Source organism: Saccostrea cucullata, unplaced genomic scaffold, assembly GCF_032062105.1.
Source record: "Saccostrea cucullata isolate Sc308-1 unplaced genomic scaffold, CSIRO_AGI_Scuc_v1 ctg887, whole genome shotgun sequence".
Classification (NCBI taxonomy): Eukaryota; Metazoa; Mollusca; class Bivalvia; order Ostreida; family Ostreidae; genus Saccostrea; species Saccostrea cuccullata.
The window spans coordinates 1,490-73,578 of NW_026940875.1; the positions used below are offsets into that span (position 1 = coordinate 1,490).

The 72,089-nt window shown below is 33.0% G+C and overlaps 3 protein-coding genes across 4 annotated transcripts in view; 1 reads left to right on the forward strand and 2 right to left on the reverse strand.

Moving 5' to 3' along the window:
- The first annotated feature begins 12,022 nt into the window (after positions 1-12,022).
- LOC134256567 (venom nerve growth factor-like) lies at positions 12,023-18,814 on the forward strand. The gene is made up of 4 exons (XM_062739251.1): positions 12,023-12,080; positions 13,213-13,412; positions 16,762-16,991; positions 18,601-18,814. Exons 1-4 carry the CDS (start codon positions 12,023-12,025, stop codon positions 18,737-18,739), a joined length of 627 nt encoding a protein of 208 aa, XP_062595235.1. The 3' UTR covers positions 18,740-18,814.
- Positions 18,815-23,204: 4,390 nt separating this feature from the next.
- On the reverse strand, positions 23,205-34,777 carry LOC134256569 (uncharacterized). Its single transcript, XM_062739253.1, has 6 exons — positions 33,781-34,777; positions 28,800-28,945; positions 26,837-27,902; positions 24,427-24,495; positions 24,213-24,302; positions 23,205-23,597 (listed from the first exon to the last, which is right to left on the reverse strand). The coding sequence occupies exons 1-6, from the start codon at positions 34,747-34,749 to the stop codon at positions 23,496-23,498; spliced, it is 2,442 nt and encodes an 813-aa protein (XP_062595237.1). The 5' UTR covers positions 34,750-34,777; the 3' UTR covers positions 23,205-23,495.
- A 27,060-nt stretch (positions 34,778-61,837) lies between these two features.
- Positions 61,838-72,089, reverse strand: part of LOC134256565 (AT-rich interactive domain-containing protein 2-like) — a 24,264-nt gene continuing 14,012 nt past the window's right edge. The window contains exons 13-21 of one of the 2 annotated variants that reach the window (XM_062739250.1): positions 72,032-72,089; positions 71,698-71,758; positions 71,415-71,549; positions 70,663-70,781; positions 66,452-69,455; positions 66,146-66,281; positions 65,468-65,641; positions 65,097-65,188; positions 61,838-62,983 (exon numbers count right to left, since the gene is read on the reverse strand). The exon at positions 72,032-72,089 is cut by the window's right edge and continues 131 nt beyond it. In XM_062739250.1, coding sequence (XP_062595234.1) covers positions 62,878-62,983; positions 65,097-65,188; positions 65,468-65,641; positions 66,146-66,281; positions 66,452-69,455; positions 70,663-70,781; positions 71,415-71,549; positions 71,698-71,758; positions 72,032-72,089 — 3,885 coding nt within the window. In that variant the 3' untranslated portion in view covers positions 61,838-62,877. Of the gene's footprint in view, positions 62,984-65,096; positions 65,189-65,467; positions 65,642-66,145; positions 66,282-66,451; positions 69,606-70,662; positions 70,782-71,414; positions 71,550-71,697; positions 71,759-72,031 lie in introns of both variants that reach the window. The other variant, XM_062739249.1, reaches the window with a different exon arrangement.

Sequence of the window (72,089 nt, forward strand, 5' to 3'; positions counted from 1 at the left end):
AATCTACCTTCATCACCTGCATACGGAGTTTATATATCTCAGTTTATTCGATACGCAAGAGCATGCTCTACGGATGAACAATTTCTAAAACGAAGTAAATTATTGACAAACAAATTGATGAAACAAGAATTTCAGCATTCTCGTTTAAATTCATCATTACGTAAGTTGTATGGTCAATACAATGACCTTGTTAGCAAAAACAAATTATCATTGAGTCGAATGATGACTGACGTTTTTCATAATAATTGTTAGTCAATTATCTATACACTGAATTGACGACGTTTTCCGTCATTTTCCGATCATGACAAGGAGCACATCACGGGTGTGATCGGTCGGCAGGGGATGTTCACTCCTCCATGGCATCTGATCCAACCTCCGATGTTTTGGAGGTCCGTGTTTGCTCTGCTCCTATTTTGTATTGTTTTATAGACTTTTGATCTTGAATACTGTTTGTTATTTCCATATGTTGCTATTAAACTGTTCATACAGAATCAAACACTGTGTATGTACCCGTGATACGTCAAAGAGCACAAATTAGCGTAGATATACAAGTTTTGATAAAATATCCGTACTTAACATATTGAAAAGATATAACGTAGTTTGTTTTTGATTGTTGCTTAACGTCCCTCTCAAGAATTCTCATTCATATGTGACACCCATCTTCGCTAGCCATGGGTTTCTGATACGCTACTCTCCTCATGAACCCTTGGCATACGGTAAAGTCAAAAGACGGGATTGTTTTCGTCACGTGATCTCGAATCTACCAGGTACGCACAGATTGCGTCATCGACAGAAATAAAGAAGCGCATTTAAAAAAAAATGAATCAAAGTTTTAAAGAATAATTAAGAAGCAATAATTGAGTTATGTTTATTTATTTAAAATACAAATCTACAGCTTCAAAACAGGTTCTTAATCACATATTTTGAAGATATTGGATGACACCATATCTATTCATAGAATGGCACGTTATCTTACCGATCTTTATTTGCTTGCGTTTTTCATTCCCGAGATTAAAGAGTTAAGATATACCCCGAACGCAGATATCGTCATATACAATAAACAATTGCTGATTGGTCGAACGGTGTCCATTGACTCCAATCACAACTTGAGAAAAAAATCCCAACTATTTTTAACACCGTATGCCAAGGGTTCATGAGGAGAGTAGCGTATCAGAAACCCTTGGCAAGCGAAGATGATGAGGCACCACAACCTGCAAGTGGAGGGTTGCAAATTATGCAAGTGCCATTGAGCACTGCCAACACATACTGCGATACAGGACATCGGTGTATACAGTCTCATCCGAAGGACTGGTCTTCTCGTTACGATCCCGCTACGTAAGGATCAACTCTTTACTCCGCAACTCTAAAACTGACGCTTTTGCCACTGCACCAGGGAGGTGGCTTTAACATACGTAGAGAAGAGTTAAACAGTAAATTTCATGAATAAACTTGCAATACTTGCAATTTAATCCATTTTCCTTTAAGAATAAACATATTGCAAATCTATGTTATATAAGCAAATAATAGAATGCAATATATATCAGCATATTTATTGTTATTAATTTCGTGATTCCAGGAATTCGTAGTTTCTTAGAGAACGTGAGTTTCTTCAAGAGAAAGGAGCAAAATCTAACAGGTACAGACAGTATAGAACACGAAGATAATACGTTTTAACCAAAGGTGCCCTTTTCCACACGAGTGAGGGCAGTAAGTCTACGTAATTTTTACTCACTTGGTGCTTTGTCTCGCTGCTACCTGTCCATTTCCATCACAAATAATTTCATGCATGGAGTATAAATTTCAATTATGTTCATAAAAATATCCTTCTACTCAAAGAGAAGCATGAGACAAACTTGTTCAGTCTGTGAACTGTTTTTAATACATGTATTTATTGGATATTTATTTCATGTTCAGTGCCAAATGATTCAAGGTAATGAGCATTTTTTATAAAAACTCTGTCCACATTATTGAAAAAGATTGACTTGTATACCTGTTGAAAATTGTTTTAAGGAGGCCTGGGGTCAACAAATTATTTTTTATTAACCACCAGAAATAATTTATTTTTAGATATGGTATCTTAAGCCATCAACAATCATTTGGCAAAGAAAAATTTCATAAATTTTAGTTTTAAAATTTGATAATTTTATTATATCTTTATATGGAGCTCTTCTTCTAAAGGAGATCAAAATAGTCTAAAAATGGCCACAACCTCCCAGCCCCTTTAACTGTTAAATTTTCATTGTTTTCTTTTATAAGACCCTTGAGATTATCTTTTAAAAAAAAAAAGTTTGTGTCATGAAATCAATCATTTTTTATTCTCTGTAAACTCCTTATGAAGTTTCTGACCTGTTCTACCAGAAAAATAAAGGTATGTGGACCTACATATCCCAATATATAACTGTTAAATAAATTAACTGACACTACATTATAAGTGAAATTGTTAGACCTTCTATATTAAGATCTATTTTATTGATCAGCGGTACAGATACAATCCTTCATGACTTTTACTTTTAATTAACTATCACGATCTGTGTCGATTAAAAGATAACAGTTTTTTTATCATGTACTTCTCTCTAATGTATACGTCAAGCAAAAAATTGGGTAATAAGCGGTTAATGTGGTTTTAATTTCTTTTGATTTCAAGGTTCCAAGGACATTCCGAGTTTCCTGTCATTGAATTATTGCACTGTTAATTTTTTTTACATATGTTCAGATATTTTTTAGAAGCATTAATTTTAAGAAGTTTCTATTTCCAAAAAGAGGAAATACAACCAAGTCACACGGCGCCGAATTACCAAAATGGTGCAGTATTGAACATAAAAGCAAGGTAAAAAATAACTAAATAATTAAACTTCCGCCAAGTCAAACTTTCTGAAGTTTACATTTTGGCAAGGTAATGTCGATTCACAGCCGCAGGATCAGATTAGAGCCCCAGTCGCGGCAAACTTAAGACGCTATAACATAAGTAGTTAATTTTGTATCAACCACAAAAACTCTCACTTTATGGTACCGAGCGCTTGGCGAAGAAACAGTTGCTTCTTATTTTTTATCGCTCTAGGTCAGTCGCAGCAGTGATCTGAACACACGACCCTCCGATCATAAATCGGGCGCCCTTTATAAGAAAATGTTATATGCTTAAAATGTTCAAAGCGTTTGGCCTAAAGTCCTTAGTAAAAGGATTCGTTTTTGAAAAATCATAGCATATTCCTCACTTTAGTTGCAATAAACAAAATCTGCAAAAGAAATCTTTAAAAGTTCAGAACAAGTGTCTGGATTTTTTTTTATGAAGGGTTTTCTTCATTACATAGACGCCAAGTTTCATCGTTTTTTTTTTTTTTTACGAAATTCGGGTATAGGTTAATCTGGAGAATATCAATATTGAGCAGTTGTACTAAAATTGTGTGAACCATCTCCAAAATCTCTTGTATACAGAATAATGAGAGGGGGATTACTCTACCCACCCTTATTCCCCTGGTGTATATTGGAAATGGGTGATAGAATATTTATCTTCAGAAGAATTGGTAAGATTAATAGAAGACCTAAATTGATGTCATCAGAAATCAAAATTTGTCTTTAATTTTAATCAGATACCTAGGGGGATTAAGCATCCCTCGTCAGCTGATCGCATCGCTCGAATAAAGTACGGTTTTAATACAGATCTTGCCCTTTGTTTTTCTTAAAAATGAAAGTGATGTAAAAAATTAAAACTCATGCTTTCTGAATCTTTGAAATTCCATGTATAAAGATAATACCAATTATTTTTTTCTCTCGTGACCCTCTCATGCTAACTGTGACGTCACAAACTTGTGCATTTTCTCGTATTTTCTTAAAAAGTTGCAGAAGACACCAATTTTCAATGGATTTTCTTTCAGATAATATTGTCCACTGGCATCACCAACAAATATTTTGAGTATTTTTCAAAAAGAATTTTACTCAACATATCCAAAAATTAAAGTGGACGACGGCTGTGGATACTATTTTCTAAAGAAAAATAACCCTTGAAATGAGCCGATTTGAGACTTTTTCCATTAAAATAGAGAAATGCATCAAATTAATGGCGTCATATTTTGGTACTCCTTCATGCCATATTCTTTTCTGATTTCTTTCAATCATTTACTTACCGGTAACTAATATTTAAGCCAATTTCAAAACTTCTGGAAAACATTAAACTTTTAGGGCACAATACATGTAAAGCTAAAACCCTACCTTCTTCTTTGTACATTTATTAGGTGTGCGTCAATATATCGTGATCAAAATTTAGTATTAAAATAAAGGCTCATAAATAGTATAAAACTCTTAGCCAAAATACGGCTCTTTGTTTGGTAAGATTTGTACCAAAGCCTGTTAGATATGTAACAAACAAAACAAATTAACGAAAAAGATTTTGTTGAAATTTCTGTGCGTGCTGTCTCTTCATCAATATATATTAATTTACCTGTTCTGAATTTCAACATAAATGTTTTGGTAAGCATCCATCATCAAGGTAAAAATGTGCAAACATAGTATTTAAAAAAGAGAAGCACTTTTGTGGCAGCAGAATAAATATCTGTATGTACATGTCCTCTTCCAACGAATTGAGGTTACAAATAATCATAGACTAAGACTTGTACTACTAGCTTTCTAATCACTCTGTTCGCTGCTGGTTACGAAGAGTTACCTCTACAGACAAATTAAATTATCAGTCTTTTGCAACATATAATACTCCTGAAATTTTAATACTTTTATACTCGATCAAAAAGTAAACTCAAACGTAATTTGGGATCGGTCTTCAAATTACGTTGTACTTTTTCACTAAGCCATTTTCCATACTAAAATAATCCTGGATTAATAAACGTTGGGCGATCTCATTCATATCTGATAATCCCTATCAATTAATTATCTCTAATATCAATGTTACAAATTTATAACTACAAATAGTAAGGTGGCTAGGGAACAATAAATATTTTTTTTAAAAATTTGTAAAATAGAAAATGAAACAACCCGTGTGAATACATTATGTCCATCATTAAGATCATATAGACAGATTATGTGCGTGACGTGTTGTACCACACATTTAATGTCCAGTATAAAACAGTTGTGCAGAGAGGACGATTATAAGATGACAGATGATGGTGCTACTGTAAAATGTGTTATTTTTCTTATTCTTTTGTTATATATATCAAATTAGACGAATATCCTATAACAATCATGATAATGACAGATCAGATTTATACATTTGTGATTAGACTTATATGGACCTTAATTTTTTATAACATAGTGCGCGGAAATACTCATAGGACACGAAACCCAGAATTAGGTAAGAAGGAATTATTTGCTTTCTAATCTTTATCTGTTTTCTCTTTTAATTTACATTCTTGTTAATTTAACAACCTTTTAAGTTTATTTTATTTCTGTGTGCATAATTTCTCTATGATCAGGAAAGTATGTTATTTTGAATGGAAATCAAAATTTAACTGTGGAAAAATTTACTTTTTACAAAATATTAAGATTTTTTTCCTTTGCATATTTTAAAGCAATTCACAATATCTTAAAAAATAGTTTGACATTTGCATTATGAACAGATTCAATGCCCTGATGTAATCTTTTCTGCAAAACATTTAACTGAAAGAAATGTACAAGTACTAGTTTTTTAAAGCTTGGTGAGACGATCATATGTTTAAGGGTTTATCTTTTTGAACATTTTAATATTCATGTACATGAGATGTAGAGCTCCATATAAAGATACACAAAAAATATCAAATTCTAAAATTTAAATGTATGAAAAATGTTTTGGGCAAATCATTGTTTACAGCTTAAGATATAATATCTAAAAAGATAAGTTATATTTGATCGTTAATTTGTTGACCCAGCTCCTAGCCTCTTTAATGAAACATATTTGACAGTTTTGGCTTCAGAATTTTTCTATGATAGATAAAATCGTCATAATTAGACTTAAATCCCAACTGCATGTTATTTGTCATTTATTGAAAATGAAAGCAAAACAAAATGCAGTTATAATAGCATGACTCTTAAATATAGAAAATAACCCCAAAAGTAAAATGTCATATGCGGATATTAATACTATAATTCACTATATTAAAAGTGCATCTATTCTTTATAACACTGCTGTTCTTCTATGAAATTCATTTTCAAAGAAGGACAACATTATAAGAGCTTCGAATCCGAATACGTTATCGAATTCCAATGATTTATTTTCTGTTATACATTAACTTTTAAAATACATATATAAATATCCGAGTAGATTAAATGGACAGAAATAGTTTCCATCACTTATGTCAAAATGCCCAATTGGCCGTAAAATTTGTGGCTTGCAATTATTTTTATGGAGCTGTTTATAAAACCATACTGGATCGGACATTCGGCCAGTATATATGTTACAAATTTCTGGTGCCATCGGGTATTTAAAATTTTTACTATTACCACAAGAATTTGTTTAATTCTTATTGTTTATGTGTTTAGCATCATAGAATATTTCATTCATTTGAGACTCAAACATTTGCTAATGGAGAACCTTTTTAGACATGTATGTACTCGTCACTTACGGCTTTTGAGCCGTGAAAGATTTGTTCGTTCTAGCATTTTCTACGACATGGGTACATATTTTTTACAATCTTATCCGAAAGATTGCTCTCCATGTACAGCAGAGGGATTCTAACCTGTGACATAAGAAAAAAAGCTCCTTACTCGGAGACCTTATAGTACTGTGCAACGCGGGCGACGAATGTGTTTATTGTATGTATAGAACCACTAAAAAACTGGAAATTTTCTGGCGGTCATTTTAAGACAAGGAATTTAAATATTATACAACCGTAAAAATTATTAAATTGTATGGAATCCAAAGAAAAATTATATCACATTTGACATAATATGTAAAGGTTTCGACAATGAAGCAATACTGGCATCGATCTGAAAGAAAAGCTAAGTTTAACACTAGCACCGATTAAGGGACTCTGACCCTCAGCTAGGAAGGACAACTCTTTAATTTATGATTTAATTCAAAAAGTCTTTAAATGAAGCTTGAAGATTAAATATTTTCATGCAACAATTTTCATTATATGCCTCTCAATGTGCTTCAAGGTTCTTTGCAAAGCTCCATAAATTACTTCTAATTTAATATCATGTTAATAAACATTGGTATCTAAAAATGCTTTTTCGGGATAAAAATTTCTACTTTTAATTAGACCTTTCTGAGAAGTTCAAAGAACGTTGAAGCACATTAAGATGCATAAAATGAAAATTGTAGCATGAAAAGATTTAATTTTCAAGCTTCATTTAAAGATTTTTTGAATTAAATTATAAATTAAAGAGTTGTCCTTCCTGGCTGAGGGTCGGGGTCCCTTAATTCCAACTTTCAAGAGTGATGAAAAGTACGTGTAACTGGATGGGGACCTGAGATCACTTATATAGAAATGCTATAAATTAGACAGAGAATTTATCTTCATGTTTTAAAATTGTGTAAAGAACATTATTTCATATGATGAAGAAATGACCTTGATTGAAAGAGAAAATAGTTGTCACATAAAAAATAATAGTCACACACCTTGGTGTAAGGGAAAAAAAGTGGACAACTGATCATCACTAAAAACTTGATATTGAGAAATCAATACCAAGAGAATATTGAAAGTATTAACCATTTATACATAACACAATGATGATGACAATAATAATAATAATGAGGATGTATCTGTCGCAGCAACTCTGACAAGTTTTAATTAAAATATTATTTCCGAAAACAATTAATCTGTGGCTGGTAATTTGCTTGACTTTTCCCCGATAGAAATTTTATCGTTCAAAAAGACAATATCCATTTCATTGATCATCACATACAGACGTTATTGAACAAAATAATATTTTTCTACAGCTTTTTCTCCAAATATAGATATAATAGAATACAAATTGTTAGTATGATTAAAAAAAATCCAATTCATCAAGAAGAACCTTGTCAACTTGTGAACTACTGATCGTTTCTGGAAAAAAAAACGTTGATATCTATTATAATCAGGAGCTCTTAAAGGACTACAAGAAGAATGAATGACCAGCTTAAAAATTATGACAAGATAAGAAGTATTTACATAAATACGCGTAAATGCACTTTAAAGTCATTAAGTAGTACGTTAAAGTTATTATTTCGTAAGTTCTATGGTCGATACAATGACCTTGTCAGCAAATAAAATGTGCCAGTTTTATAAAAATGACTGATGAGTGATTTATAACAAAGTTTGCAAACTTAAGTTTTAAATTTATGAAATATTGGGGGAGGGGGGTTAATCCTCGATGGAATAAATTAAATGTGTTGAACACATCATCCATTTATTCTGTCGTTGTGTAACTATCTCTATCGTTTATAGCTAATGATCAAGAATAATTTGGCGGACATGTTGATAATATTCGCAGACATAGATATGCTTTTTATCAAATCATGTTATATAATGGAAAACATTTGTAAATGTAACTAATTAATTCTGGGCCGTTTTTATTTTCCTCTACCTTTGAAGATAGTAATATTATATAAAATTCAATTAAAACAATGATACCTATGTTCTATTGTTGGAATTATATTTAAAAAAAGATTTTAAGATGCATATTTCAGACAATGTACACGATCGTTCTGGCCAGCTATAGTATGTAATTTTAGCGTCGTTTTATTCATGTGCAGAAAGGTTGAAAATATAAGGAATATAACCCAATCTATAAATCGTTAATGACTGTTCTTTTTCAATTCATACTTTGTATTTTTTAAGCACATTTACTAATGATTTTTTTATCCTCTCCGATTTTGAAATTTTACATGCAAATAGGTGATAGTGGTTTAATATATTTTGATATAATAACCAATTGATTTAAACGATTAAATATGTTGTATTTTCCCCATAACCTGAAAGAATTATCATTTCGTCTCATATCATTCATTGTCTATTTTGTTCAAAGACATTCAAGTAAATAATTGGAAAATAAAAATATTAACCAGACTGAATTATTTTACTTTCAACCTTTAATATGTAGAAAATAATACAAAGCCTTTTGATACAACACCTCTGCCTAAGACACTTACTTCAGCACCTAGTCAAAAGGATTATATTACAATCTTCTGCGAAATTATAGCAAATTTATCCCGTAAAACATATATATTTTACCAGTAAATATATTTATGACAGCTTTATAATAAAACTCTATGATTAAGTTGATAATTTCTTCTTTTTTATCATTACCTTCTCTTTTATAGCAATGTAGACTTATACCGGGGTATTATTTTGTATATTCTATTATCGATACAATGACCATGTTAATTATTATTTTCATTTTGAAGTGCCGAGTGAAATGATGAGTAGATTCAATGGACAAAAATAGTTTCCGTCACTTACGTCAAAATGCCCGATTGGCCGTAAAATTTGTGGCAATTATTTTTACGGAGCTGTATATCAAAACCAGACTGGATCGGACATTTGGCCAGTATACACGTTTCACGATACAGATTTCTGGTGACATCAGTATTTAAAATTTTTACTTTTACCACTAGAATTTGTTAAATTTTTATTGTTTATGTTTTTAACATCATTCATAGAATATTAAATTTATTTTGGGATGCAAACATTTGCTAATGAAGGGCTTTTTTGACACTTAAGGCTTTTGAGTCGTGAAAGATGCTAGCATTTTCTAAGACATGGGTACACATTTTTTCATCCGAAAGATCGCTCTCCATGTATAGCAGAAGGATTCTAACCTGCGACGTAAAAAAAAAATTATTACTCGGCGACCTTATAGTACTGTGCAACGCGGGCGACAAATGTGTTCAGTTATATATACACAATGTGGAACCTCGAAAAAACGGAAAATTTTCTGATGGCCATTTTAAGACAAGGAATTTGAAAATTATACAAACGTAAAAATTATGAAATTGTATGGAATCCAAAGGAAAATTATATCACATTTGACAAAATATGTAAAGGTTTCGACACTGAAACAATACTAGTATCGATATTAAAGAAAAGCTAAGTTTTAACACTAGCGATAAATTCTCCTTTTCTTTCATTACCTTCTCTTTTATAGCAATGTAGATTTATACCGGGGTATTATTTTGTATATTCTATTGTCGATACAATGACCATGTTGATTATTATTTTCATATTGAAGTGTCTACGGATTTGTGTCTTTCCTATTGTCGACTAGGGGTGCTTACTGTCTATGGCACCTAATCCTTCCTCTGAGGTTTTGAGAGGTCCGTGTTTTCTTCCAATTTTATAGAGGGATTAAAAATTTTTTATCTTAGTTTTACACTTTATAAACTATCAACTCTTAGTAAACCAAACACATTTTTATAATAAAGACTTTTGTTTAAAAAAAACTCTAACAATACCTTAGATTAGGCTGAATTAATATAATTCACAAAGACGTATAAATTTTGTACTTTAATGCGAATGTATCCTTATTACAAGCGATTGACGGTTCTTCCAGAACGGTCGTACACCACGTAAAATGCCACAGGCTCACACTGAATAAAATTTGTAATCTATATTTAACCGATCCTTGTTACAAGCATGCAGACATTTCAGTCAATGAATGAAAAGGGAGTTCATCGGAAACAATACCTGTCAGTGTCGTGTAATTGTCCTATTTCAGCTAATGAGATCGATTTTTTTTATACATAGCGATACCTAGATAAAATATACTGAGATGAAGAACGCGGGTCTTTCTTGCATGTCACCTGATGAATTTATGCTTAACTTCCCTTGTTTTGAATATATCTTTTACAAGACCTTGTTTGAAGATTAGATACACTGAAATTCTTTTTTGCCAACCATGTCTAAGTAATTTTAGCCTAGTTACTAGTTATTCGTATTGCTTTTTTTGGTTTTGATTGCAAAGGAAGATATTCATTGTGTATTTTTTATGTTTCTCCAAAGAGAAAATAAAGCAAGACGTTTCTGAAGAACTAAAATTAAATCTGCAAAGACAAATTTGACAAAGCTGTAACCACATACTAAATTAAATCTCAAACATGTAGATACCAGAATTACTACAAACACAAAAACTCAAAACCAAAGATTCTTTACAATTTGATTTCTCCCAAAAATTAAATACTCGATAATATAATTTTTCTTCTTTTAAAATGAAGTATGAAAATGAGTTGTTCTGAACTGAGAAATCAGTTGATTTATGAAACGAAAATAAATCCATTTTTTGTCGCAGTACATATTCCTGTGAGAAAAATATAAACTTGAAAGATACAAGATTCCATCTTTTCTAATTTATATAATTTATCAATGACGATACATACTTTTTTTAGAATCAAAATTACAATGAACTAATAATGCATGTTTGTTTAACTAAAATGAACAATTTTAACTGCTTAGCTGAATAAAGTGTAATTTTTTTTTCAATTAAAGTTTATAAATAATATTCAATAATAAAAATATCTTTGTTAAAAAGGACTGTGGTTATAGCTTAAACAAGACAAGAAACGGAATTTTATCACCTTTTTGCACTTTTCGTGAAGTGGAAAATTTGTTGCTTTGTGTAGAAAAAAAACCCTACATTTTCTTATCCTTTGAAACTGATATTTATCTGAGCTATAAAAGTCAGGTATTCTAAGGTTTTTGTAATATTACTTACATATTGACACAATAAGTTAATAGGTTACTAGGTTTCCTATTTGGCAATAACTCATTGAAATTAAGAATAAAAGTCCAGAGATTGAATTGAAAAAAAATTGTATGGAAATCAAAACCGAGCTCCGGAACTTAATGACTGTAAAACAGACCTATTTCCCAGCAGCCGATGTGGTTCTTTCATTGTCTACGAGCAAATCCCTCCACGCACAGAAATGTAAATAATGAATACAAAGATTTGAAAATGAAGATTCAATTTTCTTAATTATGTAAATTATTGATCGGTTTGAAAGAAACTACTGACTTTAATTGCTTACTTGCCTTAGATTTGTTTCCCCGATTTCACCCTTTAGATACAGATATAAGTTGTCTCCCTTGCCCTCTCCTTACACCAATAGTAGGCGGCTGATATGAAAATGTCACTGTCGCTGTGGGCAGAATGTAGCACATTTCTGGGGATGAAAAAGACGGCCGGTAATAAATCATAATTAAATTATTTTCTAGGTTTTACATAGTACAAGACCAAATAAATAAGATCCCTGCATTAATGTCTGTAACCTTTAACCAGTACAAAGGATCAAAGACTTACTGTACAATAGATGTTGTTACAAATGCTACCATTGACATTTCCTTCAAATTACAGACGTGTTTGAAAGAAAAGTAATGATTTTAACCCTTTAATTCATTAATATGTCATGACTGATTAAAAGTTCGGTAATTGATCTAATTCTTCTTAGCAGTGTAATTTAATGAAAAATAACAATATGTTTGGTTTATATATTGATATTATTCTAAAACAGCTTGAGTACTTTTATGTGGTAAATGGTTATGCAGGTAGAAAATTAAATCATGCAAAATTCTGTGTTCTTAATGAAAGCATTAAGGAGTCTAAATCAAGTTATATTTCAATTTTTTCTGAAGACTTGAAGTCTAAACAATTAAATGTATTTCTTTGTTTAATAATATGGGAATTACCGTGGCAGAAATTGCAGAAAAAACAATGGTTGTCTTAAAAATAAAAGAGAAAATATTCAGTTGATTTAAATATTATATTTGTAATTCTATTTCTACTTTGTACCTTTAACAAGTACAAAGGATCAAAGACTTACTGTACAATAGATGTTGTTACAAATGCTACCATTGACATTTCCTTCAAATTACAGACGTGTTTGAAAGAAAAGTAATGATTTTAACCCTTTAATTCATCAATATGTCATGACTGATTAAAAGTTCGGTAATTGAACTAATTCTTCTTTGCAGTGTAATTTAATGAAAAATAACAATATGTTTGGTTTATATATTGATATTATTCTGAAACAGCTTGAGTACTTTTTATGTGGTAAATGGTTATGCAGGTAGAAAATTAAATCATGCAAAATTCTGTGTTCTTAATGAAAGCATTAAGGAGTCTAAATCAAGTTATATTTCAATTTTTTCTGAAGACTTGAAGTCTAAACAATTAAATGTATTCCTTTGTTTGATAATATGGGAATTACCGTCGCAGCTATTGCAGAAAAAAAAACACATAACAATGGTGTCTTAGAAATAAAGGAGAAAATGTTTCGTGGATTTTAATATTATACTTGTAATGCTATTTCTTTTCCAGGTAATGAATACTTTGATTCTCTTCGGAATAAAAGAAACGATTTTTTAAAAAGTATACCTGTGTCCAATAGTAGGCCAGTAGATAGGGAACAGCTGAGGGGTTTATACAGTAGACTCAACGACCTCCCAGAGCTTATGAATAGAAGGTTCCAAGTGGGTTCTAAACCTCCACAAGTACCTGTTGATGATTACAATTTTGAGGTAAGTACTATGTCTATTGTAAAGAACTTTTATAAACTATATAGTTTATAGGATATAGTTGTGTTAGTCTGAACGATCCTAGTATGTCGTATTTAGGTTTTGGAGAACATACCCTGGCCAATTTAATGATGTATGGTAAAAAGCAGCAAAAACTGCACAACAGATGAATCTTAACATATTTCAATAGATCTTTTTAAAACTCCTAAATATGTGTATATGGTATGTTGGAATTATAAAGGTTTTTATTTATTTATTTCCAAAATAAAATGCAGTTTGTATTTATTCATCAATAACCATATAATTGGATTATGTAATTTCTTTCAATGAAACATGGAGATAACGAACAGCATTCAAGTTCAAAAGTCCATGAAACAATACAAAATAGGAGAAGAGCAAACACTGACCTCCAAAACATCAGAGGTGGGACCAGGTGCCATGGAGGAGTGAGATCCCCTGCTGACCGGTCACACCCGCCGTGTGCTCCTTGTCATGATCGGGAAATAACGGAAAAAAAACCGTCGTCGATTTAGTGTATAAATAATGGACTAACAATTGGTATGAAAAACGTCTGTCAGCATTTGACTCAATGATAAATTGCACTTGCTGACAAGGTCATTGTATCGACCATCGAACTTGCAAAATGCTGACTTTAAAGGAGACTGCTGAAATTCTTGTTTCATCAACTTGTTTGCCAATTATTTACCTCGTTTTAGAAATTGTAGCATGCTCTTGCGTGTCGAGTCAACTGAGATATATAATCTCTGCATGAAGGTGATGAAAGTATACTGCTGCATAAGTAAGGGAAGTTGAAATAGCACATAGTATTTAGTTTTCCTGTACAAATCCCATCTACTGAACGAAAATAAAGGAATTAATCTCAGGAAAAAATTCAAAAGATACTAATGTATGAACAGAGCATAAAAAGATTCCCTGTAAATTCTTAAGATGCGATCAAGTTAAAAATAGTCGTACTCAGAGCATGCTTTTGAGTATCTAACTTAGGAGACTTTATCACAATGTACATAAAATGCTGGAATACATAATTTTGGAAAGTTTAAGAAAGAAAATCAAATTCATTAATTTCGTTTGCCATACAAATTGGAGTTAGTTTGTCCTAATCGGCTAAGTTAAGTTCAGTTATGCATCTAAAGATAAAGCAAATGTTGCAGACCTTGAGGGTTGTTTTATTTCTAATTTACTTAGATATTTCCAGTCGTCATTAGATATGAAGTAAATTATTGATAATTGATAAAATGTCGTCGATAGACCATAATAAAGAGACGTATCTTTTTTTCTTCTCCTGTAAAATACTAAATAGATGAAATTAATTCTATTGTAATTAACAATTGTGTAACAATTATAAAGCCCACGGCTTTTCTGTAGTAACTAGGGATTTTGTATCAATCTAAATGTCCTTTAACCTTCTATTTATATTTTTCATCAATATCATATCTAAAAATCCCAAATTCATACCACATAATTCATTATTGGGGTAAATTGCAGTGAAAAATATCAAGGAACAAGTATTTATTTAAGTAAAGTTCAATAATATTCAGTTAAGCAAACCAGAGTACTAATTTCTGGTACTGTACTTTAATAAAACATATACTTCAGTAAACTATAGTTTACAATAATATTTTTTTGTTGTTTTTTTTTAAAGAACACACAAACAGCATTGCATCTTGGATAAACTCAAAATATTTTGTTCTTTCCCAATATAGTGTGCTTAGACGTAGAAAAGGAATATAAAGACAAAATAGAGGGAATATATATATAAAGCGAATTTCTTGACAAGTTTGTGGAGTATTCCTACTTTATATGTATTATCTAGTTCGATCCACGTTAGTCTATTTGCGTGCATGTTTGTTTGGGTAACATAATAAGTGAATGATTATTCTTCCACACGAAACAGAAATAGTCGCCCGTGTGGTTCAATTGTAAGAGCGTGTGCGCTAGATTTGAGAAGTAAGGATTTGATCCTTACGTCGCAGGTTCGAATCCCACTGTGGGACGTAAAGACTGGTCTTTTGGATGATACTGTCTAAATAGGTACTGGCACATAAAAGATCCATCGCTGCTCAAGGCCCTGAGTGCCGAATATAGGACAACATTTGCAGTCCTCCGCCGGCAAGTGGTGTCTTCTCCACATAAATGAAAAATTCTCGAGAGGGACATTAAACAACATACAAACAAACAAACCAACTGTACCTGTTTCTTGATTACTCATTGTTTTACATAACAAATACATGTTGTAGAAAACTGACGAGGTTTTGTATATAAATGGATGAATTGTATTTGTAATAAAAATGATAAAACTATATTGATAACGAAAACTTAAAAAAAAAACAAATTCGACATTTATTTCCTTAGCTAGTTGGGTTGCTTGAATTTCAACTTCAACCGTTTTCCAAATCTCTTTTTAATTACTTTAAACATATTACAATGGTTGTGCATTCCATCTGCATGTAGCTCTTTCACATTTGAGGCGAAAGTCGGTTTTCTAATAAAAGTTAATTTCTTTTTACTTTCTATATTAGTTAAATAGATAGAGATCCAAAATTAAATAATATCTCAGTACTAGGATTATAATGTTGCAAATGAAAATTAAACACAAAAAATTGTCTGTAAAACTTATGCTTTATACCTTTATTTATATAGAATATAAATAATATTAAAACTTGCCAAAAATAAGTTTTACTATTTTGAGACTGAATTATGTACGAAATTTCATCTATCGTTCATGAATGGTAGTGATTGTCAGTTGTGTTATATTTTTATCGACAAAATACTGTTAAATGTATGACTTAAGTGAGAGACAGAGAGTGCAGTTTCCCAGGAAAAATTACAATATCTGTTCTTAAGGTGGCACTTCTTCTCTTCTTCCATTTTCCTTATGACTTAGAGTGTTGAGCTTATTGATCAGCTTTCTGAAAACTGATATGTTGGTGTTCTTGCTTACATTTGCTTTTGTGTTTATGAATTGCCATCAAAATAGTACAAAAAGCAATATACATTACTAACTAAATGTGTGATTCAAACAATCTAAAGATGTATGAAAACCAATATTTCTTTTTTAATTTTAATGTCCTCTTAATCACAGTAAATATCTGAATTCCTTAGATGTCCCCACAATGCTTCTTTTGTTTCAATTACAAGTTGAAAACCAATTTACCAATTCTATTGAATCATATAAGATTACGAAACTTTTCATTTATACCATAATTCATTATTCTAGATAAAATTAAATCTATGCAAATGTTTTAGTACGTTGTCATAACTATTTCTTTTTATCAATTTGGAGGTCAGTTTATGGATATTGTCACATTAACATTCGTTTTATCTATGGTAGAAACGTAACTCAGTTGACCTGCTCCGAGCCCAGCCAGTATGTCCTTATAAGACGGAATGGCGGTTAATACATCGGGCAAAGAACATCAACGATACGGAAGTGATAGTTTTCCAGCCTGAAATCGAAAGTGATGGCTTCCAATGGTTCTACACCGCTACATGTGATAGGGCTGCCTCATATCTCTATGATACATCTTGTCCAACCTGCTGTAGGGGTATAGACACATCTAGGTGAGTAATATTTATTTTCTTCTTGTTTAGTTTTTACTATTACATCGCACGTAACAGTTGTATTTCAATGATACACAACTTTGAAATATATTTCCACAAGTAAATATACATAGAATACGATGAATTATCTAATTTTGGAGTTTAATGTTCTATGACATTGTGGAATAAAGAGAATTCGTATGAGAGCTAAATTTTTAAGCTACAGTACCATGCTTCTTCATCAAACTTAAAATAAAATACTCACTGAGCAATATTGCATTCTCCAATCCAAAAAAATTGAACCAAGGAAAATAAGTGATATTACAGTGTTACATATATTGCATATCAATATATGCACTAAAATGGCATTCTCTTTGCAAAACCTTTTTTTTTTCAAAAGTCATTTCCCAACTTATTCGATACTCATAAGCATGTTCCGTGTATGATCAGTTTTTGAACCAAGGCAGATTACTGACAAATAATTTGATGGTACAGGGATTTCACAACCTTGTTTAGTCTGCATTTCCTAAATTTTTTTGGTCGCTACAATGACTTTGGTAGCAAATGTAACCGACCATTGAGTCGTACTTAGACCCACATGTTTCATACTAATTGTTTGGCCTTTGATTGCATACTAAACTTGAAATGTTCCGCCCACCTGATCAATACACAGAGCTCATGGCGATTGTGATTGGTCAACCGGTCAACAGGGGTTGCTTAATTCTTCTACATCCTGGTACTTGCTATACAAAAGAACTTTAAACTAAGATACAAATTTTATTCTGCTTTTTTTCTTTCTAATTCAAATAAAAATGAAAATGATTTTAATCATCTTACAATGAAGCGCATTGAAGTGGTAAAATTTTCTGTTTGGATGGAACGTTTTGAGCTATCTTTAGACACGCCCATTTCTTTAGAAAGGAAAAATCGGTCAGACGATTCAATCGAATACCTGTAGAACAGGTATGTCATAAATATAATAGCCAATGAAATTGACAGTCTACATAAACACCGAGTAAGCACGTGTTCGACGGATACATGTGCTAAGCTAACTCCAATAAACATGATAAAATTATAATTATGTACAAATTCGTTGCAATGCATGTTTTACATAAGCGGGAACTCTATATATAGCTTTTTCTTATTTAAAAATCTTCATTTCTGTGTAACTCATGTTGCTTGTCGCGGAAAGTGTAGTGTCCCCAAACATTACGACGAATATTCCTTTCTCCATGTTTCTCGTTTCTAAAGAAATGGGCGTGTCATTATGTTATTATTGACGTTCAAAACATGACTCAGAACTTTTCGTCCAAATGGAAAATTTTACCACTTCAATGCGCTTCATTGTAAAAGGAATGTAAAAAGATATTTCTATGACAGTCATTTTGAACAAAATCACAACTTTTCCAAGATTTTACAATCACCTTTTGATTTTGATCTACGTCTTCATTGTTTAAAAAAGGGCATTTGAAATTCAGGTATTTGTATTTATGCCCTGTTCACACAGATTGAAATTGTTGTTTTTTTTTTATTTATCACTGTTCGTTATCTCAGCCCTTTTCATTCATAAGCATGCGAAAAATTTATCCTAAAAGAGTAAACAACAATCAATTTCTGCTTTTTTATATAGATATGTATCTACCTGTGTCCCTAAGAAGTCCTATATAATGGCCTACGCCCGTCAGGCACAGGAACTCAACTACGACTGGACCTGGATACAAATAGATACCGGATGTAGCTGCGCCATATCAACTAGACCAGGAGTATGAATCCGTGAATAGAATAATTATATCGAAAGCTGACCAGCACATTATATAAACTATGAGGAATAAAACTTATTCATTCTTAACAAAAGAAAAAGGCTTTGAGCTTGTTGATTAAGATTAAACAAAATCAATCGATATGTGACACAATATTCAACAGAACTCAAAATGATCTACAGATCACTTTAATGTTAATAGTTTTACATTAAAAGGTTTATACTTGCAATTTGTAAAATTGAATAAATGTTATGGAGGATTATTTTAAACAAATGAATGAATTATTTCGGAATTTTTATTTTGATTATCATATAAAATTTCTATTGCTTTCAAATGTTTTGGTTCTATACAAAACATTAAATAGATTTGAGAGGTCGGATTTGATAGAACTGCTACATTTACAGTATCTGTGGCAATTCTTTTCGAAGAATGAAATATTTTCACTACCTTTCATTAGTTTACGGCAAATTTAAGATGGGAAATATTCAGAAAGGCCGATATACTTGTATGTGCATCCCTCTTAAGCTTGCATAGAAAATGTAAACCAGCTACAAATAAATTTTTATGCCCGCCTGCGCAAATTCAATAGAAGTACATTGTAAAAATAATTATCTCCAATACAAAGAATGAAACTGGTCATTCATTAAGGAGTACGAAACATAAAAGCTGCCAAATTCATAATACCATATAAAAAGTCACAAAAGAATTTTACACCAAAAATGTATGATGTATTGTGACAGGTACAGAAATGCAACACTCCTGCATTAATTGTATATCTTTCAAAAGTCCAGTTTATATATTTTAGGATTTTCGAACTAGCAATTCACGATAAGGGATCAAATATATCTTTTAGGATTTTCGTACTAGTAATTAACGATAAGGGATCCAATACCTTAAAAGGCTAGTGATATTTCTATTGTATCTCTTAGATCTACATACTCTTGAAAAAGATGAAGAAAACTAACAATGATTGATCTACAAATAATCTACTATGAAAAATCTACATCAAATCAAGAATTTGAAATAAATACTCATGAGTATTAATAATCCCAAGCCAATCTCTCACCACCACCACCCGCCGATATTTTAAAGTAGCTTAAATATTCTGTAGTCAAATTTTACGCAAAACAATGGTATAACCACATGTCAGCAAAAATGCAACCTAATAAAAATTGAATATGCTAGGAAGTCATTGTAAGGACTATAAAATTTACAAAATTCTGCCTCTAAACTAGGCAGCTGACATTTTTTAACATCAATTAATCTATCAAGAACCAGACTGCGTAAAAAAATGATACTCACAGCATGTAACCCAGTATTGAATAAGTTGGAAAACGTAAACAAAATATGCAGGGGTGAGCCAAAATTAACTATATATATATACATATATTTGTTAGTGCTAAAAAAAATTGTTGTCCGATTGTCCCTTTCTTTATCGGTTATTGTAAGTAAAAACCCAGATATACAAAAGATGTGACAGGTTCGGTTTTCAAATACTATGTTTACATGATTTATGTGTCAATGAAAAACTCCAGTATTATTTCAATATTAACAGCAGAGTACTTTTGTATGTAAAATCATAGTGATTTTAACAGCATAATCCATACATGACTAATTACAAGATTTAAGATTATAAATTTTTTTTGCCGAAACAGCTGTTTAGAATATCAGAAAGCCTATATCTTATTTGAGAAATAGTTGTGTGAAGAGTGCAAATATTACAGACTTTGTTTTTACTCTAGATCGAGGTTCAGTTTCGCACTAGGGAGAACCTCATTGCTAAATGGTCCTTAGAGCCGAGTACAGGTCAAAATTTGCAAGTGGTGACGTCTCCATATAGGTGAAAATTTTTGAGATGGACGTTAAACAACACAAAAGAATCTGTGGCCTTCTCTGCCAATCCTTGAAAAAGAATTTTTCCGTTTGTTTCCATAACTTACACTTTATTTTCAAGACTTTAAGAAGAACATCACTAAATAGAGTGTAGAGTGAAGTACTGTTTTGCAACGAATATGTTGCAATGTTTCTTTACAACTACAAACAATCAATTTCACCTGATATTATTAACCCTCACGTCAACATTTATTTAATTTACTATTTACGAGTATAGTTTGGTTGAATTTAAACAAAGCATGTTCATTAAGGCCTCTAATTTTTATGGCAAAATTTTTTTTTTTTTTTTTTTATGCTTCCTTATTTATTTTTTGTAGCTACATATTATCTCAGTCTCGAATGTATCATTCATCATACTCTTTATCTTCTCATATTTTAGTCCTTAATATATATACCGGTATTTGATTTCAGGCTCACATGTTAAATATACATTTTCGCTTTATTTTGGTGTTGCTGTAATTGATTTCAGTTTTATGTTTCAATCATTATATCTATTTTAAAGTCTCACAGTTATAATTCAGTCTCAGCTACTTAACACTTAGTTCTATTAGTTAAACTATACCATCTACTTACACATGTTGCTGATAAAGATTTTCTTTCACATATACATCCACTCAAAATTTTGAAATAAAAATATCATCATAGTTTCAAATGAAATCTTTTTCTCATATTTTTCAAGTTGCTGGTCACAAAAAAGATGCTAAAACCAACATTGCTCTAAAATTTAATTCAAAAAAAAAATAATAAAATCAGTACTTGCTATAAAATTTATTTAAAAAATAAAATCAGTACAGTTGATAACATTAATTGCAAATGAACAATTTAACCATAAAACACAGTGTTAATGATATTATTTTCATTTTTACAATTTAAGTACATTTTTTCTTGCACTAACGTATTTTATACAAGCATGGGGCCATTGAAATGATACATGCTATGTGGCAACGCACTTTGAAAAATTACGCACTTTGAAATTTTTTATCAAAGTGCATTAAAATTGGGACAAAATCAACGCACTTTGAAAAAAATTTTCAAAGTGCGTTAAATTTGGAACACACTCAACGCACTTTGAATTTTTTTTCAAAGTGCGTTAAGAGTGTACATAAATATATTTACCATGGGGACATTTAACGCAGTTTGAAAAAAATTATGAATAAATCAAAAAATTCTATTCTTATATTTTAGTAAATGAGGGAATAATTCATAGTAATTATATCTTTCGAAAAACTTTTAATTTACATGTACTCATTTAACCTCATAGAACGAAGAGAAGGAGGTCTCTCAGCCCAATTTTTTTTTTCTTATACATGTATTATATGTAGCCGTCGGTAGCAAATTGAAAGAGGACCCCCGGAAAGGTTAGCCTAAATTTTCAAGGCCTGTATTATGCATATCTTTGCAAAACATTTGTGTGCCTAAGCTCCCCACCTTCCGGTACCGATGCCTATGCTACACCAAAATATATGTACGTATTTGCATAACTGGTATGATGTTTAAAACTTTCAATAAATTTTAGTTTACATAAAATGCATACAAACTGGAAAAATTTGAGTACAGTAAAACATGAGAGAATTTCCAAGGAGTGGAAAAATCCAAATCGCTTACTCTAACATCCTGAAGTTACCTCATCACCGAAGAGTTATCAAACAGGTTCAATTATTTATCATACCTAAGTTTTGCAAGAATATTGACCAAGGAATACACATTTTTTTCAAGGTGTGTTAATAAGGTCGATATTAACGCACTTTGAGAATAAATTTTATTTTTCCAAAGTGCGTTAATTTGGTCCCAAATTTAACGCACTTTGAAAAAATTTAAGTGCGTAGTTTTTCAAAGTGCGTTGTAACAATGCTAAATGTACAAAGCCTTTTTCAAAAGCATTTTCATACGAGTTATACATGTAAATTTTAAACCCATATGCACGTAATGCAAAACAATAGACTATCTGGTAAGGTAAAAAGTTTTGTTACTTATTTTACAAAACAGGTTTTAACAAAATGCTCAAAAAACCAAGATCCAATAAAAGTAAAGGATACACGATTTTTTTTATTTGAAGAGTTTCCTTATTCATGCCAACGTATTCGTTATAAAAACATTCTTTATATTGGAATTCTTGGTAATCAAGTTAGAATTATAATTATCAAATATTAGAAAATATATATATTTACATGTAGTCTTTTGAGAGAATAATTAACGTTTCCGTTCTAACATATATTATGTAATTCGATTAAAAATCCTAAAGTTATAATTATTGATGTTACTGTCCCTACTTATAATATGTTACTGAATATTATTGTTTCAAATATTTACCACTTTATGTATAGAATATCACTCATTCAATTTTTTTATTTGCCAGTTATGTGACGTCAAATTTGGTTTTGCATGAAAATGGTGAAATATTTTGTATTCTTCTATAGAAAAAGTGTAAACCATCGAATTTTATGCATAAATATTTGACAAAAAGATTCTCACATAATTTATGGTTGGATGTTCATCTTGTCTATCTCTATATGTGTTTTATAAAGAAACATGTCTCGTTGGACAAAATTATATCCAACTACAAATCATGAGAGATCCTTTATGTATCGTGCATGAACAATTATTGACGTTAACCGGCCCACATTTTACTCTCTCATAAAGTGCAAGTACAATCATTGATGTATAAGTTCCCACATGTTACTGTATTATATTGTGCAGTTACAATTACATGTAATTTTTATCAGGGGATGCTTACTCATCCATGGCAACGGATCCTACCTCTGATGTTTCAGAGATCTGTGTTTTTTCTGCTCCTATTTTGCATTGTTTATGGGACTTTTGAGCTTGAAATCTGTTCGTTATCTCCATATATTTCATGCTACATGTTATTTTTTCATATTGTGCAATTACAAGTATTGACATTATGGGAAACGTTACAGCTTCCAGCTTGAATCTGGAGAACAACCACTGTGTAGGTAATCACTGTTCCAAATATCTGCAAATGGAAAAAAAATGGAAAATTAAGAGGAGCTTAAATATCTAATACACTGTAGTTTTTCCAATTTTTATGCAGCAATATACCTTCATCACCTGCATTTACGGAGTTCATATATCTAAGTTGATTCGATACTCAAGAACATGCAGTCTACGTATGAACATTTTCTAAAACGAGGTAAATTATTGACAAACAAATTGATGAAACAAGAATATTAGCAGTCTCTTTTAAAGTCATAATTTGCCGATACAATACGTTGTCAGCAAACACTACAATTTATCATTAGTCAATACTGTTTTTCATACTAATTGTTAGTCCATTATCTATCAACTGAATTGACGATGGATTTTTTCGTTGTTTCATGATCATGACAAAGAGCACACGACGGGTGTGACCGGTTAACGGTGATACTCGCTCTTCCATGGCGCCTGGTCTCAACTCTGATGTTTTGGAGGTCCATGTTTGCTCTGATCCTATTTTGTATTGTTTTATGGACCTTTGATCTTGAATGCCCTTTGTTATCTCCATATGTTTCATTGCATAACTCCTCATTTAGATTTGTAGAGAAATGCATACAAAATGTTTATAACTGTACAGGTTAACATAGAGATTTACCATAAGAAACGTTGAACCATCCATGGTAAATAAACCATAAACATTGATACCGATCGTCTGACTCGTCAGCTGAGAAATAAACATTTGTAACTACAAAAAATAACAAAGTGTGTGTATTAAATAAAACATATAATTTAAAAGGAAAGAATAATATTTGTGAAATCTTAAAACCGATAATTTAAAAGAAAAAGACGGATAAAACAAATATATATACCTGATGTTGTGCATCTATTGACAAATTCTCAAGACTGAACGCGAAAAGACTCCTCAAAGCACTGTGTGCCTAAATAAAACAAACAAACAATTTTAATTAATAAGTAGGAAACAAAAAAGCATCTCTATTAAGTCGTGGTTATTGTTGAAAAGTCACAAATGTATTTGAAATAAATTTCTTTAAAGTAAGCTTATATCTAAAATTTTGAACAATAATGCATTGAATCTGTTTAACCCCTTACAACAAACGTGTCAAGTATATTCATTTATTAACAAACACATTTACAGAGAAACAGACAAAGTGACATGATCTTCACATCTCATCTTTTGCTATGATCCTTTCTTTTACGACAAGCTTTCCGTGTAAAATCTAAAAATGTTACAATGAAAACTGCGTAACATCGTCACAACAAAGTTATGAAAAATGTGTTGATTGATAGCAGCTAAAAAGAAAAAGTGGCAGTGGGGACAGAGTCTAAAAGGTCTGTTTTACATTTGTTTGTTTTGAAATTTAAAAGAAATTACAACATGATAAATAAATGATAAATATAGAGAATTCAAGTGTTTCTAAGAATTCAACAATTTCTAAAACAAGGCATTGGCAAACAAGTGGATGATACAAGAATATCAAAAGTCTCGTTTAAAATCTCATTTCGCAAGTTTTATCATCCTTACAATAGCCTTGTCGGCTAATACAATCTAACATTGAGTTGAAAATTAATCTGATTAACGTTTTTCATGCAGTTATTAGGTCATTTTTATACACTGAAGTCTGAAGATTTTTTCCTTTTTTCGATCATGGCAAGGAAAACACAGAAGATGTAACCGGTTGGCAGGGGATGCTGGATCCTCCATGGCATCTGATCCAACCTCAGATGTTTAAGAGATCCGCGTTTGTTCTTCTCCCGATTTGTACTGGTTATATGGACTTTTGAACTTGAACACTGTACGTTATCTCCATATATTCCATAGAAATGGTCAACTAAAATATTAAGGAGAGTAACTCTCCTTAATATTTTAGCGTACTTAATGTTATCTTTTTGTTTGCGATGTCCTCTTCCCTTTTCTCCTTTCTGATCAATCTTTATGATAACGGAAAGGTTTATCATACTATACGAAGGATAATGTGCGATAACTCTACTTATGGATATAGTAGAGAGGTTTAGCAAACCAACGTGTACGCGTACGTGTACGTGTAGCACCAGAAATCTGTGCATTACGTCATCACTTTTGCTTATGACGAATTTCTACACGTATTTTCTTACGCAAATTACGTGTACATTGCCAAGTACACGTAAGTTAAAAGTTGTAGCTTATAATTCTTTAACTGCTGTTAATTTTTCAAAAAGTGTGCGTTTTTCTGAAACCTGAATATTCAATGCAAATACTGATATAAAAACTGAACGTCAGTAATTGAAAAAATATTAATTTATAGGGAGTTAAAATTACAACATCTAGATTTTCAAAAAAGACTTTGACCGATTAAAAATACAAGAACTCTGTACAATCTTTTTCTCATAAGTACATGCATATATTTATATAGAACGGTGATATATGTATTAAAATTATTGCTTTTCCGGATGATTTTTAAATGCAAACCACTTTTACATTTAAAAACTTCCAAGTACAAGTAAAGGTTATACTTTGCTAAACAAGAAAAAAATGTTAACGTGTACGTGTAATTCTAACTTGTAGTTTACACGTACATGTACACGTACAAGTGAGCTTGCTAAACCTCTCTAGTGTTTCGATTTTCCTTTTTTTCTGTTGTTTTTTTTATGTAACTCACTTCATGAGAGAAAGAATCAAATTAAAAATAAAACTATGTATATGAATTCCAATTTTATAATTCTAAGTTTGGTATATTTATTATTTTGGATTCAACATGACCCATTATGTGTTATATTAAAATTCTTAATTTCATAAAAATTAGTTATTAATTTTTATTGAATTAATCGTGTTTCAAATGATTAAAGAATGTGTATTAAACAGAAAAGTCTTAAATATGAAATAATGGATTTTATTGTTAAAACAAATTTAAAAAATCTAAAATCTAAAAAAGATCTTAAAGTCGAATTCCATAACCAAATTCAGCATTTAAGAATAAAGAATCCTACTAAAAGAATCAAATCATTGAAACAATTCTAAGAATTCATTCACATTTATGGCATTACGGGTTCTAAAACTAGAAAACTATCATATCGAATTCAGAAATATTCTAATAAATCCACAAGGGGCTTCTGTTAGATTCCGAAGTATATGGATTTGGAATTTCATAATGTAGACGATATAATACATTTACAGAAAACAAATCCTTTTCTCCCATTGTACAAAAAAAAGACTTGTGCAATATCGAAATCTAAAAGCATATTTGTTGAAATTATTATTATTATTTCATTGATTAAATTTACCTCTGAATTAATTTTTGCTCCTAGCGCCGTCACTAAATTCATTCCTATTAATTGCACGACAAATATGAATACAAGAATCATAACGTCAACGACCCCCAAAGTACTGTGAACAATACCATAAACACCGAAGCAGATGCTTGGAATGGTGAGCATATAATTCAAAAGAACGTTCGGTTGAATGACGCTGTTTGCTGTTTGAAGTAGCTCTGTGACATCATGGTGTTTTTGCCTCAGTCGTCCAAGTTCTAGAGCAGACATATTATCTTTTGCTTTAGCAGTGTCAATTTGTCTCGTTACATCTTGAAACTCCTTAATGATTAAATGTAAAATAACAAAAATAACTGTCGTTTCGGCATCTAGTAGAAGAGTCCAATGCAAACACGCAACTGTGTCGATTATATTTGCCAAATCAAAAAGAAATTCATGGTTATATTGGAATGGAAGAAGGCGACTGATAAAGAGTCCAGCTTCCTCTAGAACACGAGAACTTGTTATGACAGCTTCACACATCCCAGTAATTAATACAGATATGACCATAAGCACAAATGCTAAAGTAGTCATTCTTTTCATTTTAGCGCAATCTACCACAAAACCATATTTTCTTTGAAATCTCCCAAATTTGGATAGGATTTCGGGTAGATGTCTTGAAAATGCAACAATGAACACTGGAAACATGATGGTGTTGCTGATGTAGGCGACTGCAAAAACAATGCGACCCATCAGTTTGTCAGAAAACTCGTCATAGATTACAAAGCCAGTTAGTATTCTAATGATGCCAGAAACCAAAATTAGCATGTACACCACGTTTAGAATTATTTTCCCGGCTACCTTGGGTTTTGCGCCGTGTATGTCAATGTAATATCCACCCATCTTCAACATTAAGATAGGATAATGTAAAATTTGCTCCAGTGATCGAGAACTGTTTTTCCCTTTTTCTACTGACACTGGTGAAACAACTTGATCGGCCATCCTGTATCGAGAGAATGGACGAGAATAACTAACGGATATTTTATCATTAATGGCCCTGGAAATGAAACTGTTATCGCATCTTAACTTGTCTGCAAAGCTATATCAAAAACAAATACTTTTATGTTCCTAATGGGTGCAATAAATAGCTTGACATTGTGTAAATATCATACAGTAGTGACAAAAACTAAAAACTATTTGTAATGCAGCCATTGCGAAATCGTGACGCTAATTGATTATTTGGGCTGTGTCCTTATGATCTTGTTTGGTTTTTCAAATAAAATAATTTTTTCTAGGTTTTTGATTAATTGGATTTTTTGTAATGTAATACCTGATATGATTAGAGTATCCAAATAAATTAGGAATCACTTTATGCATTATATTAGAATAGGTTTCCTCTAGAAACAACCTGATTTCGGATAAAAGATCATAATGTCAGTCAATAGGTTAAATGTACAAGAAGAATTAAAAAGATCCAATAAAGGACCAGATGTTCGTTAAGAAAATGCACTACTGCTCGTGTTTTTGAGTTTTTTTTAAATTATTTATTTCTTTTAGGATTGATCTTTCTAAAAGAAATTACGTATGTCTTGTGGCAATGCACTTGAAAATTATTTACTTTGAAAAAAGGTGGTTTAAAATGAGACAAAAATCAACACACTTTGAAATTATCTCCTTATATTCCATTGAAATAGTCAACACTCTCCTTTATTTTCATACCAGCGTACTTTGCTTTTTTTTTTTTTTTTTTTTTTTTTTTTTTTTTGCAATGTCCTCTTCTTTTTCTATATCTGTTTAAACTTGATGATGAAAAAGGTTCATCATACCATACGAAGGACAATGTGCGATATTTCTACTCATGGGTATATTCTGAATTTCTTTTTTTTAACTATAGTTTTTTATGCACGAGGGGTGATCATAAAGTTCGCGAACAAATTGAATAACCTCCATAAAACAAATAAAATTAGGTTTCAGCGTTCATTATTTTTTAAAGTACCCCTCTCTGATTTTGAAGCATATATGCCACCGTTCTTCCCATACGCGAATCACGTAATCCAGGCGGTCACGTGAAATGCTCTGAAGCATTCTGTTCATAGGAGCTAAAATATTTTCCGAATCATATTTCTTACCATGTGAGTTGATCTTTTTAACAAGAACAGTTCATTTGTTAGACATGATCAAATTTCGGAAATAGGATGGTTGGAGAAGGATAATCCTTTCCCAGAAAGAACATGGTGACCATCACAACCCGAGTCCGCTGTCTTAGGAAGGTCGTTTATCCAATATGGATATAGTTGTCAGGGCCTTCTTTATATCATATTTAATATGTTAAAGGTCTAAATTAAACGATATTTTAGGGATTTAATATTGACATTATTGTTAAGATATTCCATCATTTTATGCGCCCGGATCGATAGATCCGGGGCGTATATTGTTTTTGTCCTGTCTCTCTGTCACGCTGTCTTTCTGCCTGTCTGTCTGTCTGTTTGTCTGCAAACTTTAACCTTCGCCATAACTTTTGAACCATGAAAGATGGAGACATCATATTTAGTATGCATACTCCACTAATTAAGCTCTTTCACATGACACCAAGGTCAATGACCTTGTGACCTTGACTGTGACCTACATGCTAAAAATAGCTTTTTTTCAGCAAACTTTAACCTTCGCTGTAACTTTTGAAACATAAAAGATAGAGACTTTATATTAAGTATGCGTACTCCACTAATTAAGCTCTTTCCAATGATATCAATCTCAATGACCTCGTGATCTTGACTGTGACCTATATGCTAAAAATAGCTTTTTTGTCTTCAAACTTTAACTTTCGCCATTACTTTTGAACCATGAAAGATAATGACTTCATATTTGGAGTGCTTACTTCACTCATTAAGTTCTTTCAAATGACACCAAGGTATTGACCTTGTGACCTTGACTGTGACCTATATGCTAAAAATAGTTTTTTTAAACCTTTACCATAACTGTTGAACCATGAGAGATAGGGACTTAATATTTGGTATGCATACTCCACTAATCAAGATTTTTCAAATGATGCCAAGGTCATTAACCTTGTGACCTTGACCTTTATGCTGAAAATAGCTCTTTTTTTCGAACTTTGTGCCACCGGGCGCATAGTGTTTCACAAACACATATTGTTCAAGCTGCAACTTAGCAATCTTTCCTGACAAATTGACTAACATTTAAGGACACATCTCTTTCCCAGCTTACCTTTACTGGGCTACAAAACAAACGACATTTAGATATGATGGAACGTATGGAAAGTCTATTGTCCTCATAAACCCTGAACAAAATATTATAAGATACTTCAAAGGATTTTCCAAGTTATTCGTTAAATTAAACTTTAGAGTCGTTCGTTGCTCGAGTAAGACTATAACACCCTTTTTTGTCACGAGTCACCTAGATATTGACGTCATTTTCACATTTCGACGGCACAATGATGGAGAAAATCATAACTTGTCATAAGCTATTTATAGAACATGTGCATGACTATAGGTGTGTCAAATTTCACTTTGATCTGAATCATGGTTTCGTAAATATAGGATTTTTTGATCATCCCTCGTAATTCACTTCATGGGTGAAAGAATCTAGTATGTTTTTGCTTTGTTTTATTTGTTGTTTACGTATACTTATGACTTGTTTGGTTATTTTGTCCTAGCATGTTTGGCTTTGTCTTGTTTGTATTTACATATATATATGACATTATTTGATTATTCTGTCATTTATTTCAGTAAATAAATGACCTCTTCTATTCCTCTACTGAATGTTATATCTTGTCTTTAATAGGGAGGTAAAGTTATTTTCAGGTATCCATAAAACAGGTTTATGATAATAAAACATTTATGGGTGCTGATCTTTAATATTTTGTATTTGGCTCCTTTTCTTTAAATAGAACAGTTGTATGTGGCCTTTGCGCATGCGCAGTTTTCTAGCGTCAGTCGCCATTTTTATCAATTCACTGAGAAATTCCAATAAGAAATAAGTAACTACCGCCCACCCCACCTCCAGCATTTTTCAACATAATTTGTAAAATCATATTCAATATATTATGTAAAATTTGTATGTACATAAGATAAGCCTTTAAACAAATTTTTCAAATTGCACATATGGTAAAAAACATTTCCTTCAAAAAAGATAATAACTTATGCATACCTTAAATTAAATCATTAAAAAGTTTAATTATTTATAATTGACTTGTACGATGTTGTGTTTCAAGGACAGGTAACTCAGGTGTGGAAAATGACCAACTGAGTGCCGATTTATGAGTTATCATTTATAGGAATGACATGTAGGCTGCTTCAGCATTGGTATTGTTATGTACACAAAAGGGTTCTTTACATTGTTTGTACACAAAAGCGTTGACCAAAAGAAGGAGAATGTCTTCGTAATAGTAAGATCATATGAAGAGAAATCTTCGTCATGAAGAATGGGTGGAGCGAAGCGGAGCCTATTCTTCGTGACGAAGATTTCTCTTCATATGATCTTACTGACTTAGAACAGAACCTCAGCCAATCAAATGGATGGATTAGAATATAAACTCCTCCCACGACTGTGTCATATATAAGGCTCAACTTGACCGATCGTTGTACATATCGAGCACGCAACCAATATCGAACACACGCGGTTTTAGAATTGACTCCCAACCGATTCAGGTTAGCACGGGATTAAATGAAATAGCTTGATTTTCTGGGGGAAATGGTATGGTGAAAATATTTAAGTTACTGAACTAATGAATACCCATGTAACAAGAATCGAAATATCTATATTTAAAAAAATGATTGTATTAAGATGACAAGGCCCTAGTCAGCAGGAGTGTATCGCTGTCTAATATCAAATAAAAATTAGATAAAAATTGTGATTAAATCTGTCTTCAAAGACAAGGTTCGTCTCTGATATACATGGCGATGGTTGTATTTTCTGTATGTACCAAATTGTGAAAAAAATAATATTAAAAAAGGCGACAAAAGATTACAGTGGGAAAAAAAGTGTAGCAAGGCCTAGAAAGTTTCAATATCATTGTAAACAGCACGTGGGTTTTGAATAGTTTCTTTTTGTGTGCTGAACAAAGACCAATGAAGACACACCCATATAACTGTCAAGTGAACCAATCAGATAACGTTGAATTTTTCAGAAATAGAAGAATTCTTCACCATGAAGAATCAATTCTTCGCGAGAAATGGAAGCATTTGATTGGCTGAATAAGTAGGTTATGTTCTAAACTCTATCTGAAATAACAGGGTCAAATGAATGGGGAACAGACTATATATTCAATATTTTATCTATCTTTGACGATTGTTTTGAATAAGAAAATATAATGTCATGTTTTTTGTGTGCGTACTGTTGCGCTTCCTATATGAATATATATACTTTTACAAGTAAATGCAACAATTAATTATCTTATTTGTGTTACTAAGCACGAAGAAGAACGACCGAGTATAAAAAATTGATAAGGTTAGAACTAAGAAGGATGGTATATTTCACTTTTTATTTCGATTAAAAACTTTACTTATATGTAATTAAACGGAGTCGGCAACTATATAGTAAATGAGTTTAACATTAGTGCTAAATTTTAAAACCACTGGATTCTACTGACAGCAAAGAAACACTTGGTAAATGCTAAAAACTGACCTGTGTATAAACAGTTAGATTGTTTGTGATCTATGTTTAGTATGTTTGGCTTTGTCTTATTTGTATTTACATATACATATGACATTGTTTTATTATTCTGTCTTTTATTTTAGTAAATAAATGACCTCTTCTATTCCTCTACTGAATGTTATGTCTTGTCTTTAATAAGGAGGTAAAGTTATTCAGGTAACCAGAAATATGATAATGTACGTATATGAAATGCAATTTAGGGTAAAATTTGAATTCGATAATTTTAAGGACGCTCTGAACAATGCACACTAAAGAGCTCTATTTATTGGGTAGTTTTATGCAGTTAGAGTGATCTGTCCTTAGATGTAAGATTAAAGAAATTGTTATTTACCGTTAATTACATAACTTACAATAGATTAAAATATTTTTAGCTTATATAAGACCAAGAGTAAGAAATTTAATTATTTTCATTAATTTTCCCAGTGTCAGTAGACAACAGTGATTTCTGCTCACAAATGTACATTGTCTTTGAACATTATTCCTGCGCAAATAAGGCACGTACCCTATATTCTAAATGAATGAAAAAATCTCAATATGCATATCTTTATACGATATATTTTTCTCAGTGTCCAAAAAACAGTTTCTGCTAGTGTTTAGAGCTTCCTTAAGTTTGGTATATTTAAAACTGTTTTGGATTCTACATGACCAATTTTTTTTGTTATAATGCATTTCTTAAATTCATACAAATTAGTGATTATTTTTTATTGAATGAAACGTGTATCAACTTATTCAAAAAATGTTATAAACGCATAAGTCTTAAATATGATAAAAATAATAACTAGAACCGTTACTGAGTATATAGCTAAAAAATATTTTAATGAATCCACAAAGAGCTTCCGTTGGATTCCGAAGTACATGGATAGGGAATTTCATAATGTAGACGATATAATACATTTACAGATTTAAACAAATCCTTTTCTCCCAATGAACAAAAAATATTATTTCCTATCTAGCTTGTAACACGAGCTTTGATTGGTTACGGGTGTAAATATCCGTGCACCCGACTTGAGCCGGGTGTAAATAAAACGTGACGTCACAATGCATAGTTTTTCTATAATACAAAGCAAATCGATATGTTGAGACACACTCTAAAGCATTGTTATGGGTACAAAGGAAATAAATTCGTTATCCAGGTTCAATAAGGGTGTACGGGGATTTACCCCAGGTTGTCCATTCCCGGGTGTATGGAATACAACCCGGGGTAAATCCCCGTACACCCTTGATTGAACCTGGATAACTAATAAAGTCTTTTGCAATACTGGGTTCATATTTGCTGAACTTATTATCATTTCATTGATTAAATTTACCTCTGAATTAATTTTTGCTCCTAGCGCCGTCACTAAATTCATTCCTATTAATTGCATGACAAATATGAATACAAGAATGATAACGTTAACGACCCCAAAAGTACTGTGAACAATACCATAAACACCGAAGCAGATGCTTGGAATGGTGAGCATATAATTCAAAAGAACGTTCGGTTGAATGACGCTGTTTGCTGTTTCTAGTAGCTCTGCGACTTCATGGTGTTTTTGTCTCAGTCGTCCAAGTTCTAGAGCAGACATATTATCTTTTGCTTTAGCAGTGTCAATTTGTCTCGTCACACCTTGAAACTCCTTAATGATTAAATGTAAAAAGACAAAAATAACTGTCGTTTCGGCATCTAGTAGAAGAGTCCAGTGCAAACACGCAACTGCGTCGATTATATTTGCCAAATCAAAAAGAAATCCATGGTTATATTGGAATGGAAGAAAGCGACTGATAAAGAGTCCAGATTCGTCTAAAACACGAGAACTTGTTAAGACAGCATCACATGTCACAGTAACTATTACAGATATTACCATAAACGCAAATACAACAGTAGTCACTCGTTTCATTTTAGCGCAATCTACCACAAAGCCATATTTTCCTTGAAATCTCCCAAATTTGGATAGGATTTCGGGTAGATGTCTTGAAAATGCAACAATGAACACTGGAAACATGATGGTGTTGCTGATGTAGGCGACTGCAAAAACAATGCGACCCGTCAGTTTGTCAGAAAACTCGTCATAGATTACAAAGCCAGTTAGTATTCTAATGATGCCAGAAACCAAAATCAGCATGTACACAACGTTTAAAATTATTTTCCCGGCTACCTTGGGTTTTGCGCCTTGTATGTCAATGAAATATCCACCCACTTTCAACATTAAGATAGGATAATGTAAAATTTGCTCCAGTGTTCGACTACTGTTTTTCCCGTTTTCTACTGACACTGGTGAAACAACTTGATCGGCCATCCTGTATCGAGAGACTGAAGAAATAATGGACGAGAATAACTAACTAATATTTATTGTTAATGACCCTGGAAATGAACCTGTTATCTCATCTTAACTCATCTGCAAAGCTATATCAAAAACAAATACTTTTATGTTCCTAATGGGTGCTTTAGAATAACATGATATTATGTCACAGTAGTAACAAAAACTGAAAAAGGTTTGCAATGCAACCTTTGCGAAATCTTAACGATAATTGATTACTTGGACTGTGTTCGTATAATTTTGTTTGATTGTTCAAATGAAACTTTTTTGCAGATAAAATAAAATTTCCCTAGGTTTTTGATTCATTGGATTTTTTAAAAATGTAATATCTGATATGATTGTACTATCCAATTAAATAAGGAATCGGTCTCTGTATTATATAAGAATAGGCCTCCTCTAGAAACAATCTGATTCTGGATAAAAAAAAATCTTAATATCAATCGTTAAATTAAATTTACAGGAAGAATTGAAAAGATCCTATAAAAGACCGGATGTTCCAAATGAAATTACACTACTCAATGTCATATCGTGTTTTTGGAGATGAAACAGTTTTTTAATTTTTATTTATTTTAGGATTGATCTATCTGCAAGAAATGGCGTATGCCCTGTGGTAATGCACTTTGAAAAAACATTATGCGCCTTGAAGAAAAATGCTTTAAAATTTGGAGAAAACCAACACCCTTTTCATTTTTTTTCGAAAGTGCGCTTAAATTATACATTGACATAATTACCATAAAGATACTTGACGCACGAAAATTGAATCAAGCAAAATCTTGGACCTACAATTTAGTAACAGATAGTATCATTTTCTTATATTGGTTCCATGAATAGATCCTCCTTCATCGAGAATGAGGAGACGATAAGTAAAAGTCTCTCGGCCCAACTATTTATCTTTCCTTCTATATATATTTTACATCACTGGTATGATATTGATATACTTTAAGATGTCATCTGGTCCCACCTCTGAGGTTTTGGATAGTCCATGTTTGCTATGCTCCAATTTTGTATTGTTTAGTGGACTTTTGAGCTAGAATACTGTTCGTTATCTCCATATATTTCATTTCCTTGAATAAATTTGATTTAACATAAAAAAGAAAATTGAAAAATTTGAAAAAAAAAAATTCCTAAAAGAAACACACCCTATTATAATATGTTCACAAATAACTAGATACTCATAAATATGGATATGATAGAGAAAGAGAGACGATGAAGTAGGGCAAACATCACCAGGGAGAGCCCAGAGTGAAACACTGTTTTGCAATGAATATGTTGCAATGTTTCTTTACAACTACAAACAAACAGCTTTCACCTGACACTATTTACCCTCACTCAGACATTTATTAATTTGTTATTTACGAGTAAAATTTGATTAAATTTAAACATATAATTATCATTTAATGGTCTCTAAATGTGTCTTACAATCATATGCGTTTTTATCACAATATCTATTTTTAATACCTAAAAAGTGTTTATGTTTCATTGTTTAAGGTTTTGTTTGCTAAATCTTATTTCATTCTTAGATGTATCATTTAACATACTTTTTTGTCTTCTCATGTTGTAGCTGCATTGTAACTGTAAAGCTACTTTTTTTACCGTCTGTCTGTATTTCTGTGTGTCTGTACATGTAACACTTTCGTTTCCATGCGATATTTCGAGAAGCCCTTGATCTTTAGCAGTGAAATTTTATACAACTCCCGATGGCTTAAGTAAGATTTCTTTTGATTGTGAGGTCAAAAGGTCAAAGAAAAGGTCATAAATTCAAATATTATGTTTGTTATAAAACATGCATTTCCTCGTGTTAATTTAAATGTTTTTAATTCTTTTTTTTTAATCTAAAAAAAATTAAGAAAGTTTTGATTTTACACGCATTAAAAAAATTAAATTTCACATTGAAGCAAATATAAAACCAATGTTATAGCAACATATAGATAAATGTACAAAAAAAGAAGAAGAAGGTGGTGATTTTATCCTTACCTGGGATTTTTTTTTATCAACCATCAAATATTTTCAATGTTACCGACAGCTGCATGCAGAATTTATGTAATGTTATAATTCTGTATTTCACGAAGTATCGGGAGGCCATGAAAAACATCGTAGAATTCATTAATATTTAGAGATTACCTGAGAATCGACTTCAGATCGGAGAAATGTTATCCAAATAATCTTCAACAAATGGCAGCTTATTCTCCAAGTTAGGCAGAGAGTATTTAACACAACCAGTGTATTGCTAAATAGTCCATAAAGTAAAATAAAAGTATATATACATAAAATCAGAGTCGTTACAGCAAAATGTGAGCGTAGAAGAGTACTGCCATTTCTAAGCAGATTTTCCACATCATTTAGCTGTTTCCGTAGCCTTTCGAGTTTACTTGCTGTTATGTTGCCTTCCTCTTCGATGATCCTTATTTTTTCGTCTATGGCTTGAAATTCTTTCAGAATAAAAAGAGAGACAATGGAAAGAATAACGAACATTGACACAGATATGAGAGTGATATAGATATGCAAAACCGAATCAGTATTAAGCTGTAGAGCGTCGGAAAGATAGGAAAACTTTCGGATGCCAAACAGCCTTATGTCATTAAGGATCAATGAATTTTTGATTGTGCAAAAAAGATAGCCCGATAAAAGCTCGGTCAACAAAAGTATCGTAGATGTCATGAAAAAGACGTTTTTACTCGGTGACGTAGCATATCCATATTTTACTTGAAATGTTGAAAATTTTGATAAAAGTCTTGACAACTTCATTGAAATAGTGAGCAACAGAAATGGAAATAGGATCAATTCACAAAATCCAGCGCTCGAAACACTTTGGATGAAACTCTGAACCGAAACGTTTTCACATTGCAAAGAGTCACCCAATATTCTTGCTGCTTGTCCAAAAATAGACAAGATGACAAACCCAGCAAAAAGGAACTTGGGAACTAACATTGGTTTCCATATAATGATGTCCTCTTTGAATTCAAACTCAATGTAGACACCGCAACATTTTAATATCGTTAAAGGAAGATGTAAAATCTCCTTTAAGGAATCCTTTACCGAATGTATTAATACAGAAGAATCGCTATCTGTCCCCTCCATAATGTCAAGAATCTAGGAATGCAGCAAAGTTATGTCCTTATATAATCAAAAAATAATTTCATAATGTTTTTGCAAATGCAATTTTATTAATGTGTGCAAATAAATGAGCACGAAGCAAATACTGATTTCCCAAGACACTGCAGAAGCTGCAATATCAATTGCATATAAAAATTATCAAGTGCGTAGGGGTTTGCTCAATAGTGAAATATGATTATATTCATATTCAAAATGTGCAATAAAGCAACAAATATCAGCAAAAATCCTTTAATACTTTTATTTTGAATCAAGAGAAAGCAAGGTGATGCAACTAGATATATTGAGAAATCTTCATAATTTTTTCCCGAAATCCTTTGAACTCCAAAGTATGTAAACATAATTTTACTTCCCTTAATAGTCATACTTGAAGGAGGAAAATTACGGATTCATTTTGTATACTTTATCGAATTCGATAAATACGGGTGAAATATATGGAGAAAACGAATGTATTCGAACTCAAATGTCCACTAATGAATAAAAAATAGGAGGCACGCAAACACGGACCTCAGGAACATCAGAGGTGGAATCAGGTGCAATGGAGGAGTGAACATCCCCTGATATAACGAATCATGGGTACAGCAAAGTTAATTCGCAGGCCCCCTGAACTTCATTAAATCCAAGTTTTACTACAGGTTAGTATATAATCCCCAGATTGAGCAGACAAACAAGAGTTCAATTCTTGAGACTATAGGCTGTGGCGGCTTAGGGATTGGGTTTACAGGTGTCATGGAAAATATATGCTTAGAAACATCATTAGGCGAAGTATTGCGCAAGCAAACATACTTTTGTACGGCAGTGCAGAAATTAATATTATTTATTCGGATGGTGGAGTGGGATATAAAACCCTATACACATTAAAGATGCTGAAAATATACCACACATATTTTCTTACATATTGTCCTTTGAATTGGAGATACTTACATGGCACCTGATCCCGCATTTTGATATTTTAGAGATCTATGTTTAATATCATGCTATATCAATATATATACAGTGTATATCTTCAGGTAGTGCATATTAAAGAGTTTTCCAAATCAAGCTTTCTGAGGGTAAGAGGGGGGGCTTAATCCGGAGAAGGGGGGTTACATTGGAATGCATAGACATATAAGGTTTTTTTTCATTTCAAAAAAGAGTTCTCACTAAATAACATTAATATCATAAGTCTTACTTGATCACATATAAAACATCCAAAATGTCCAAAAAAGCTGTAAGTCATTACCTTTGAACTAATTTTCGCTCCCATTGAAGCTACTAAATTCATTCCAAATAATTGTATCACAAATATGAAGACTAAAATCATGACATCCGAAATACCAAGGTTGCTGTAGACAATCCCATAGACACAAAAGCAGATGCTTGGAATTGTGATCATGTAATTTAGAAGAACGTATGGCTCTATGACGCTGTTTGCTGCTTGAAGTAGCTCCGTTATCTCGAAGTGTTGAAGCCTAAGATTTTGAAGTTCTTCTGTAGAAACGTCCAGTTCTTTTCTTAATATGTCAAGCTCTTTAGACACTTCCTCGAACTCTTTGATAATTAAATATGAAAAAACAAATACAAGTAGTGTGTTTGAGTCCATGAGAAGGGACCAATGTATGGTGGCTAGTGATTCTATCACGCACGCCAAATCGAACGTATACCCATCCTTGTAGCGGAATGGAAGCAGACGGGTGATAAAAAGTCCAGATTCCTCTATAATACGAGAGTTCGTTATTACAATTACACAAACTCCAGTAAGCATAACAGAAACAACCATCACTATAAACGTTCCTATAACCATCGTTTTTATTTTTCTAACGTCTGCTGCAAAGCTGTGATTGATACTTTAAAAATTTGGATAGAATATCGGGTAAATTTCTTGAATAAGAGATCGTGAAAGCGGGAAACATTAAAGTGGTGCTAATATAGGCAACTGCAAACACTATTCGGCCCATAAGTTTGTCAGAAAAACCGCCAAATATTACAAAACCAGCTATAATTCTTATGACAACAGAAATCGAGACTAACATGTAAATCACGTTCAAAATAATTTTTCCCGCCAACCTCCATCGATCTTCATGAAAGTCAATGTAATATCCGCCTATTTTCAGCATCAATAAAGGATAATGTAAAATCTGTTTTATTGTTGGAGAACTCTTTCTTTCGTTTTCCGATGGCATCGGCGATACGACTTGAATACGGGGCATTTTGAAACTGAAACAGATCAGATCAAATCGGCCGAACATGAATAACTTTATGAGAAATTCCGAAAGATTTTTATCAGGAATTTACCAGAAAATCGAATCCGGGATCTCCCTTATATTGATCGATTAGTAATATCGAAAACAAATACTGTCATTAAAAGTTGGCGGTAACTAAAACTATTTGCACAACTCGTAGAACGACACCATTAATGAGGATCAGTTTGATTTTAATGTTCTGGACGCTGCAGTAGCATTGAGTTGTGTAAATGAGATATATTGCTTATCAAATTACTCTAATGATGATCAGAGTTCCATTTAATTACAAATATAATGGTATATGTTACCGTGCTTGACCGTATAGCCGTAGGTACAATATTCTAACACCATGTTTGCTACATATTTATCAATCATTAGACTCGGAATCTTCTGAAGAATTCTTTATTTATGTATGATTATTCTAAGAATTTGAAATCTATCTGCAAAAATTTTCTGCATTATAGAAAAAACCTCACCATAAGAACTGCAGAGTTTTCTTGATATCATCTCACGTTACCGTTAGATTCTCAACATGTGATCAAAAAATGACAAAAATAACGAACCATTATTAAGCATAATAGTCCATTGAAGCAAGACTGTTGCTATCCCTGTTTCATCAACTTAATTATTTGTCAATAGGTTGCCTCATTTCAAATATTGTTCGTACGTAGTGTATTCTTGCGTATCGAATGAAATAGGTGATATAAATTTTAGATGAATGTAATAACAGTATCTGGTGAAGATATTGAACAAAGATCGATCTCATAAAAACTAGAAACAGGAAAATTTTGTGAACAAAGCAAATCCACAGAGCCCGAAAATGCCAGAGATGGGCTCGGGGGCCTTGGAAGAGTAAGCATTCCCTGTTGACCTGTCACACCCGCTGTGAGCCCTATGTAAAGGGGAAATGTCTCAAACTGTTCATTCTGTGTGAGAGAAAGAACTAATCGAGGGTCGTAAGCCCGGGATTAGTTCTTTCCTCACAGAATGGACTCTTTGAGGCCTTTCTCCCACTTAAAACATGATTTCCTTTGTTCTGAAAGAGCAAGGTACGGTTTCAATACAAATTAAGCCCTATATGTTTATTAAATATGAAAGTGATATAAGGAATCCAAATTCATTCTTTCTGAATCATAGGAATTCCTTGCAAAATACGGGAAAATGCACCAGTTAATGACGTCACAAATCGTTTTTCTCAAATGACCTCCTTAATGCTAATTGTGACGTCCATAACTGGTGCATTTTCCCGTATTTTCTTGAAAAGTTGCAGAAGACATCAATTTTCATTGGAATTTTCTTTCAAAAAGCCTACTTTGCCACCGTCGCCCAGAAAGATTTTGACATATGTGATTTCTCATAGCAGTTTACATAATATATCCAAAAATTAAAGTGGGCGACGGTAGCAGACACTACTTTCTGAAGGAAAGTAAAGCACAGAAATGAGTCATTTTGCTGCTTTTCTGCATTAAACTTAGAAATGTACCGAATTAATGACGTTATATTTTCAGAAAGGTCCTCCTTCATGCCATGTTCTTAAATGATTTATCAAATCCATCTACTCAACTATTATTAAAGCCAATTTTAAAACTTTTTAAGAACATAAAATTTTTAAGGCATAATAAAGCACAAACCGTACTTTCTTCTTTAGATAAAAAAAAGTACAAAACTGATATCAGGAATGACATTTAATGACAAGTCCATTGTTTACAGAATGGACAATTCAGATAAGCTAGAGGTTAACAGCAATTTGTTGAAAAGCCGTTGTATTTCCAGATCAAAATAGTAAAAAGTCTTTGTCTAAAGAATAGATTTTTAAATATTAATTATATAATACTTATTTATTAATGCTAATAAATAGTAATTTAATAGTTTCAGGTGAATTTGGGTGATACTAGTATTTAAACAAGTATGCAATGATTCAAAATCATTTTATTACTTGCGTCTTAAAGCATACATGTTTCCTTTTGATGGAGAGAGTATGTGAAAGAATCAAAAACTAATGAAAAAAGCACGAAATCGGTGATGTATAAACTGGAAACAGAGTCAAACAAAATATTTTCCAAACGCTGATCCAGAAATGAACTTCTCCGAATAAATACAGATAACCAAATTCAGATGAAATCTGGAAATATATAATTTGAATTCAATTTCGAGGATATATTGACCCCAGTAGTGCATGCAAACTGTGTTCTGAGTCTCGGATTAGCCAATAGCCAAACCTCGACCTGATTATGTATTTCAAATCAAATCTAGAAATGTTTCAATTTTAATTATTTTCTACGGAAACATCTCCTGCAGCAGTGTAATGTTCATGGTGTATACTGTTTTCTGGGAGGTGGATTTTATAGGAGCCGTACTTTGATCACAAAAATGTGTCATTTGAATGCAAAGTTTGCGCAAATTATAGTTTTGAGCATTGAAATAATGTGCATTATTCGTGAATTTAAAAGTGTAAAATCAAGCAGATGCTGCGCAGATATTGTGTTCTGGTTTAAATGATATTTCTACATTCATTCTGTAATTCATATGTACAAAATTAAATTGTACTAAATGCAATAGAATGGCGAGTTACAGGTAAACCCTGGCATGTGTTCAAGAGTGAAAAAAAAAACAAACAAACAAACAAAAACAAACAAACAAACAAAAAAACATATACATTAAATTTTAATGTATATGTTTTTTGTTTGTTTGTTTTTGTTTGTTTTTTTTGGTTTTTTTTTTGTTTTTGTTTCTTTGTTTTGTTCACTCTTGAACACATGCCAGAGTTGTTTACCTGTAACTCGCCATTCTGTTTGTTTTAAGTGTCCATTATTTTTGGAAAACTGTTTATTCGTAAAAAAAAAAAAAAAAAATTGGACAGTTTTCAAAAAATAATCGACACTTACGGGTGTAATGGATTGTGAAGGGAGCTAGCTCAACATTAAGCTTTCGAATGGACAACATGAACAAAAGGTTTACGCCACAATCATGTTTAAAATATGAATCAGGTATTTGGAACATTCAATAGTCAAAATTAGTATCAAAACAAAGACCTAACAATTGGATTGAAACACGTTAGCCAAAATACGACTTAGTGATAGATATTTGCTAAAAAGTTCTGCCTAGTAAACACATTAGTGGAAACTATTGTTAATTAATAAAACTTCGTCGATATATCTGAATGTCGAAGTAGAAGTTTTTGAATATTTTTGCGTCATGGCAATATAAAAGCAGATCGGCTAAAAAAGGAAGCACAATTAGTACCCATGGCATTCAAACAGGTGGATGACTTGGTCTCCAAAGGCTACATGTAATAACATGAATATTGTCAAAGAGGAACTTAAGCATCCTTTAAATATTATTTTCAGAACACGTGTGGTTACAATCAGATTTTTTAGAAATTATTTTGTTGATGACCAATCATACGATGAGCAAATTTCCCAGTGCTGTTTGGTATTGAAGAAGCAGCTGTTTTTTTTATATTAAGAAAACTAGTTCTTAATTTATTATGAGGAATGGTTATGTGAGATGAAGAAAAGTCTTACGATTTGATGTATTTGGCTTTTTTTTTAATGTTGATATAAAATTTTGTAAAAGTTCGTTTGATTTTCTGAGGATTCATATCTGTTTACACCATCTCTATAACATACTGTCACACATACAATATCTGAAGTTTTTCCTTTGCAGCAGGTAATATTTTTGTAAAAAGATAAGATAAGGGACTGATAGAGAATTTGTTGGATCCGACAACATACTCAGTATTTTTCTTTGTTAGGATTTTATGAAGGTATGAATCCAATATAAGTAGGGTAGATGAATCTCATCTTGGTTGACAGGAATGTTTTCAAAGTATGAAATGTGATTTTAAGAATTTCATCCTTGGAAGTTAATCCGAGAGTATACGTAGGATTTTCATAAGCAGAATAAAAACAAAGTTCTTACAAAATACAGTCAGAATAATGAGTCGAACAAAGACAATATTGTTACCAGTCTCGTCTGCTAAAACCATTACATTGGCTTGCATTTTACCTTTTCTAGTACAATTTTAGCTCATATGAGCTGAAGGATCAAGTGAGCTTTTCTGATAATATTTTGTCTGGCGTCCGTCTAGCTGTCCATCGGTCTGTAAACTTTTCACATTTTCGACTTCTTATCAAGAACCGCTGGATCAATTTTAACCAAACTTGCAACAAGGTACCATTGGGTGAAGGGGATTAATGGCGTCTTTTAAAAATCTCAAGAACCACTGAGCCAGGAAAGATGAAACTTATTTGGAAGTATCCTCAGGTGTAAATTCCAGTTTGTTCAAATCATGACCCCTGGGGATAGGGTGGGGCCTCAGTGGACGATCAATGTTTTACACAGAAATATATAGGAAAAATCTTTTTCTAAAGAACCACTGGGCCAGGAAAGATAAAACGTACGTGGTAACATCCTCATGTAGTGTAGATTTAAGTTTGTTTACATCATGAAATCGGGGGGGCCACAATGGACGATCAAAGTTTTGCGTAGGAAATTAGTGTAACGAGTATGCGAGCTGATCAAACATCAAATTTTAAATAGATTGTATATATACCTATGTACATGTAAAACCTTGACTTTTCATTGTGACCCGGCCTGATTAGAACAATCTTGACTCTATACTATTTCCGAGGATAGTAATATATAGGAAAAACATTTTAAAATCTTCTTCTGAAGAATAGTAAGCCATGATTGTTCATATTTATATAATTGTATCCTCAGATAGTGTAGAGTCAAGATTGTTCTAATTATGACCCCCTGGGGTAGGGCCGGGCCACAATGGACGGTCAAAGTTTTACATAGGTGTATATACAATCTATTTAAAATTAGATATTTGATCCGCTCGCATACTCGCTACACTAACTAATGAAGCGAGTATGAGAGCGAATTTAACATCATATTTCAAATAGATTGGTGTTTATAGGGAAAATCTTTGATGAAGAACAGAAAAGTCATGATTGTTCATATTTTATGGAAGCATCCTCAGGTAATATAGATTCAAAAGTGTACAAATCATGTTCCCCCAGGGGTAAGGTGGGGCCACAATTGGGGGTCAAAGTTTTACATAGGAAAATATAGGAAAATATTATTAAAATGTTCTTGAGAACAGCAAAGTCAAGGTTAGTCATTTTTATATTGAAGTATCCCAGGTAGAGTAGAATCAAATTTGTTCAAATCATGATCCCGGGGTAAGGGCGGGGTCACAAAGGACGATCAAAGTTTTACATAGGAATATATAGGAAAAATCATCTCAACATGCTTAAGAACAGCAAAGTCATGATTGGTTATGTTTTTATGGAAGCGCCCTCAGGTATAGTGTAGATGCAGATTTGTAAAAAGCATGACCCCTGGAGGTAGGGTGGGACCAAAATAAAAGTTCAAACTTAGAGGGAAAAAACAGTTATAGTAAAAAAAATATGTAATCATCCCTATTTAGTGTAGATTCAAATTTGCGTAGATTTACATTTGTTGAAATCATACCCTCTTTTTTAGGGTCAGGACAACTTATGCATTTACTAAACTGATTTTTGCTTATTCCTAGCCACAGTGCTCATGTGAGCGAAGTGCCCCTTTGGCCTCTTGTTTAATATATTATTTCTAAAACATTTAATCTTTTCTGATAGTGTACACGTCTTCTTTTTCATATCTAGCCCAACATTTAGCAAAATCTTTGACAAAATACATAAAAGAAACGAAGTTCCGTCGCCAATTGAAAGATCAGGGTTCCCTGTAATCCCTGGCATTTCTGGTAACAGTTTGACAGTAAAAAAAACCTGGTACTCAATGGTCACTGTATGTTTTCAAAAAACAACAGCGTGTAAGAATATCTTAACAATTTTTTAAAATCAAAAATTGTTGTTATCCACGTTTGTATGAAATTCATATAGATAATGGAACTTGAATTCATTGTTTCATCACTCAAAACAAATTTACAATAAGATCCACTTGACAAAAACAGCAAAAGTCTTAGAAATGCAAAGAAATGCAATTGCAGAAAAAACACATTAATATGCACTTTTCTTAAATATTAGTGGTCTTTATTTCATATTCTTATTCGGGGAGGCAGTTCGATTTCTGGAGGAGTCTAGAAAGCATATTCTATGCGAAAAAATAGAAAGATTAATGAGAGGAAGGAACCAAAATCAGGAATGCATTACAAATTTCTTTGTGACAGCGTCCAAACCTACACGCCATGAAAAGTAAAGGAGGTTGGGGATAAACAGAAAGTTAATGGTTTGTCATGTCAACAATATTTGACAGATTTTTCACCCTTTGACTTGTTTCGTTCTCCAAATTTAAAAAAAAACACCTTTCAGAAAGAAGAAACAAGTCCAGGAAAAAATCATAGGACCTGCCATATTCCAGTATACGAAGGGTCATACTCAAAATATGTTCTTAAAACAATGAGAAATTAAATAAAATCTGACAGACATGTATTTTAATCAAAAGAGAATATACCGGTATAAGTGAAATCATTAAGACTAAATCATTTAAAAGCGGGGGTTTTCTTTTGTCTCTATCCTCGCATCGATGACATTATTTATTGAACAGACCTTATATAATGTGGTCCATGTCAGAATTCACCGATGAACGACAAAATACTAAGTAAACTGTAAGAATAGATATTCTTTCACCAGCCAAATAACAAGTAAAAGTTGACAAAATGTACGGTTAAAGTTGGATATTAGAAAATAAAACTTTTATGTATGATTATAAACAAAATCATGTATTCGCTTAAAAGGCCATGTGATGCTTTATCCAGTTATATACATATACCCTCGGGTAATGTAGATTAAAGCCGCTTAGTCCGATTCTAATCTCGAAAAAATATATTCGTTTTTCTTCTTGAAAAATAATTGTTCATAAATTGTTTCAACTTTTGTCAAATTATATCCCCAAAGTCTTCTTCTTGTAAAAGATATCGAAATTCAAAAGTTAAAAAAAATAATTTTTGTTAGGTCACACAAAAATAATCCTATGTTGATATGGCGTGAAACCACCTTCGAATAATTAAATTCATCGCTTATATCTTATGAAGAACAAACCCGAGCATTTTTTTTTTCACAACAAGGTATACTTATACCTGTACAGGGACAATATTTTAGCCTTCGTTACTAAACTTCCTTTAGAAAAATATATATTTTCCTTTATTCTTTGAATATGCATATTAATATGAAAATTACTATGGATTATATTCAATGAATTCCTTCATTTTTAAAAGATACATTATGACTTGTATGGCTTCTACTAATGCAAAAAAAAAAAATAATCGGGTTTGAATTATCTTCATTAAATTAGATAAAACCGATAAATTCATTTTTTTCAAAGGTGATTTCACAACTGTTACAGCAATCGCAACTGTTCACAACAGATCTTAACTTCCTGTTAGAAACTTCTGTTTGTCAATAAGGTTTCTGATCTATGTTTTCCTTGTAAGGATTGTTGTAATAAACTATTAAATCAATCTTATAATTTATTTTTCTACATTTTCTATGTAATGACGTACTTTTATTGTGTAAGATAATATGTGCCTGTTTCGGATTAATTAAGCGACTTTAAAAAGCTTTCTGGTGGTAAATTGGGCTCTCTGGGGAAGGGGGGTGTCATCGGAATGCATAGGATTTTTTTCAAGAAGAGGGTTCTCACTAAATAACATTTATATCGTAACCCTCACTTGATCACATTAACTTCCGAATTGTCAAAATAAAGCTGTGAGACATTACCTTTGAACTAATCTTCGCTCCCATCGCCGTTACTAAAATCATTCCAAATAAATTTATTACAAATATGAAGACTAAAATCATGACATCCGCAATACTGAGGCTGCTGTAGACAATTCCATAGACACAAAAACAGATGCTTGGAATTGTGATCATGTAATTCAGAAGAACGTATGGCTCTATGACGCTGTTTGCTGCTTGAAGTAGCTTTGTTATCTCGAAGTGTTGAAGCCTAAGACTTTGAATTTCTTGTGCAGAAACGCCCAATTCCTTTCTCAATATGTCAAGCCCTTTGACCACTTCCTCGAACTCTTTGATAATTAAATAAGAAAAAACAAATACAAGTAGTGTGTTTGAGTCCATGAGAAAGGACCAATGTAAGGTGGCTAGTGATTCTATCACGCACACCAAATCGAATTTATATCCGTCCTTGTACCGGAATGGAAGCAGACGGGTGATAAAAAGTCCAGATTCGTCTATAATACGAGAATTCGTTATTACAATTGCAAAAACTCCAGAAAATATAACAGAAACAAACATCACTACAAACGTTTTCGTGACCATCGTTTTCATTTTCCTGACGTCTGCTGCAAAGCTGTGTTGTGATTGATACTTTAAAAATTTGGATAGAATATTGGGTAAATTTCTTGAAAATGAGATCGTGAAAGCGGGAAGCATTAAAGTGGTGCTAATGTAGGCAAGTACAAACACTATTCGGCCAATAAGTTTGTCAGAAAAACCGCCAAATATTACAAAACCAGCTACAATTCTTAAGACCACAGAAACCGACACTAACATGTAAATCACGTTCAAAATAATTTTTCCCGCCATCCTCCGTCGATCTTCATGAAAGTCAATGTAATATCCGCCGATTCTCAGCATCAATAAAGGATAGTGTAAAATCTCCTTTATGGTTGGAGAACTCTTTCTTTCGTTTTCCGATGGCATCGGCGATACGACTTGAATACGAGACATTTTGAAACTGAAACAGAAATAAAAACAAGAATAATCTGATGAGATATTCCGAAAGACCCTTTCCAGAAAACAAATGTTTATTTATCGAAAACAAATACCCTATTAATTAATATACAAACCCTTTAGATGCTCTGGACGCTGCAGTGGCATTGGGTTGTGTAAATGAGACATATTGCTCATCAAATTACTCTTATGGAGATAATCGTTCCATTTAATTACAAATATAATGGCATATGTCACCGTGTTAGACCATATAGCCGTAGGTACAATACTCCAACACCATGCTAGCTGTATTCATCAATCACTAGACTCGGGATCTTATCTTCTGAAGAATTGTTTATCATTTAACTTTTAAGAATTTTAAATCAATCTGCATAGATTTCTGCATTATACAAACAAGGTCATCATAAGAACTTAAGGATTTGTGGATATCATTTCACGTTGCCGTTAAATTTCCAACATGTTATCAAATAAATGAAAAGATAACGAACCTTAATTAAGCTTGTATAGTGAGCAAAAGCTATGCTAATGTTCTCTGTGTATATTTACGTAACATTGTTGCTGAATGTCGAAAGCAGGATATAAATTGTTTTTAATATTTTTGATATTTTTAAATATAACATTCAACAGGTTATAGCAAATTCAAGTACATTGCTAACTGTCTTAAACATTGATTCATGAATAATAACATCAAGAAATGCGCTAAATCAAATTCTACGCTAACTTGTTTAAAAATCATTTTCCGCTAAATATCGTACATACCAAATATGATACATTTACAGTAAATGTACACAAAACTCTTCTTTGGCTCTGCAGTCTTCAACTGAAATAAAAACAAATCAACCACCCTTTCCAACAAATGTTAATTTAAAACAACCCTTTAGAAAATGCTAATAATGTCAGGAGTAAAAAAATATATTAGTAAAGCAACATGAAAATTTGTATGTTTATAAAATTTGATCAGTTTGGTTCAGGTAGGGCTTATAGTTACTTGGGAATGAAAATATAGGTCAGATCCAGCATCCGAAGCAAGTATGGTAGTGTCCTTGGCAATGAGAAGTAAACAATAAGGTCCATCCTTGCATCAAAAATTGTTTGTTTGTGAAAATATTCAGATCCAGCATCTGAAGCAAGTCTGGTAGTTTCAGACACAGGGCTTATAATTACTTGGGGAAAATATAGGTCAGATCCAGGAAATTAGTTTTTTTTCAAATTGAATATAAATTTTAAATTTTTTATAAAAAATCTCAGTAAACTTGGGAATGAAAATATAGTAAATACATTTTCTGCATCATCCATGCAAGTTTGGTTCAGGTAAAAAAAGTAGGTCTCCAGCATCCAAATCAACAGAAAAACCTCCAAATTTTACATAGACCTGACATTTTATATCAGTGTTTTGTATGGTGCAAGTTTGTATCCACATGTGAAGTTTGATACATATAATGGAAAGATCAAAAAAAAAAATGATTAAGCATATGAAGTTTGAAAAAATCTTGGATAGTTTCTTTGAAACTTAGCTTTTGCAAAGTGTGACGGAAGGACGGAATAAATTTGCCCCGGCCATATTCATGGCGGGGCATAACTAGTGATTTCTTCACTTAGTGAGTATGAATATAAAACGTCAGGTTATAGCAAACAACTATTTGTATAGTGAGCAAAAGTTATGCTAATTTCTCAATACAATGCATCAAGCATTTGTTAATAACATTCAAAGGTTATAGCAAACAACTATTTGTATAGGGACAAAAAGTTATGCTAATATCTCAACAAAACTCAATACAATGCACCATGCATTTTTTTAATAATAATGTCAGGAGTAAAAAAAATATCAAAGTCAGGTCACTTCTTGTGCCTGATTAAATAGTAAACAATAACAGTGAATTCAGATCACTACTTGTGTCTGGTTAAACTCATCAAACGAAGAAATAAATCAATCAAACGTTGCTAAGAATTCAATATTAGTTCAGGTTAATAATTACCCATCTAAACTCTTCCGAGCCTTGCTCTGTGAGGTCATGTTTTTGTTTTGTCTTTCTGTCTCTAACAGAACCTTTCTGATGGGGAGACCTCTGACTGTCAGAGCCCAGGGAGATAGTATATAAAGCAGATACACCCTTTATGCCTCGGCAAGGATGAGACAGGGGACCAGGCTATTACGTCGTTAGCCTGGTTCCCTGTCCCTGTTATGCTTCGTATACTCCGCGTCACTAGGGCCAGGTGGAGTACAATGGATTCTGAGTGAGTGAGGGCGAATCTGCACAGAATCTTACACAGAACCATTTTGACGTCCAATATAGCTCCGCTTCCTGTGAAGACGTTCATTGTGACGTCGTATTTTTCTACGTCGTCGACGTAACGTGTCATTGTTACGTCAATATTTTTTTCCGTGGTGATTTAGCGCGCATTGTTCTGACCAATCAAAGGAAAGCATAGAATGTTATCCACCTGGCTCTCCTGCCTTGGCGAGGATGAGACAGGGGAACAGGCTATGACGCCGTATGCACGAGTTTTGGAGCCATAACTTCAAATAGTCGGAAAACTTCGGATGTTAACTAATATTTACATCCGAGGTGTTCCAAATGTACTTTATAGCTCTTGCCGTTTAGTATGAAAAACAGAGTGTAATTATAAGGTTTTACCCTAATTATCAGTGAATGGATCTATTATTTATCCAAATTACCAGAGGTGAGCACATTTAGTACTGTAGACCAATTAATGGTTTATTTACGTTGCTTATCCCTCAAAACGTGGAGGAAATTCGGTAAGAGGTGAACAATTTACACCTACCTCATAATAAATTTCATTAATAACAAGTAAATCAGAATAATACAAATCTTGCTTACTTATTCATAACCATAGTGGAGAATGTCGAATTCGTAACACTTGTTTCATCAACTTATTTGTCAATAGGTTGCCTCATTTCAAATATTGTTCGTACATGGTGTATTCTTGCGTATCGAATGAAATTGGAGATATAAATATTAGATGAATGTGATAATATTATATGGTGAAGATATTGAACAGAGATTGATCTCATTTAAAATAGATTGATTGATTGTACAGGCGCGGAACCAGGAATTTTTTCCAGGGGGGTCCACCACAGTAAAGAAAAATCCAACTCAACTCACATATTTGTTGTAAACAAAAACCAATTGCCCAAACGTGAAATTTCTTGGGGGTAGGGGGTAGTGGTTGACAGAAATTTGCTGACAGCTAGCTTTTGACTTCTAATGCTTTATACCTATTACTTTTCATATAGGAACTTAAAACAGGTCCGCGTTCTCCAGGGGGTCTCCTTTCCTAAGGGGGGGGGGTGTCCAAGGTCACTTACTATTTGGTTTTGTGTATCAATCAAATATCTCTGCACATTTCAGCCCCCCCCCCCTCTAGATCTGCACATGTTGAATATTGCTTAACGTCCCTCTCTAGAATTTTCACGTATATGGAGATGCCACCACTTGCCGATGGAAAGCTGGAAATTTTGTCCTATTTTCGGCACTCAGGGTCATTGAGCAGTGAGGGGTCATTTTCGTGCCAACCTCGGTTCTTATTCGAAGGACCGGTCTCCACGTCCCCATAAGAAATAGTAACAGTACAATTTGGTGAACAGGGCATGAACACTGAAATGCCATAGATGGGCTCGGGGGCCTGAAAGAGTAAGCATTCCCTGTTGACCTGTCACACCCGCTGTGAGCCCTCTTTATTATTAATTTCATATAATTAAGTGTGCCGTTTTGCATTACTTCACGATCTTTTTCGACAGATGCATCCAGCGTAAAAAATTCACGCCCCCGCTGTGTGTTTGCTCAACTCATATTATCAACATTGACACGAGCAACCAATCAGATTAGAAGAAACATCCAGTTCTAAAAGTTGCTGTTAGGAGGTGTGTACTATTTACCGTGAGCGCAGCTGTCATCATAGGTTGTAACGTAATGCAAAACTGCACACGTAGTTTAAAATTGAAATCGATAATATGAATCAGGTATATGGAATATTAAAAGTCAAAATCAGTATCAAATCAAAGACCTTACAATTATGAAACACGTCAACCAAAATACGACTAAGTGATAGATATTTGCTAAAAAGAACTGCTATGTCAACATATCAATCGACGAAAACTATTGTTAATTGATAAATTCCATTATATATCTGAATGTCGAAATAAAGGCCATTATAAGTGGTTTTTTTCTTATCATGTAGAGGTTTTGAATCAATTTTGTGTAATGGCAATATAGAAACAGATCAGTTAATAAAGAAACACAAATAGTACCCCATGGCATTCAAACAGTTGGAAGACTTGGTTTCCAAAGACTACATGTAATTACATGAATATTGTCAATGAGGAACTTACTGCACATGTCAAGATCTAGCTAATAAATGAGTTTAAACCAATTTTTGGAGCTAGATCCATTATGACGTCATAATCATTTCAACCTTCTTTTCTGGTAATTTACGGCTTTAGCAGAGTTATGTAGAAAATAGGATACTTTCATGGCATTCAATTTGAAATCATATGAAAAGTAATCCCGATACCTATATTGAATTTGATATTATTATAAAGAAGAGGTCATGAACATACAAATTACCGTTTTTTGAGAGACTGTTGGCAATCTGGATACATTTCCTTTGCTGAATATGACAAAAAAAACCTCCCATATTCATAACTGGTTTTCTTAATTTTTAATTGAAAATGACAGTTTAAAACATGATTTTTCATCTTGTTTACCTACAAATTATGCCCCAAAGCACCTTATTTGACCAAGATAAAATTGGAAATCATCATTAAAGGAATTTATTTCTCAAATTTGATAAATCTGTAGGCATTCTTTCATTCACTAGATCTTGACCTTAAGCATCCTTTTAATATCAATTTCAGAGCACTTGTGTGTACGAGGGCTGTTCAGTAAATAATGTCATCAGCTCAATGACATACAACATAGAAATCGTATGACATTAAGCTTGACTCTCGCTCATTTATGAATCTTTAATGAATGGATAACACTTCATGCGACCACATTTCATCACATAGTTTCATTGTGGGAAGCTGGAAAACAAGGGCTATTCGGGACACTGCATTTAAATGAATGGTAAAGAATCAGTAAACTAGAGTAAAATTAAACGCTTCATTAAAGGTGCTGTTAAATTTGTTTAGAATCCCAAAGAAATATTTACTGAAATATGTGAAATTTACAGTGACAACAGTTTATTTTATACACACATAAGCAGGTGGATTTTAATGAACAGAAATGATAAAATAGGCATCAAAAATGGGTACCGTTCTTGGCGACAAGGACTTACAACAACCAATGTATTGTTTGCGAAAATTCAACAAATTATCACTGAATATGTTTGATTGAATTAAGACACATAGGCAGCAAATTTGATAGGCATGAATTTGGTGGTTAATGCTTAAAAAAACATTTAACTGTAAAAAAAAAAAAAAAAAAAAAAAAAAGCTTAATACTCAAAGGTCACCCTATGTTTTGAAAAATAAGTGAAAACGACAGCGTGTAAAAATATCTACACAATTATTTTAAAAAATCAAAAATTGTACTTATCCACGCTTGTCTGAAATTCAAACAGATAATAAAACTTCATTGCTTTAAACCCTTAAATCAAATTAACATTAATAAGAAAAAAATTGCACATTAAAAAATAGCAAAGGCTCTTTGCAAAAGCACAAAAACAGGTTTATATGACATTTTCTTAAATATTATATATATCTTATTTAAATTTTTATTCGGGGAGGCAGTTCAAATTCTGAAAGAGTCTAGAGAGCAATTTCTTTTTTTTAAAAAATCGAAAGGTTTATGAGAGGAAGGTACAAGAATTAGGAATCCACTACATTAAATTTCTTCATGACATCGTCCAAACCCACAGGCCATGAAGAGTAAAGGAGTTTTTAGGGGTTAAACAGAAAGTTAATGTTTTGTCACACCAATGTTACGCACTTTGAAAATAAAATTTCTTTTCAAAGTGCCTTGATATCGACCATATTAACGCACTTTGAAAAAAACTGTGTATGGCTTGGTCAATATATGGCTTGGTCAATATTCTTGAAAATCTTAGGTATGATACATTGTAAATAAATTGGATCTTTTGGATAACTTTTCAGTGATAAGGTCACTTCAGTATGTGAAAGTGAGCGACTTCGATTTTTCCATACTTTGAAAATTCTTTCTCTCTTATATGTTTACTGTAATTTTTCCAGTTTACATGCATTAAATGTAAACTAAATTTTATTGAAAGTTTTCAACGTCACACCAATTATCCAAATACATATATTTGGGTGTAGCATAGGCATCAGTACCGGGGGGGGGGGGGGGGGGGGGGTAGTCACACAAATGTTTTGCAAAGATATACATAATGTAGGAATTAAAAATTGGGGTTTACCTTGGGGTGGGGATGTGTTCCACTTTCAATTTGCTACCTAAGTAAAAAATAATTGGTCTGAGAGACCTTCTATATACTCATCTTCTCCTTGTTCTCGATGAGGGTTAATCAATACATGTAAATTAAAATGTTTTTCGAAAGATATAATTACATGTATTACAAATAGATTCTCTCAATTACTAAACTCTAAGTCAAGATATTTTGTTTTATATATTTTTTTTTCAAAGTGCGTTAAATATCCACATGGTAAAAATGTTGATGTACTCTCTTAACGCACTTTGAAAAAATTTTTCAAAGGGCGTTGAGTGTGTCCCAAATTTAACGCACTTTGAAAAAAATTTTCAAAGTGCGTTGATTTTGTCCCTATTTTAAGGCACTTTGAAAATTTTTTTCAAAGTGCGTTGCCACAGTCCAACAATATTCACCAGATCTTTTAACCTTTCACTTGTTTTATTTCCCAAACTTGAAAAAACAATTTCAGAAAGAAAAACAAGTACATGAAATCAAAGGATCTGCCATATTTCAGTATACGAAGGGCCATACTCAGAAATGTGCTCTAAAGACAAGTAGGAATTGAATAAAAATGTTACGAAAATGCATCTTATTTAAGAGAATATCTCAGTGAAATCATTCAGACTAAATCACTGAAAAGCGTTTTTTTTTTTTTTTCCTTTCCGAGCACCGATGACATTATAAATTGAACAGCCCTTGTACGATCAGATTTTTCAAGAATTCTTTTGTTGATGACCAATCATAAGATGGGCAAATTCCCTAGTTCTGTCTTTTATTGAAGCAGTTGTTTCTTTTAATATATATAAAAAGCTAGTTTTAAATTTATCGCGAGGAATGGTTATGTAAGATGAAGAAAAGTCTTAAGATTTGATGTTAGAAGCTTTTCAAAAAAAATGGTGATATTGAATTCTGTAAAAGTTAGTACGATTTTCTGAGGATCCACATCTGTTTACACCACCTCTAGAGTATACTGTCACACATGCAGTGCTTCTGAAGTTTCTCCTTTCCAGCATTTAATATTTTGGTAAGTAGAAAAGATAAGGGATTGATGGAGCATTTGTTGGATCCGACAACGTACTTAGTATTTTTCTTCGTTAGGATTTTATGAAGTTTATGAATCCAGTATAAGTAAGGTAGATGAATCTCATCTTGGTTGACAGGAATGTTTTCAAAGTATGAAATGTGAATTTAAGAAATTCATCCTTGGAAGTTAACCCGAGAGTATATGTAGGATTTTCAGAAGCAGAATATTTTAAACAAAGTTCTTACAAATACAGTCAGAATAATGAGTCTTACGAACAAAGACAACATTGTTACCAGTCTCGTCTGCTGAAAGCATATGCATTACATTGGTTTGCTTTTTGCCTTTTCTAGAACGATTATTAATCAATTTTTATGCATAAACATATAGGATTTTTTTTAATTTCAAGAAGAGGGTTCTCCCTAATAACATTAATATCATAACTCTTACTTGATCGCATTAACTTTCAAAATGTCAAAATAAAGCTGTAAGTCATTACCTTTGAACTAATTTTCGCTCCCATCGCCGTTACAAAATTCATTCCAAATAATTGTATTACAAATATGAAGACTAAAATCATGACATCTGCAATACCGAGGCTGCTGTAGACAATCCCATAGACACAAAAGCAGATGCTTGGAATTGTGATCATATAATTCAGAAGAACGTAAGGCTCTATGACGCTGTTTGCTACTTGAAGTAACTCCGTTATCTCGAAGTGTTGAAGCCTAAGAATTTGAATTTCTTGTGCAGAAACGTCCAATTCCTTTCTCAATATATCAAGTTCTTTTGACACTTCCTCGAACTCCTTGATAATCAAATGTGCAAGAACAAATACAAGAAGTGTGATCGAGTCCATGTGAAGAGACCAATGTATGGTGGCTAGTGATTCTATCACGCAAGCCAAATCGAACTTATATCCGTCCTTGTAGCGAAAAGGAAGCATACGGGTGATAAAAAGTCCAAATTCGTCTATAATACGAGAATTCGTTATGACAGTTACACAAACTCCAGTAAGTATAACAGAAACAACCATCACTATAAACGTTCCGGTGACCATCGTTTTCATTTTTCTAACGTCTGCTGCAAAGCCGTGTTGTGATTGGTATTTTGAAAATTTGGAAAGAATATGGGGTAAATTTCTTGAAAATGATATCATAAAGGCGGAAAACATTAAAGTGGTACTAATATAGGCAACTGCAAACACTATTCGGCCAATAAGTTTGTCAGAAAAACCACCAAATATTACAAAACCAGCTACAATTCTTATGACAACAGAAACCAAGACTAACATGTAAATCACGTTCAAAATAATTTTTCCAGCCATCCTCCGTCGATCTTCATGAAAGTCAAAGTAATATCCGCCGATTTTCAGCATCAATATAGGATACTGTAAAATATCTTTTATGGTTGGAGAACTCTTTCTTTCGTTTCCCGGTGGCATCGACGATACGACTTGAATGCGAGGCATATTGAAACTACAACTGATGGTGTAAAATCGGCCGAACATGAATATCTTTATGAGATATTCAGAAAGATTTTTTATCAGGAATTCACCAGAAAATCAAATCCGGTATCTTCCTTATATTGATCGATTAGTAATATCGAAAACAAATACTGTTACGCTACTAATGACATTAAAAGCTCGGCAGTAACTAGAACTATTTGCACAACACGTAGCACGACGCCATAAATGAGGATCAGTTTGATTTCAATGTTCTGAACTCTGCAGTAGCATTGTGTTTTGTAAATGAGACATATTGCTCATCAAATTACTCTTAGGAGGATAGCGGTTCCATTTAATTACAAATATAATGGCATATGTTACCGTGCTTGACCGTATAGCCGTATAGGTACAATACTCCAACACCATGCTAGATGTATTTATCAATCACTATAGATTGGGGATCTTATCTTCTGTAGAACTTTTTATAATTTACCTTTAAAGAATTTGATATCAATCTGCAAAGAATTTTGCATTGTAGAAACAATCTTTCCATAAGAACTTCTAAGTTCTCTGGATATCATTTCACATTGCCGTTAGTTTCTCAACATGTGATGAAAGAAATCAAAAGATAACGAACCGCAATTAAGCTTAAAAGTTCGTTGAAGCGAGACTGTCACTATTTTTGTTTCTTCAACGTATTTGTCAATAGGCTGCCTCATTTCAAATATTGTTCGTACGTATAGTGTATTCTTGCGTATCGAATACCCCATTCATACGACGAAAATTTACTTATGTGTGCAAATTTACATATAAGTAAATCTACACACGTATGTAAAAGTTAATTTGCAATGCGTTCAGACGAGATTTATGTGCTGTAAGTAAATCCTCATATTTTCATATAAACTAAATCATGGACAGATTCTCAGTTGTGATTTTTTAGAGAAAATAGGTATTTCCTTATTGTCTGTGTATAAGACTTACGTTTAAATCGTCCATTAAAAAAAACTAGGGAAAGGTCCATTCCACTGATGGAAGATCTTTTTATAAGCTTTAATTGAAACAAAATGACATTATTGTCGTCCTGTGCATTATTGATTTCTCATATAATGCTATATATTCGACTGTACAGAAACATTTCTGAAATATTTTAAAACTTTTATTTTAGTTTTATAATAAGGGTTTAAATTATATACAAATTAATCATAATAACACATTTTAATAGCAAAATATTTTCTCAAAAACACAGCTCATTGTTGGAAAATGTTTTGGCTTCCGTCCCAAAGAAGAGCTATTGGGTGTAAAGAAAACGGGACTTGCCATCTACTAGTTGACGTTTTCGGCAGAAATAGGACCATTTAAAAATTTGTTTGATGTTGGGAAATCTACAGTACATCAAGTGTGCGATGTCATTTAAAACATCTGCTTGAATACTAGTATTATATAATAATTATTTTTTCAGTATATTGTATAATGAAAAGGATCTAAAAAATTCTAACAGTGATCAAACTCAAAAATCTTTGAACAATACAAATATGCTAAAAGGAAATCAACATGAACCCCTCGGTGGACATTCATGATGAGATCAGGTGCCAAGTAGGTTACTTACGAATGCTTATTTTCACTAGTTGAAATTCCTGTAACATTAACTTTTATATGAGTAGCTTGTCTGAATTGAATACAGAGAGAGGTAGAAGAAAGTCATCAAGACCTACACGGTAATGGGGCACGAGCGATTGATGGAATGCATGTTCCTATCATTGCTTCGGAACATTTCCAGGAAGAGAACTTGAATAGTAAGGACACTACTTATTGATCCTACAGGGCACTTGTTTGCGACGACAGCTATGTCTTTAGAGACATAAATATAGGTTTGCCAGAAAGGGTGCAAGATGCCCTCGTTTTTGCAAATTTGCAAATTTATGTCGGAGAGGGGATAATGGCTCCTTGTTTAATACTTTTGCTTTCTAGCCACCAAGTCGCCCGCGTGGCGCAGTGGTTAAAGCGTCTGCTATAGTGTCGCGAAGTAAGGAGTTGATCCTTACGTCGCGGGTTCGAATCCCATTGTTGGAAGGGGGGACCGGTCCTTCGGATGAGACCGTATATAAACCAAGGTCCCGTGTCGCAGTAGGTGCTGACATGAAAAAGATCTCTCTCTGCTCAATCGCCCTGAGTGCCGAGCATAGGACAAAATTTGCAGCTTTCCACCGGCAAGTGATGAGTGAAAAATTCTCGAGAGGGACGTTAAACAATATACAATCAATCTAGCCACCATGTTTAAAGACTGATATTTTGCACGCCAATGCATACACAATCGAAACAACACTTAAAATGGAAATTTATAAAATAAACAAAACAGAATACATACATAAGTAAATTTGCTGCGTGTTCATATGACACAATTTACACGCATGAACTATTAATTTGCTACAAAATGTATGCAAAAGTTAATTTGCACCTAGTCCTGACCAGGTGTAAATTTAGTCAACTGTGCAGAATTTGCATATGAGTATATAAGTTCATACGACAAAAATTGCACATGTATAAATTTACTCATGTGTAAAATATACTGAGGTATGCAAATCATGTCGTATGAATGGGGTAGAATTTAAATTGGAGATATCAATTCTAGATGAATGTGATAATAGTATATGGTGAATATATTGAAAAGAGATCAATCTCATAAAAACTAGAAACAGTACAATTTTGTGAACAGGCCATAAACACGGAGTCCCGGAAGTGCCAGAGATGGACTCGGGGCCTAGGAAGAGTAAGCAATCCCTGTTGACCTGTCACATCCGCTGAGAGCATTATATATGAATCAGTTGTAACGTCAATTTATGTTTGAGTAGCTTCATTTTGGTTTAAAAATTGATCGTAGAGCATGCACTTGAGTAGAGAATAAGTTGGGAGATGTAAAAGTCATATGCAAGTGATAGCGGACTAGTACTACATGAATATGGAAAGTTGAAGATGAAAAAGCTGAAGTCATCTTGTTTGTCATACAATTAGTTGTCATTATCGTCTGTATTCAATAAAACATCTAAATATGAAGTAGATGTAACGGACTGTGTGCTGCGGTGTCTTTTATTTCAAGTCTACTGAGTCAACATATGAATGGGGAAAAAAACACCACTTTCCATGCAGAGGCGAGCATCAAACTTTGTCCTACACTCGGCACTTAGGGCCATTGAGCAGGGAAGGATCTTTTTTCGTGCCAGCCACCTCCTGCGACACGTGGCCTCGGTTTATACGGTCTCATCCGAGTCTATGTCCCCCAGTGAGATTCGAACCTGCGACGTAAGGATCAACTTCTTACTTCGCGACTCTAAAGCAGACTCTCTTACCATTGCGCCACGCGGGCGACTACTTCTATGATATTTTGTCACACATGCAGTACGTATCAATTTTCTGCTTAAGGACCCTCTCTTCACCAGTGAAAAATATTTTTTGGACATTTATAAAAATGTATTGCATAAAGGAGTTAATATTGTGCTAATCTATGTAATTTTCAATGTATGGTGCGTGGCATTTACCCCCGGGAAAAATGTTCAAAGACAACACAGTATCGGTGAATAGATATCGCTGTTAATTACTTAAATAGAGAAAATGGTTGTAAATAACACGTTCAGTTAATTTATTCTGACCTTTTAAAATGTTGAGAATACTTGAATTGATTACAAATTGAGTAATATTGTGTAAATTTCTATTTTATAGAATTTAAATCTAAGGGCAGATCACTCTAACTGCAGAAAAATACCTTAGAATCAGAACTCTTTAGTGTGCAGTGTAGAGAGGTTTCTTAAAGCTGAACAGGATTCGTAAAAGGAATGTGTCCGCCATTTTTTTCAATACTTCCACCAACATTTAGCTATACCTAATCTTATATAAAGGACAGGACATAGTCACTGTTCAGTGTAATCAGTCGACACCGGTGTAGACGGACGTATGCTATTCAGCACTCAGTAGCGACAATAATAACGTAATACTTCGTCCCTGCAATCCCTGGCTACTCCAATTTAGACTTTGACTCAAAAATATTTTTATGGACTCCAATGCCATTAAAAGTTTCAGACATGATGTAAAAGTTCTGAATGAGAGCCAAGTAAATCTTTTCTTGGTATAAGTTACTAATGAACATGATGAATCAAAACCAATTCAGAAGTTATTTTTATGTATTTATTTTAAATTTTTCTTCTTTCAAACAGGAAATCTGTTCAATAAAAGACTTTTTACTACAACAAATGCATGAGAAAATCTGAAATGCAAAATAATTTCTTGTAATATCTATAAATAATGTTTCAGTAATACTTACAATCCAATTTTACACATTCAAACTACAACTAGACCGATGGAATGACGTCTGTACAGCATCTTTCTGACCATCCCAATACAATGTCAACAAATAAATAGATATCTGGATTTTATACACATTTTTCACATATTTAAAAAAACACACACACAAGTATATAATGTGAACACAGATTGGTAAAACTTTATCATTTATGACAAAAAAATTTACACTGGAGCAACAAAGGGGAAGAAACAATAAAAGTGTTTGACAATGAGAGCAGATAATTTATAAGCATGAGATGAACACAATGGATATATGAAAAAAAGTCTTTGTAGTGATATGTTTTAGTCCATCAAAAACCTATCAAAGCAAGCACTTACAGAGCAAGTAATATTAACTCCTTAGCACTAAAGCTTTACATGTTAAAATCATCTTCTAATTTCTTCCCCCAACAATTTTTGACCCTCAATTTATTATGCACACTCCCTATCCATTTGTTATCTTTCATTTGTTTGTTTGTTTTTTTCCTGTATATTTCAAAAATACAAAATTTGACAATTTTCTCAACAAAACAGTTCTCAAACAGTATTTTACATGAAGTAACTACATTTAGTATGGTACAACACACTTTCCTTTTCTGTTAAACATGATCCATTGCACTTTCAAGGACAATAAAATGAACAAAAGCATTATTTATAAGTAGAAACGAATCAGATGGAGAAAGCCTTCCTTAAACTCCCTCCCATTGTCTTTTGAAGACAGAATTCGAGATTAAATAAATACAGATTCTATTTTAGAACATAATACAAAGCTGCCAACTAATGCCATTTTACAATGCTTACAAACAAAGGGAGGTAACTACAAAATAAACATGAAGATCACAGTCTCTCTCTCTCTAGCCCAGTCTGTGGTCAATGGTCGTGTAGAATCTCAAACAGACAGTTAGCCAGGGCGTTAGATGACTCCAGGGCACTCATAGCAGAGAAGCTGATCCTACGCTCATATTTCTTGATTAAACTAGAAACAAACAGAAGTAATATTAAAAACAACGCTTTCAGGACATAAGGGGTGTTAAGAAAGTTTGTTCCATGATGAAATATTTTCAAAAATTTCAAAGTAGTGCTTAGCTAAAGAGATGAATTTTCAAGTATGACAAAATCACAAAACTGTGCTTTAGATTTATGGCAATTCATTTCTAGCAGGAAATTATAGGATTTTTCTTCCATATGAAAATATATATAACATCTTTAAAGCACCCGAATGATAGAAATGCTGGTCATTTTGAGTGAAAATAAAGGAATATTTACTTTTGTTCCTTCATAGCTTAACTTGCGTCAGACAAGCTGATGAGCGTATAGGTATAAGAACGATAGATCACTTTTCAAAAGAATAGTTTGTCATTTTGAAATTTTTCACCCGACTTTATAATTTTTACATAGTATTTGAAAGGATGTTTTGACCTGTGTGCTTAATATATGTCACAAATATGCGTCATCCCTAATTTTTCTGCACAGACATAAACTGTTTAATACCTGCCTTCCCCTTATTGATTCAACAAAAAACAGTTAAAACCTTATCAGTAGCAAGAATGGACTCTGTAAACATGAAATATCAATCAAAAGCCTGAAAGGCTTCAATGGCGTCGAACAAGAAAAACAATTTTAAAAGATCTGCAAAAAGTTGACTCCGGTAACATAATAATAAAATTTAAAAAAAAATAGTCTTAACACAAATACAGTATAGGGCCTGATAACGTTGTGTCCTAGTTTCAGGGTTTTGACCAGAATCGTAAAATGTCCATCCTCTATAAATTAATTTCTTTTCAGTCAATCGAAGACATACGAAGGGTTTCATAAATTATTTTAATTAATTGCCATTTTCAGAGTGTTGTTCTGTTGTATAGTGATTGCATCTTAACTACAACCATGACTCTAATGTTACAAGTACGATCGACTTACGATAGGGCGCGGTAAACAAATGGAGGAAATGGATAAATACAGTAATACTGGCATTACAAAAGTTGTTCGGCTAAAATTGGATTGAAAATTAAAAGTTAAGATTAAGAAATTCAATCTTTATAGTTGTGTTGTATTCGTGTTTATTTTGTAATTATTTTACCGTATTTAAGATTATTTGTGTTATAGTAATCGGTCCCTAAATGTGATTCATGTCATTTTCAGTAGAAATTCTCCGCAACAACCAAAACGTTTTTCTTGCGTAAAAATTAAACATAATATCGTTGTTTTGTAGTAGTATTAATTGAAAATACAATTGATTTGATTTTATATTCAAGCTATTATTCATAGTGAACGTTTTAAAAGAAATTGGTTTACAGCTGTTGCTATTTTCTATTGCGGATGCATCCACTGACACGTGCGGTCGCGTAAACCTGACTGATCCCTAGATGCCGATCGGGCAAGCCCAACGCCATAAAAATTGTAAATTCTGATCGTATTTCTTTTCGAAAATAAAAGAAAATTTGGAATGAACTTTGTTAACACCCTTTAGGATATATAAAATTGAAGTCTTGGTTCTCAGGCCCGCGTGCATCCGTTTTGAGGTAGCCGCATTGCCAATTTTATTGTATTTTTTAAAAAATAAAAAGTGGGTAGGTGCATTTGTTTTGTAGTTTAGTATTCAAATATCACTTCCGGTAGCCATTTACAATGAGATTTTGGCTACTTCGTTTGAAAATACATTTGAGGACATTACCTACGATGTTTACACGCTGTTAAGCAATGGATAAGGCAGAATTTGACCAGAAATGGAAAGTATATCTGTGATTAAAAAAATTATCTTTATGTTAAGAAAATTCGGAAATAAAATTAAAAAAAAAACCTCCCTCATCTACTTTATTGCCAATAAAATGAAAAATAAAATGCCGCCCTCCCGCATCTGTTTTGGAGAAAATTGGCCTGAGAACCAAGGAATTAAATTTAGATAGCCTTAGTATTTAGCAAGTAAAACCATTAAATAAAATAAGCAAACCATCAAAATCATGATTAAAATTTGTTGTGAAGATTGTGTTGTCAGTATGGTTGTTCAGAATATTAACATTTTCTTCTCTCTTGTTCATGATGAGTTAAGTAATGTTATTTACTTTAAAAGTTATATTTGAGGTTAATATTACCTTCTTCCAGGTGCAGAATATCTAGCTAGGTTCCTGAGGATAAGAGCTGCAGTCAGACGGATATGCTTAGTTACTGGTCCTTCTCGCGCTTCCTGGAAAAAAAAAATAATTTCTTTAAAAACACCACTACTAAATAAATGTTATATCTTTAATCTACAAGAAAAATGTTCAATGTAATGACCAATAGGTGATTCTGAAGTACTTGCATTGCAGAATCTTCTTTATACATTATAAGTTATTGATGCAAGTAGTCACTCAGGCAGTGTTAAAATGTCAATCAAATTGTTTTGCTATTTTTCATGCTATGTCAAAAGAAATTTGATAAATGATCAAGCAAAAGAATTTTTTCTTCAAGAGAAAACAATACTGACTGTAAATTCTGGATATGGTGGTTTGGGAGAAAATCTTCGGATGGCCTGCCAAGCTGCATCAGTGGGGTAGACTAAGGCTGGAACTGTTTGAGGAGCTATGGCTGTTCCGCTCTGTTGACTCTGTTTCCGCCTCATTGTAGATGCTTTCAGAGCATTCTCAGAGCAGTGATGGTCCTTTAAAACATAAGATATTTAATGAAATTAATTTTCTCTGCATTTTATTAAGATTTTTACTCTTTTAAAATATTATCATTTAAAATTCTATTATATTCAAGTTCGTGAAATTCCAAAAAAAAATGTTTTGAGAGAACTATGTTCAATATAAGCATATTTTTTACTCCCATATTAAAAAGCCAAACTTTGAAAAATTTCTAGAAATGTACATAATTGTAAATTTAGGATATATAGGATGAAAAATCGGAATTAACACAAAATGTAGATGGAAAGTAGGTAATAAATATCAATTCTTGTCTCTTTGATGTAACAAACTTATTTTCTTTTAATGAAAGAGGAAAAAATGGACAATTATTCAACTTTTGACAATAAAATATCCACACATTTCTTAGATATCTTTTTACACATTGTATCAAAACATTGAGTTGGAGCTTGGGTTTGATGACTTCTAATCAGTATATTGAATATAAAATACTTGCACAAGGATATTTTAATAATACCCACCTGTACATGAGTAACTAGAGACCACTTCTTCCTCTGTAGTCTTTCACACCCCTCCCATCGACAGAATCCTTCCCTGTCCATCTTCAGGTGAGTGTCCAGCACATGCTTAAACACATGCTTGAAATTTTCAAAGCACCTGTAAAATATAAACACTCAAACTTTAAACTTTTGTTCATCTCAAGCCTTTCCTTGATATATGCAACTTGTTGCCTTCAAATTTAAACAATTAAAGAACTACCTTTTAGAAATGCCAACACTAATTCGGTCAAAATTCTCAATCAATACATGAAAATTTGAATGACTTACTGTTTGCAGCCTTGCCATTCACAAATGTAATCTGCTGTTGGGGCAGGTGGTGCCATTGGTTGAGTGATCGTTGATGAGGAATTTGAGCACCTGGAATCAGCACTTCCTGAGGAAGCGTTTCGACTACGTTTCTTGCCTCGTTTATCTCGAGTCCTGGGTGAGGATTGTTTAGGAGTGGTGATGACGGTGGTGATGTATTGCTGAGATTTGACTGGCATTGTCTGCACACCAAGAACATTTGTTGGAAAGTTCTGGACACTGAGAATGGGTGGTTGAAATGTGATGGAATGTTTATCTGAAGAGTCTGTCAGTGTGGATGCAATACTGTCACAACTGAGTTCTCCATCTCGCGATGCCTCCGGCGTGGGAACGTGGCGCTCTGGACACATCTCCATACCCATCTTCTTACCAACCATGTTGTCAGTGAGGGTCAGGGGCACAGTGGCGGTGGTCAGAAGATTGTTATTGACACTAACAATGGTCCCCACCACCAGACCAGTCTGTACTGTTTGGACATTGGTGAAGACATTCTGGATGAGATTGATACTATTGGAACCCACTGCTGTTGCAGTCATTTCGTTACCAATCGGAATACTTGGAGCACTGATTTGAATTTCACCAGGGTATATAGATCCTGGTGGAAGTGAGTCATTACTGTCACCATTTAAGACACATTCATCTATTTTCTCAGACTCTATTGCAGCTTTCAAAATGTCCACACAACCCTCTACTGGTAGTTTACACTCATCACTATTTTCCTCTTGCTGCTTAACTGTTGTTTCCTCTGTACCATTCACTTTCACTTCTGAACCATTGTTTCCTTCAATCACTGGTTCTGTGTTACCCTCCTCTTCTGTATTATCTGAACCTACAACCACTGGTGGGGCTTGATCAGCCACTGCTGTTGTTGGCTGGAGACACATTTCATTCTCTATCAGAACCTCCTCCTCTTCTTCCATTGGTGTCAGAGTGTCCTCAGTTTCTGATTCTCCAGCTAACTCGTAACACTTTGTTTCCTTTGGTTCTCCATTCTCCAAAATGTCTGTTCCATTTTCCAGAATTCCACTGATTGCTTGATCAATTTCCCCTTGAATCACTTCCCCATTGGTCGAGTCTTCATTCAACTCCATTCTGTCCTCCTTCATTGGTGAATCAATACCAATATGGTTCATCCCTCCATTTCCTAAATGTTTGTCTATACCATTGATCTTGGTAAGTTTATCCAAAGCTAACTTATCCATATGTTTGGAGGACTTGATATAGCCTTCCTCAGATTCACTCTCACTGATTCCATTACTCATGTGGTTCTGCTCTTCTGTTGGAGAAGGAATGACATTTTCCCCAGGAGAATTAAGAACTCCATTCATGGTAATGTTTTCCGTTTTTGAGTCCAAACCCATAACATTTTCAGGTAGAATGGTTTCTGATGATTCCTTCTCCTCTGTAAGAACTGGCATTTCTTCAGCCGATGCCTCCTCCTCCATGGGTTCCATCACATCTTCTTCCATCGGAATGTCGTCTTCCTCACACTCAGGTTCTTCCTCTAACATTCCTTCTATTGCGGAGATGGCAGCTGCCGTTTCATCAGCAGAGCTAACAATAGCAGTTGTGAGGGGAACATCAGTGTCTGATCCATTAGACAATGACTGTTGCGTGTCTTCCTCTGTAATCAGTAGAGAGGACACAGCAGCATCGGTTTCATCTTGAGTACAAATATAGTTCATTTTTGGTTTTTCTTTCACTACTAAAGCACTTTCACAGGAGTTTGTGTTTCTGTTGTCCTCTGGACTAAACCTTGGGGTGTTTGATGATGCAATGGATTGCTGAGGGATGGAGCTGGTGATTGAGCAAGGATTGAATGATGAATCACTATGATTTGGTATGGATTCACTGCTGAATTGGTTTGTGGGGTTAGCAGATGATGAGGTAGCACAGTTTAGCTGACTCTGGTGAGTCAGTGTTGTGTTGTCAGCAATGGTTTGGCTAGGTAAAGTGAAGGATGCAGCAACGTTCCCAGTGACACCAGTGTTGGTACTGCCAACTACTGGGTAAGCTGGCATCACAGTGTTGGGAGATGGGATGGATGAGGTGACAAGATGAGAGGTGGACGGCGTAGTACTGTTTACAGACTGGATTTGTTTCAAAGAATTATTTTCTATACGTTCTATACGGGCTTCAAGTCCCACTTTCACAACATCTTTGGCTCTTTCAACCTCTCCACATACATCTAAATCATAGTTTCGAGGTGAGCTAGACCTAGATGATGATGAAGGCTTGCTTTTTGGAGATGTTCCTTTGGGTGAAGACGATCGAGATGTTCTAGAACTGTTACGACTAGCATTGTTTTTGGTTGCACCTTTACTTTTATCTGATATTGGAGATCCTGTTTGGAGGGAAGGTTGACTAGATACTGTTGCTTGTGGAATTACTATCTGTTGTGTACCATCCATGAACGGCTGCACACCCTGTATTTGGAAAGTCTGTCCAAGGTTACTTTGGTCAAAGTAGTTCCCAGTCACAGTGTACCCTGATGTATCCTGGACAACAGGTACAAACGCCTGCTGTAACTGACCTTGAATGTGAGTACTCTGTTGTGTAGTGAATGTCAATAAGTGCATTGGGTTATTGGGATCCACCACAGCCTGAATTGGCTGTGGCGTCTGCTTTGGAGCAATAGGAACTGGAGATGACTGTTGAACTTTTAATTTTTTAGCCAACAGGTTCTTGATCATTCTTGTTTCATTGGAAGATGTGTCTGCCCCCTGTAGGTTTGTGGGATTCGGTGGGCCGGTCTGCTGGGGAAGTACAGGCATCTGAGTGGGGGAGGCCTGATTCAAATGCTGTTTGAGAGCCTGCTGTGTTTTTGGTTGAGGGGATTTTCCAACAGACATAATACTTGGTTGGTTTTGTGCTGACTTGCTATTAGAACTACTGGTTTGAGTCAGTGGTTTGGTGGCCGTGTATATTGCACTTTGTTGCTGATTTGTTGTGGGGACAGCACCACCTAGAGGAAGGAGAGGAGAGGCTTGTAACGAAGATAACCTTGGTGGTTCCATTAACCTCTGGCGAAGTGTTGGAGTTTGTGATGGATACTGATTGGCCATGACAACAGGAGATGGACAGTGGGGGACACTACTAAGACGAGTTTTACTGACTGAAAGCAGAACAAAAACCAAAACTAAAGCTACATACAACAATCAAGCTCCATATTACAACATCAATTTCACCACACAGTGTTTTATCTTGGGGTTTTTTCTAAAGATTTTGATCCCCAAATTCAAAAGCTATATATCTTCTTTCAAAATAATATCAACAGTTCATTTATTTATTTATTTTGACAACACTGTGAGGTATACGTGATGCTGCATATAATGTGTTAATCAGCAGGAATTCTAATTGAAATGTTTTAATAGAATGCAAAATAAATTTCAAAATGTTTTCTACATAACAGAATTTGAATGGAGAAGTTTTCTGGATGTGGAAATATACTTCATACAGAATGCAAATGTTACATATCAAAATAAATATCTGTGCAATTTGTTAGTAATTTGTATTCCCAATTCCTAAACAATCATGCAATATCAAAATCTAATTTACACTTTAATTACAGCCTCCTGTTAACTAGTCTCCCTTGTTTATGCAATTAATATGTGAAAAATACCTTGCATTAAACTTTTGAAGATTTCAAATCTTATGGGGTGGTGTTTGAAACATTACAGGTATATACTAACAGTGATCAAAATTTCATTTCTTTAACTTAGACATAAATAAATAAAATTCAAAAGTGAATTAAAATTAAATTTCATATGTTTGAAACTGCTTTGGTCTTTTCATTTCTGAAGTTGGCATCATGTTATCAAATATTCCTCAGCTCAATTTTTCTGGAGGAGACCAAATATACAAGCTTTGTTGACAGGAGAATTTAATTCAATACAACAGATCATGCATAAACAAAAATATATAATACAACACAAATTGTCATGGCCTTTCAGGGGATTTCAGATTTACTCCTCTTTTTGATGAAAAAAGAATTCTTTATTTGAATTTCCTATGGATAAATTGACTCCTTTAGTCAAAAAATATTATAATTAGACTTTTTCATTTGCATTTCCACCAGATTTACACGTGATACTATTTCTATATTTTAATTAGATTATTAGATACGACATATTTTCTATTAAAAAAAAAGCTTTTCATAACTGTAATCTGACCTGTGGATGGTATGGCGAATGGTAGAGGTGTTTTCCGCTTACAGATGCCTTTAAACCCTGCCTCTGACACACCCTCAGCTTTCTCTGTGCTGTACTGTTCCAGGTTAGGAAACACAACCCTGAAATGAGGAACATTCTATGCTTTAGAAGACAGTTTATTTTAACACAGTGATTTTGTCCATCTCTAATATGAAGATTTTATAGAGCAATATTATGTACATCACTCATTTCACATAACTTTACATTCTGCAAGAGAACAGGGGCCCGTTTTACAAAAGAACTTATGACGAAGACCAAAATCTTCAGTTGTTTATAAAATTTTGTAAAATTAATGATTCTATTTAAAATTGCCAGCGTAAAATTATTTTACTACATTCCTTTCAAAAAGATGAAAACCAATTCAATATAATGTAAATTAGAAACTTATAAACAGCATTAAATTTTGGTCTTAGTCATAGGTTCTTTTGTAAAATGCACTCCAGATTTTTATTTATTTGCTAGAAATAAAGCTCAAATCTGTTTTATATTCAGTACTGTAATAAGAGTTACTTCTGTTTAACATCGATGTAATCTTATGTTTCAAAAACATTTTTCTTCCTCTCTTGCTAAAATACTGTAACAACAATTACAAAGTCCTTTAAATTCAAGAGGTGCATAATTCAGATTGTCAAAAGTTGAAAATCACACACTTATCCTTAATCTTTATCAGGTTTGAAAAATAAAACTGCACACACTCAGCTTAAAGATCTTACTTGACACAACTGGCAAAGGCATTAGAAGACAAGATTTGAGGCAGTGAAAACTTCTTGGCAAAATTGAGGTACTCTGCATACATATGGACATGAGGCAAGGAGGACCCATCCTTGAGCTCAAAGGTTGACTGTAACCTACAAATTCACACAGAGATTAAAACCTTTAAAACAAATTTTCATCAGAGTTCTGGTATATAAGTACATGCAATTTATAATAAAGGAAATTCTACTTCACTTTGTAGTGTGTTTCAAGTTTACTTTCATTTACACTATTTCTACATACCACTGATAAGTAGTAGTCTCTACATCACAACCTGTGGTGCTCATCTGTTGCTGTGCAGTTTCTAAATTAAAAGAACACTAAGATCAAACATCAAATTTCTGAAATTGTTCCTAATGCTATAATGCTATAATTCATATATATATATTTTTCTTTTCTTTAATCAATTCATTTTTGCTGTGTCTTCAAAACACTGTTTATAAATCTTAAGTTAGTAACATTTTTCAATCTTAGTACTTACCTTTATCTAAAAATATTTTTATTTAAGATTTCCATCTTCCCTAACTTTACTTTTTTTTGTACTTGGAAGGCACCTTTACTTCTGAATTGTACTCACTGTGAGAGGGAGGGAGGGGCTGAGACACAGGGTGACCAGGGGTCCCTGGCACTACAGA

What these genes read in the sequence shown, in the direction of transcription:
- LOC134256569 (XM_062739253.1), bottom strand. Translation starts at nt 34,749, where the DNA reads ATGGCCGATCAAGTTGTTTCACCAGTGTCAGTAGAAAACGGGAAAAAC. An exon ending in GAGCAAAAATTAATTCAGAG is followed by an intron (nt 28,946 to 33,780) that starts GTAAATTTAATC and finishes CTTGTTAAAAAG; the next exon opens with ATCAACTCACATGGTAAGAA. An exon ending in GAGCAAAAATTAATTCAGAG is followed by an intron (nt 24,496 to 26,836) that starts GTAAATTTAATC and finishes TGTTTTATTTAG; the next exon opens with GCACACAGTGCTTTGAGGAG.
- LOC134256567 (XM_062739251.1), top strand. Translation starts at nt 12,023, where the DNA reads ATGTCACTGTCGCTGTGGGCAGAATGTAGCACATTTCTGGGGATGAAA. An exon ending in GGGGATGAAAAAGACGGCCG is followed by an intron (nt 12,081 to 13,212) that starts GTAATAAATCAT and finishes TTTCTTTTCCAG; the next exon opens with GTAATGAATACTTTGATTCT. An exon ending in AGGGGTATAGACACATCTAG is followed by an intron (nt 16,992 to 18,600) that starts GTGAGTAATATT and finishes TTTTTTATATAG; the next exon opens with ATATGTATCTACCTGTGTCC.